General features: G+C 28.9%; 5 protein-coding genes across 12 annotated transcripts in view; 2 read left to right on the forward strand and 3 right to left on the reverse strand.

Moving 5' to 3' along the window:
• Positions 1-21,103: 21,103 nt before the first annotated feature.
• On the reverse strand, positions 21,104-23,736 carry LOC136090121 (uncharacterized). Of its 2 annotated transcripts, none has more exons than XM_065816231.1 (3): positions 23,653-23,736; positions 21,472-23,507; positions 21,104-21,304 (listed from the first exon to the last, which is right to left on the reverse strand). In XM_065816231.1, exons 1-3 carry the CDS (start codon positions 23,729-23,731, stop codon positions 21,224-21,226), a joined length of 2,196 nt encoding a protein of 731 aa, XP_065672303.1. In that variant the 5' UTR covers positions 23,732-23,736; the 3' UTR covers positions 21,104-21,223. The 2 variants fall into 2 exon arrangements, with proteins under 2 accessions (XP_065672303.1, XP_065672302.1); XM_065816230.1 differs by having other exon boundaries at positions 21,104-21,354.
• A 1,020-nt stretch (positions 23,737-24,756) lies between these two features.
• On the forward strand, positions 24,757-25,990 carry LOC136089891 (uncharacterized). Its single transcript, XM_065815986.1, has 3 exons — positions 24,757-24,905; positions 25,294-25,728; positions 25,831-25,990. Exons 1-3 carry the CDS (start codon positions 24,757-24,759, stop codon positions 25,988-25,990), a joined length of 744 nt encoding a protein of 247 aa, XP_065672058.1.
• Positions 25,991-27,623: 1,633 nt separating this feature from the next.
• Positions 27,624-29,756, forward strand: LOC136089892 (uncharacterized). The gene is made up of 3 exons (XM_065815987.1): positions 27,624-27,957; positions 28,053-28,735; positions 28,845-29,756. Exons 1-3 carry the CDS (start codon positions 27,624-27,626, stop codon positions 29,754-29,756), a joined length of 1,929 nt encoding a protein of 642 aa, XP_065672059.1.
• Positions 29,757-35,179: 5,423 nt separating this feature from the next.
• Positions 35,180-36,018, reverse strand: LOC136089893 (piggyBac transposable element-derived protein 4-like). The gene is made up of 2 exons (XM_065815988.1): positions 35,757-36,018; positions 35,180-35,673 (listed from the first exon to the last, which is right to left on the reverse strand). The coding sequence occupies exons 1-2, from the start codon at positions 36,016-36,018 to the stop codon at positions 35,180-35,182; spliced, it is 756 nt and encodes a 251-aa protein (XP_065672060.1).
• A 25,259-nt stretch (positions 36,019-61,277) lies between these two features.
• Positions 61,278-65,000, reverse strand: part of LOC105844959 (potassium/sodium hyperpolarization-activated cyclic nucleotide-gated channel 4) — a 43,614-nt gene continuing 39,891 nt past the window's right edge. For all 7 annotated transcript variants that reach the window (XM_065816997.1, XM_065816991.1, XM_065816994.1 and 4 more), the window contains one exon: positions 61,278-61,707. In XM_065816997.1, the coding sequence (XP_065673069.1) occupies positions 61,348-61,707 (360 nt within the window). In that variant the 3' untranslated portion in view covers positions 61,278-61,347. The remainder of the gene's footprint in view (positions 61,708-65,000) is intronic.

Below are 65,000 nucleotides of genomic sequence, written 5' to 3' on the forward strand. Positions count from 1 at the left end.
TATATATATATATATATATATACATACATACATATTTATATATATATATATATATATATATATATATATATATATATATATATATATATACATAAAGCATGACGGCACTCCCTACCATTTAGCAGCTTCAGTGAAAAACTAGCCTCGGGGTCATGGGGTTGAAGTTCTAGGTCTTTGGCCGGGACAGAGTCCAGACCTCAACCCCATCAAAAACCTGTGGTGTATAATGAAACTAAAGTTTGATAAGGAGAAACTATCAATTTAGGTAATCTTTGTGCCATCATTACACGTGTGTGGTGCACAGACATAACTGTTGATGTTTGTATAAATCTTGTGAATTCTATGCCTGCGAGAATTGCTAAAGTAATTAAGAATAAGGGACAGTGTAGCAAATATTAGTGATATGTAAAACTGAACTATGTTACTGTTATGTAACTTTAAACAATGTTTTGATAAACTGTGAAATGTGTTAGAGACACTGTGTCCATTTAAACTTTTAATTTGTTGAAAAAACAAGAATACAACAGACTTTCGGCCACAACTGTATATATATAATTTTTACTATGTTTCTTATTACATATGTTACATATTTTTAGGTATTTTTTTATAATTTTTTGTTTATATATGTTTTTAATAATAAAATGTTTGACTCAGTGTAGCGAAGAGCGTAAACAGGAAAAAAAAAACCTTAAATTTAAAACACAACCAATAAAATTTTAAAAAGCATATAACATGTATTTATTTGTATTTTTCTATACTTTCAAAAAACATCGGTCTAGACAGCGATGGTTTGATTATTACAAATATTCACATACGTGATTAATAATTTATAATTACCATGATTAATTAAATTTTTAAAATAACAAACGCACAATACTGCAAACATTCACCAATTCACATAAAGATGTCAAACTTATTTTTATGCCCTTTTTTTTTTTGCTCATTTGATAAGCGTTAACGTATAAATTTCTCAACTTTTTCTTTGATACAAAATATCTTTCAAAAACGTTAAGGAAATTGCTTAAAAGCAATAACCTGATTGTTCTCAGTTATAGATTCATAAATAAATTAAATAAAATAAGCAAATTTTCTTGTTAGTATTGTTTTTTGGAGTTGTTAAGGAGTTATGTAAAAGTTTTAAAAAATTTCCGTTTTTTGTTTAGTTCAAGGCAAACAAAATATGTTAAAATGTTGAAGATAGACAAATTTTAGTTTAAATAAAAAGATTTCAGAAAAGTCTATTGAAGATCTATAAATGATATAAATGTTGATAAATAAAACAACTTTGTTAAAACAATGTTGTTTTGCGAGCCTTTTTTTTGTTAAATTACGGGTTACTGTATCAAAGTATAAATGTTTTACAATGTCAAATTTTAAATGATTCAGTAATTTTGTTTAATTATATTAAAAATTTCATATTTTTTTATGTTTTAAAGTAGTTTCCATCAGTTTTTTCATATAATATAACATAGAATAGTGGGTTTAAAGCTTACGAGTTGCGTCAATTTGATTGAAAAATCAAAATTATTATTTTTTCTTATGTGGAAAAAATCCACGTACGCTGCCATTTTTTTACCACAGAACAAACATAATATTGAGTTTGTAATCATTTACTTGTTTTCTTTCAGCTGCCATTCTTCATTTTATGTTAGATTATTTGTTTCAAAGATATTTAAGAAATATATAACTTCACATTTACGGGGAAAGTGCTAGTTACTAAAAAAGGTCGTCAAAGTAAAAGTTTAGGATAGCACTTTTATAAACTTTATAAATCGTCAAAGTAAACCTTTACGGTATCATCATTTTATGAAAGAATTTTATGTAAAAGTAAAACATAATTTTATTAGAAACTTTAAAAGAATATAACATAACTTTGTTGTCATTTAGCGACCAAAAATTTTTAAATGAGAAACTACAAGAGAAAAACTATTCAAGCAAACTGGAACGAAGATGACATGAAAAATGCTATTACAGCAGTAAAGTTGAAGCAGATGTCTTTAAAAAAAGCTTGTAAAAACTTTAGTGCGCCAAAAAATTCACTACTTCGGCGTGTTAAAAAGGCTTAACTTGAAAGTAGTTTACATCCTAATTTACTTGGAAGATTTAGAAAAGTGCTTTCAGATAACCAAGAACAAGATCTAAATAAGTATATTAAAGATATGGACAATTCATTTTATGGTTTCTCAATGATGGATATTAGATTGATAGTATTTGAGTTCTGCAAAAAAAATTTAGTTCCAAATCCTTTTAAAAAAGATTTTAAATTAGCAGGAGAAGACTTTGTGCGAGGCTTTTTAAAACGCCATCCTGATTTATCACTAAGAAAACCAGAAGCAATTTCTATTCAATAACTATTCAAGGATGCTCAGAAAATCGCTGGGTTAATACTGATTTATTTCTTAAATATCTATAGCATTTTGTTAAACATGTACGATGCACTAGGGCACGGAATTATTACCGTTTTTCATAATTACCAGTAAAGGTAAAACCCCGGTTTTTGTCATTTTTATTACCGGTAAAACCGGTAATTTAAAGTTTTTTCAAAGGAATAAAAAAAGGCTTGAAATGCAGCAAACCGACTTATAATTAACACAGATTTATATCACATAAAGTTAATCTCATATTAAGCTCAAAACAATACATCCACTTTCAGATATTACAGTTAAATATCACAAAAAAAGAGCTTAAACAGTTTAAATAAACTCAAATTCTATAGATTGACTGATATAACATTTAACACAGTTGTTAGGCATTCAATTCAGAAATTACTGCTGATTGCTGAGCTTTTTTCAACAGAAGATAAGCTCGTAAAGTGCATCTAGAGTATTATCATTCAAGCTTGATCTGAGTTTTGTAACAAAAAGATCACTGGTTCAGAGAGAACGTTCAGCTTCAACACTAGTTACTGGTATACCCATCAATGCATTATACAGCATTTCTAAGTTGTTTGTGCGAGTTTTTGTTAGCTCAAAAACGGCCATTTCCTTCAACAGTGATTTGGAACTGGTGCCCACTCTCATCCTCTTTGAACTAGAGAGACACTTCAGAGCATCCTTGATAGACTGTTCCAATTATTCTGCCAAGGAAGATTGTCCTTCATCAATATTGGGTATTTCTTGACATTCTTCTTCCGATTTATCTTCATCTTCGTAGCTCTCCTCAAACAGACGACATAATTACTTGGCAGCAGTATTTGCAAGGGCATTTCGTTTCATTTCTGGAGTGTCAAAGACATCCGTACTTTGCCCTTGTTTGTCCAAGGCCTCTGAATCGTTTAAATAAATCAATAGATTTATTATATCAGGATTTCTTTTTTCCTTTATTCTTTTGACTAGCATTTCTAATAACTCTTTGCTGAAAGTTGAATTCTGCATCCTCAATTTAAGGCAAATAAACTTCAGAATCTGATCACTTGAAATCAGTGTTGCATCTCGTCTATATAAAGCTTCTGTTTCCACTTTTACTGGTTCTAGGGCTGCAATTAATTCTTCAAGTGTGTTAAATTCTTTATCGGAGATGCTTATTTCACTAGAAATTTCGATCAAGGACGCCTTTATAGGCTTTTTTAGCTTAAAAAATTGAGACATTATGTCCACCAAACTGTTCCACCTAGTTTTTGAGTCAAGTATAAGTGATAATTCTTTTTTAAACTCAGCTAGAACGTGCTTTTGAAGGATATCATTGTTTTTGACAGGGGACTTGCAAAACAGGCGTACACAACATCTTACTTTTGAAATAATGTGTCTCAGATCTTGACGGACTTTAGGGGGTTGATCATCTTCAATTACTACCTGAAAGTGTCAGTAAGAAAGATGATTTTTTTAATAAAAATAATCTTATTTAGATGCTTTATACTTTTGAATAATTATATATAATACTTACCTGTAATCCAACACCTTCTTCATCTTCGTAATCGATGTCGTCAGTGATGGAAATATCATCAAGTGCAAAATCTTCTTCTTCATCGAGATCAGGAATGACTTCTTGGACTGGAGTTGTTTTGTATAAAACATCACAGACTGCTAAGTGGATGCCATGTGCCAAGCACAATTGATGGGTTGGTAAAATAGCTTTTCCGAATTTTTTCATTACAGTAGCTCCATCAGTTGTAGCTGCCACAATATCAGAGTCCAAACAAATTCCAAAATTTTTTAGCTTCTCTCTAAGAATGCTCACAGCTTTATCCGCTGACATTGAGCCAAAAATTCTTACCATTCCCAAATTATAATGTCGGTTCTTGACATGAACATTGATATTAATAAACCTTCTGTTACAAGATGATGTATATTCATCAAGAGTAATGCTAAACCAAATTTTGATCTTGTTCTTCATTTCTTCAAACTGCTTTTTATAAATGTCTTTAACCTCAAGACAGTGCTTCATAATAATTGCTTTGATCGATTTTGCATCTTTTGGCAAGTGGTATCCTTGAGCTCCCAATGCCGCTCTTAAACGTTGACTTTTTGCCAGTACTCGAATTGGTAATCCATCAATGGTGACTAACTCGGATAAGACAACTGCCAAGGAATCTTTTTGGGTCACGAAGAAGTGATCAATTTTTCCAACTTTTTGTTCAACTTTGGCTGATACTTGTTTCATAGCATCGGCCTCGATATGATGCATTAATTTGAGATGAGATCTCATACCACTGGTAGATCCACCTTTGTACTTGATTTCTTTGCTACAAGTTTTGCACTTCGCCAGCTGCAGATCCTTGCTGTGTAAGAAGTGCTTCCATACCTCGGATTTTATTTTTTCCTGCAACGAAGATCATCTTCGTGTTTATTGCTTTTTCATCAAAGAACTGCTTTCTCTCACTGTGTTACGTCTTTTAGGAGTTGCCAAATTAAAATGAAAGCAAAATACCAAATTATTTAATTAACAAAGTATCATTTTTAAAACCGCGGTAATAGATTGAGAAAAAACCGGTAACGGTAATTTTAGGGAATAAAAATTACTGGTAAAAACCGGTTTCTCATTACCGGTTTCCATGCCTACGATGCACCATGTACATGATGTTATTATAACCAACCTCAGCTACAACATGGTTCAAAGCACGAAAATATACGCACAAAAAAAGAAGTAGCAAATTGCAAAAGCGTAACATTTTTAACAGATTGAAAATGAAATAATTCAAAGTTGCGTATTAAATTGATAAATCATAGTTAATTAAGTTATTTTAAAATCTAAGATGTATACTTAGAAATAAATACTTATTGGTTTATTGCATTTATAAAACCGATAATTGTGAAGTAACGTCAGAACACGGCTTGAACTAATTAGACCCAAATGATACAGATACTAATAATTGGTAATGTTAAATTCTTTTTTTGTTTTATACCCTATTACGTGAATGACATGCAAAATTAAAAGAAAATTTTTTATTTATTTGCCCCTCAAATCTTATGACCCCATCGACGGCGCACCAACGGCATCCCTCATAGAGTCTGCTTCTCATAAGGCTTGCTTCTATTTATGTTTTTTAGTTTTTGTTTTAGTTTTCAGCAATATTGTTTTTTGTTAGAGTTTTCAGCAATCTTTTTTTTTTTTTGAAAAGAAAATAAAACAAAAAATTTTTTTCATATTAAATCTAAATCTTGATTTTGCTTTTAAAGCTAACAGAATTTTTGCTTTATTTTTTGTTAAAATAAAATTATAACCATAGCAATGAATTATTAATTTTTTTTATCAAAAATTTTGTTTTATTAGCGCGAGAACTCAACAAAAAAGGAACATTTTTATGTGTTTCAACATAGAAATATTCTAAATATGCTGTGAGAGTAAAAAGAGTTTCCCACAATTCATTGTTTTCAGCGCTGTATGGTTGTAAAGATTGAACGAATAGATTTACACTATTTATTAAAACAACATACCATTATTTTGGTTTAGGATTCCATTCATACAATGTTTGTTTGTATTTAGTAGATTAATAAAATGCTTTATGAAATGCTTTTGAGTTTTACATTTTTTACACAACAAAATCCAAGATTGTAGATTAAGAATTTTTGTTCTTATTTTAAGAACTTTTGTTCTTGTTTTAAGAACCTGATTCTTATTTTCAGAACCTGATTCTTGTTTTTAGAACCTGATTCTTATTTTAAGAACCTTATATTTATTTTAAGAATTCCATTCTTATATAAGGATATTGAAATAAAAAACATAATTCCTAATTTTATAATATTGTAATATTTTGTTATTGTATAAAATATATATATATATATATATATATATATATATATATATATATATATATATATATATATATATATATATATATATATATATATATATATCAGAGCCTTTCATCAGAAAGTGACAAAAATTACACAGAACCTTCTAATTGACCATTTTATCATTCACTATGGTATTGTCAGGATTCGCGCATGCGAATAAGAGATATTAAGATTTATGCGTTTTTCGGACAAACTTTTGGAACACCGCTTCCTTTTTACTTTACAAAGAAAATAGTTGCATGAAAAAAAAATTATTGTAAAAGTTCCAGTCACAATTGGTTTACTAAATCCAGTCAGACTTTTTTTTGAAAGTTACCGTTTTTCAAGATCTATAGACTGTTTATTGAAAAAAAGGCTTTCGGGGTAAGTTGGCAAAATTTTCACGGGGTAAGTTGGCTCATAGCATTTACTATGGAAAAAAAAATATATTTTTATAAAATTAATTTTTTTTTTAATTTTTAACAATATTGAAAAAATTTATTATTACAAAAAAATTTAAAAAAATTTTTTTAATGTACTTTTTTCACAGATAAAAAGTGGGCTACTGTTTTGGCTGTTATACAGGCTAATATTTGGTAGCAGCTAAAAGTAATATTAAGTTTTGGGATAAAATTGTTGTCAAAAGTAATAGTAAAAAAATTTCTATTAATTTTGCAAAAATTTCTATTGATAGTACATTAATAATCATTTTTATAGTTTGCGCCAACTTACCCCGTGGTGGAGTAAGTTGGCGCAAATTTTTTTTTTTTGAGGGCCCGGAAAGGCTCCAAGAATTTTTTTTGGAAATGAATGCAATTTTTATAAGTTACGTAAATTCATACTCTTTAAGACTACACTTTTATATTTAAAAAAAAATGTAGGGGAGAACGGGGTAAGATGGGACACGGGGTGAGATAGGACTTGGCAATATCTCAGCGAAAAATTTAATAGAGCAAAAGTTTTTTATATATGTTATAAGTTTGCAATAGCTTCTTCATATTATTGTGTTTTTTAAGTTTCAGAAGTATTTTTTTTTCGGATTATTTGCGAATATGTAAAAATCTAACAATTTTCCTGGATTTTGATGACATCATTAATATTAAATATTTATGTGTTATTTGCATATATTTTTATGTTTATGGTTTCTAATTATTCACTATTGTTTTATTTAACTACTGAAGAAATATGATTAGTATATGGCTACGAGAACTATATAAAATAAAGGTTTTCTCACACCTACTAGTAGATATGTTACATGAAATTTTTAAACTCATCAGATTCTAGGTTGTTATATATCATTAAAAAGAGCTTCATTTCAATATTCCAAAAGTGAAAAAATTTTCAAAATCAAACCACCCTACAAAAAGTTATGACGTTTTAAGTACCGATTTTTTGATATTAGGATTTGTTGAAGAAACTGTGGTCAAAATAAAGTTTTTATTAACTAAAACTATTATAACTTAATCAATTCTTATCCAAAAGTTTATATCTTGGTGTCAAAAGATAGATACAAGAATTATCTACAAATTTATAAAGGTTTCTAGATTATGGGCACATCCGGGGGCAAGAGGGGCTACAAAACCTACATCCATACCGGCAATAAAGACTAACAATATTTAACAATATTATAAAAAAAATGTTTTTCTTTTAATGAAAATGTAAATTTTTATATACAAGATGTTTTGTAATTAACTATCAGACCACAGTCAAATTTAGAAGTTTTATCATTGTCTTTGGGTGGATGTAAGGGTGATGGTTTCAAACACCCTATTATCAAAAATGACTCTGACTTTTTTTTATAAATATTTATCTTTATAATTAAAAAGAAATCTAGTATCAAATCAAAAATTATATTTTACTACTTTACAACATCACTAGTAGCGCACCCTTTGTTTCAAGGGATGTAGATGGGAAGGGGGCGTGTCATCGCCCCCCTCTCTTTTACAACCTAAAAAAAAATTATATTTTTAATGAGATTCGAAAAAATATTTAAATGTAATTAAAATAATAAACTTTAATAAAAAAACATCTTTTACCAAAATTCAAAATACATTACATAATGCTTAGTGATAGTTATAGATGGTTCCCCCTCTGACCTGAAAAATTTTTTATAAATAAAAAATGTTTTATAATATTATTTTAATTAGTTTACATCTTGGCTTTTAGTTAATGATTAAGATATTAAATTCCCTTAATGAAACTATATAATAATCATTGTTAACAATAGACACGATGTGAATGTAAGCTAGACCCGTCTATCAAAAAAATTGCAAGCTCCACTCTCGCTTTATATTTTTGCAAGTTCTACTACTTGCTGTAATTTTTTGTGTGCAAGTTCCACTACTCGCTGTAAATTTTTTTTGCAAGTTCTACTACTCGCTGTAATTTTTTTTGCAAGTTCAACTACTCGTTGTACATTTTTTTTTAAAGTTCGACTACTCGCTGTACATTTTTTGCAAATTCCACTACTTGCTGCACACTATAAATATATATATATATATATATATATATATATATATATATATATAAATTAGTAAAAACACTTATCTAATTTTTGATTACTTCAACACTGTGTTGCACCATCAGTAGGTTCATCACGAAGATTCTTCCTAATGAACCTACTGATGGTGAAACACAATGTTGAAGTAACCAAAAATTAGATAAGTGTTTTTACTAATTTATATATATATATATATATATATATATATATATATATATATATATATATATATATATATATATATATATATATATATATATATAGTCAAAAAATAGTAAAATCAAGTAGTAAGATAATAAAATGCATGTCCAATTATCAAAAAATAATGGCACCATTAGGAAAACATCAACTCAATGAAAACATCAACTACAATGTCAGCAACTAGCTGGAACTTTTTCATATAATAATCAACAGCTTCAGAATCATTTTCTTTTCTAGTCCAGTAAGAAATAGTAATAGTCTTTCTGTATTTTTTTTAAGTTTTTCTATTCTGCTATTGTGCAAGACTGTCATTGCTGTATCGGAATCATATCATTCATAATTACTATTGATACAGTATGTATTAAATATATATTATATTATAGTATATATTTAATATATACTATAATATAGTATATATTAAATACTATAGTATAAATATAGTATAAATATAGTATATATAATATACTATAAATATAATATACTAGAAATAGTATATTAAATTTAATATACTGTAAATATATTATATATCTGTATATTTTTAGACAAATATTAGTATATTACTAGTATATGATAAATTCTAAATACATAAAAAAGCAATATATTATATTATTATATGATATGAAGCTTTTTAAAAATGTAATAATGTGATTAATCTGAGCAAAAAACATGTATTATTGATTTAATATATAATAAATGTTATTTTTACATTGATACTTGAAATGTAATATTATTACTTATATAACAAAATCATTGTATAGAAAAATCACATAAATTTTTTAATAATAATTATTATTGGCTTATAAAAACAAATATTTAATATCCATCAGTACCACCCTCCTTCTCCCCAAACAGAAGTCGAAAAAACAAAATTTAGGTACCAAAAGTGAGGGTAAAAATAGGGTATCTGCTAGTTAAAATAAATTCTTGAAATTTGGCATGTGCATAAAAAACGTCTAAACTTAAAAAAAAGAATAGGATAGAAAAAAAAAGAAGATAATATCTTCAACATTTACTAAGCACAAGAAGTACAACACACTTTTTGATACCAATAAATAACACTTTAACTTTCGTCAATATAATAAAAAAATGCTCTTTAAAGTTCAACTATTCTACTTTTAAAAAAACTTCTAAGTTAATATAAAATTCTAAAAAAATATGCTACAAAACACCATCCTACCATACTGCCTAAACGCCAAGTTCTAAAAACGTGGAACAGTTTTTTAGCACAAAAATCGGTTCCGTTAAACACAGGATTTGACATACCTACTACTAGTGATGGGGTGACTTGGGACAGGAGAATCGGGGTGATATGGGACACTTTTCAATTTTATCATTTTTTTAATTTACTGTACTTTAACTTTTATAATCAATATTTTTGTAAAAAAGCAAGTAAACAGAAAATTATGTTTATGTTTATGATAAGATTTTAATGTTTACTTTATAGCAAATTTTATCATAGAAAATATCGAATCTGGCAGTTTATCACTACGAGCAGATGCACAAAAGTATACAATTTCAAAATCAAGTTTACAGCGGAAAATAAAGGTTAATAAAGAAACTTCTTACAATAACTTATACTTTGATAAATAACATAAATATATTTTTAATAAGACACAAAAAGATGAACTTTCAATATATCTTTGTCAAGCATCTAATATGCATTATGGACTTGATGTTAGAGAAACAAAGCAACTTGCATATCAATATGCAATTAAAAATGACATTAAAATACCAGAAAATTGGAAAAAGAGTGAAACAGCCAGAACTGAATGGTTTTATTTATTTTTAAGTCGTACAAAATTATCTATTCGTACGCCAGAAGCTACCAGCCTCAGTCGAACAACTAGTTTCAATCGCACAAATGTAGATACTTTCTTCAAAAACCTTGACAGTGTGCAGAAGCGCTATAACTTTTCTGCTGATTGCATTTAAAATATTGATGAAACAGGTCTGACAACTGTTCATAAGCCAGTGAAAGTGATTGCTGGTAAAGGAGTAAAGCAAGTAGGACAGGTAACTTCTGCTGAAAGGGGAACTCTAGTTACAATGGTGGGTTGCATTAATGCCCTTGGAAATTTTATTCCACCGTTTTTGAAATTTTTTTGAAATGGTTTGATCCTAGCAAGGATCATCCATTACTTTTAACAATGGACAACCACAAAACTCATATATCGATTGAACTGATGGATAAGGCTAAGGAAAGAAATGTTGTGCTCTTGACATTGCCACCCCATTGCAGTCACAAACTCCAACCACTTGACAGATCAATATTTGGGCCATTAAAGAAATTTTACAATTCAGCATGTGATTCATGGTTAAAGGCACATCCAAATACTCCTATGACGATATATGACATTTCTGAAATTTTAGAAATAGCTTATACGGGAGCCTTTTCTTCCCAAAACATTCAAAATGGTTTTAAAGCAGCTGGCATTTTCCCGTACGATCCATATATATTCAGTGATGTCGACTTTTTATGTTCTTATGTATCTGATCGACCAATTCCAGAAAATGACGATTCCGACAAACAAACAATCCCCACATCACAGTGTATTGTATCTAAAGTTATTAATGAAAAGAAACAGCAAATCAGCACTTCTGCCTACCATTGGACAGCAGAAGATATAAGGCCATTTCCAAAAGCGGGTGAAAGAGTGGCAAAGAGAAAAAGTGCAAAAAGAAAATGTTCTAGGTCTCTGATATTGACTGACAAACCAACAAGAAATGAACTAGTTGAAAGTTTATCAGAATGTAAAAGAAAAAAAGAAGATAAAGATAAGAGAAAAAGAAAAAAAGTTACCCCTCAGACATCAATGTAATTTTGACTCAATTTAAACATCAAGCAACCTGTTGAACAAATGCATTTAGAATGGTATTTTTTTTTACAAATGCATTTAGAGTGGTATCTTTTTTTTGTTAAACATAAATAAACTTTGTGTATTGTTATTTTTTATAACGAGTAGAATAAACAATAAAATAATACTTAAAATTATTTGTTTCTATTTTTGTCCCATTTCACCCCAACATGGGGTGACATGGGACAAACAGTGTCACTTTAAAAAACCTAGTCCTTGAACTTAATTTGATGGTTAAAAAATGAGTTTTGCAATAATTTAACATGACAATTCATTGGACTATAGTTTTAAACCGATTTGTATAATTTTTGTGGAAAATTTAAAGCGCAGCATGCAAGCAAATTTTTTTGTCTCACCCCGTTCTCCCCTACTGTTAGGGCTACAGAGCTCATAGAGTAAAAACCGAGCCAAATAGCTCCGATCTTCCCTATATATATATATATATATATATATATATATATATATATATATATATATATATATATATATATATATATATATATATACATTTATATATCAAAGGCCCCATTGTTATCTATGTTATCATTGTTATATATATATATATAAATGTATATATATATATATATATATATATATATATATATATATATATATATATATATATATATATATATATATATATATATATATATATATATATATATATATATATATATATATATATATATATATATATATATATATAGATATATATATAAATATATATATACATTTATAAATCAAAGGCCCCATTGTTATCCATTTGATCATCAGACTAAAATAACAACTAGAAGGAGTCGTATACTATAAGAATTCTATAGAATTCGCATTTAATAAGTTCGATTTTCATACCTAAAATCTGCATAATAGTAGGAGAGAATTAGCGAAAAATAGGATCGAACCGGGACAAAAATGGTATATAGCTGAAATTTTGCAGAGAGAAAGACTTTGGATGAGAGTAAAAAAAAGCCCCGTTGATTGGGCCATGGAAACATCTTTTTTGGGGCGATTTAGAGTAAAATAAAGGTTCAATTTTGACAGCACCATATTATCATAAACAATCATCGTTGGATAGAAAACTTTATGCTGATCAATATTTATATAAAAACTATGACTTAAAAACAATTATTTTTTAAGTTATTTACGTTTGAAAAGTGTAAAAGCGTTAAAATACTATATTTTCTTGTTTTCAAAACATAACAACTTTTGTCTGTGCGTAACTTTAAATGGGAAAAAAAATGTGAAAAGTATTATATTCTTTTAAAATAAATTTGAGACTTTAATGTAAATTTCTTTAAAATACTGATGCCCGATATCTTACTTTTTTCAAAACAAGTCATCAAATAAATATCTCTCGTTTTCAATTTCATCACTTGAATCTTTTTTAATTTCAAAATCCTAAAAATGTAAAACAATCGTATCACAAAAACAACTAATCTATTTTAAGAAGATCATGTGCAGAATATATTTGAATAATAAAATTTACGGTTTTATTACTGCAGTCTTGCCCGTGACAGCCACCGCATGCAGACACATTTTAATCCGTTTTTCCTGCAAGAACACATATTAGTTCCGCACATATTTCTTGACTAAGTTTTACAATCGCGAATCACTTTTAATATACTGGGTGGTGCGACATCTTTGTCTGTTGGTATTGGGAGAAGACAATTATTATCTAACTTCCACCCCCATTCTTTTGGATCCAAGTCGAAAGATTCATCTAGCATTTTCCATTCAATAACCTGGAGGTGAATTTTAAAACCATAAAAATAAGAAGCACAATCTGTGGATAGCTTAATAAGCTGGCTTAAATACTTTTCTGGCTTAATAATTTCTTAACAAACTATTTGTTTATATTTCAAATATCTAAGAAATAATACCATAAAAATATTTTCTCAACCTAAATCTAAATTTCCTCAATCTAAATGAATGACAAATGAATGACATTCAAATACCAACCGCATTTTCCTTAATGAAGATTCTGTATTTCCACCAAAAAGTTCAACGAAAGCCATTACAGCAGATTCTCCAACTTTTTTTATTTGGTTGCCCAGTAATCCGAAATAGTTTCAGATACTGAAACTATTTCGGATTACTTCTTAACCATCTTGTTTAAGATAATCTGACTAAAGTAAAATTAACTGTGCTTTGTTGTGTGAATTCGATAGAAAACGCTTTCGTGAGTACGATACCAGATTATTTTCTCTTATGACAAGATTTTGGGAAGAACTTTTGCATTTTATTCTTCTGATGTGTTCATTAAATTTAATTGAGGACCCCTTATCATAACCATCAAATATAATACAAGTGGTGGCTTAATTTTTTCTTATATAGCTGACGTAGGCCTCAACAATTTCTAAATAAATCTCATACCTTTGTTCCAAAGAACTCTAGTAGTATAAACAACGGGTTCTTAAAAAGTGGGTTTTCAAAAAATAAGTCTATGGCTTTGAAAGTATGGTATCATTTCAACCATTTTCAATAAGTTTATAGCTTAGAAATGGCTTGGAAAGTATGGTATTATTTCAAACATTTCTAAAAAGTGTGTGATCTCTACCTATTGTGAAGATGAATCATACTTTCTAAAAAATTATGATGAATCTCTACCATTTTTCAACATGTATATTATGAGATCTCTTCAACCAGAATGACATGGTATTATTTAATTATTATTTCAACAAAGTAAATAATAATTATAAAGTGAAATCTACGCATAAAATAAAGCATATCCTATTACAAATTTTTCAGACTTATCAATTCTTTATTATCAACCCATGAGTTGAACGACTCGGGATATCCATACCTCTTTACAAATGATTTGTTTTTGAGTTACGAATAACTTTTTTCAATCCTAAATATATTTTGATCAGCTTTTTGCATTTCTTATTCATAAAATGTACATTGTATTTCTTCACTGTTATTGTCAGTTATTTTATACGTTGGTGGATCTGTGAACTGAATCTGACACTGTAAAAACTTCTTCAATCCATCTCGGTGCGTATCCTTTTTCAAACTTTCCCTTATTTTTAGTTATACTAACTCTATCACCAATTGAAAATTTGGTTTTACGAACTCTGATCGTGCATTTCCATTTAGATTTAACCAAACAATATTTTCATTCTTTTTATCGCTAGCTTCAACTGGTGTCATTTTAATCGAGGAACACTTTGTGTTGTTGTATTTATTTACCATTTCATCTAAAACGTCGATATATCTTCTATATGAATTAGCTGAAAAGTACTTAAACATTTTATCTTTCATTGTTCTATTCCAACGTTCAACTACGCAACTTTTTTCTTCATTTGAATATAAATCAACACCTAGCGTTTTAACATGCTTATAAAAAAATTCTAAGCCTTTATCTACCCATATTTTTTACACTTTCTTTCTTTAAAAATTTTATTTAAAGGATTAGCAACATCAACCTCCAGTTTTACTTTTCAATGGAATAATCAATCTTCGAAAAAACATCTATCACCATTAATAAGTATTTTGTATCATCATTGAATTTGGAAAAAAATTTCATGTCAACTAAATCAGCAGCCCATATTTCATCGATTCCATTTACAATAACTTTTCTTTTTCTGAAATGATTTACAACTGGTCTATAAAGTTCGTTTACATGTTTGTCAATCCATTTTAATTTTTTATCTTTAACTTTTTTACTGATCGTTTTTTATCTTTATCTTTTTTACTGATTTTTTTCAACATCTAATTCATATGGGTTCAAAGAACCTAATCCAAACTTTGCTAAAGATGATATAATAGGTTTTATAATACCTCGTTCAGTTCTTTCACGTATTGTAGGATTTTTTATAGCATCCATTTCTTCGATCATAACTTTATCAGCTAAATTCTTTTTGCAGTATCATCGATCTTATAAGCAAGATCGTGATGGTAAGCTCCATTATCAACTATACTACAGGTTTACTCCATTCCGTCAGTAGAAGTTAATCGTTCATCTAAATTAGTACCATGACTTGCAAAGTTCATACCAGGTAAATGCATTTCACCTGGGAACTGTGACCATGGTAGTTTTATATTACTTGTTGCTGAATTAATTGAGCTTACTTAATCACCTCCTTCTTTTGCTGATACGAATTTAGTTTTTATTTTTCCTCAAACAGCACAGTTTCCACGTTGCATATTTTTATAGTTTTTACTAACAACATTTTGTAAGCTTAGTGTAGCTGTTTTATTTCTACATTTGAGACAGTTCATTTTTATATATTGAAAACAAAATAATTAAATATATTTTTTCAGAAAAAATCTTAAATATATAAACATGGATATTTTAGATTTGTCATGGTATCCGAATAACAATAAGAGAAATAATAATAAGTTGTTTCCTACGAGTATAAGAGGAATTATCGTTGGAAAGTCCGGTTGTGGAAAAACTACTTTATTATTAAATTTACTTTTGAGATCTGGTTGGTTAGACTATAATAATTTACAAGTTTTTGGAAAATCTCTTTTTCAACCAGAATACAAAATATTTAAACAATCTTTTGAAAAAAAATTACCAAAAGAATTTATTCTTGATCTATCTAAGTTACAAGACAAAATAGAAAAATTAAATGCAAACCCTGAGCTGGAGACTTTTCCCTGACAACCCTGAATTGGAGACAACCCTGAATTGGAGACTTTTCAAAAAGTTTAAATGAGAAAACAGATACGGAGTGCAAGTTTTTTGAAACAGCAGAAGATGTACCTGATCCTGAAGATCTTGATATTCATAAGAATAATTTGATGATATTTGATGATTTACAATTAACAAAGCAAAATAAGTGTGAAAAATATTATGTAAGAGGAAGACATAGTAATGTAGATTGTTTCTATCTTGCACAAAATTATTTTATGTTACCTAGGAAAAACGACAAAATACAAATTTTATTTGCTTATTTCCACAAGATACAAAGAATTTAAATCACATTTATAATGATCATGTTTCAAGTGATATATCAAAAGATGAGTTTAAAAATTTTTGTAAGAAAGATTGGTCAGAGCCTCGTGGATTTGTTATTATAGATCTATCTTCTAAAAAAGATTATGGAAAATATAGAAGTGGATTAAATTGTTTTTATATACCAACTTGTTGAAACTAAAAAATAATTTTTAAAAAATATAAAAAAATAGAAAAATATCTTCTATATAAAAAAGAAAAAATAGCTCATTATTTATCAGTGAGCGGAAATAGCAATACCTTAAAAACTAAGTTTGCCCCTATTATTACACTTAGAGAAGACAGAAAATATGAAATGGCTCTAGTTAGTTTAGAGACATATTACAGTTTTCCTAATATTAATGCTTCAAACAACAATTTTAGATATAGCGCAAATAGTGGATCAACTTATAAACATTCCAGATATAAACATTCCAGATGGATGTTATGAAATTAATGATATAAATAAATATTTCCAATTGATTATGACAAGAAACGGTGATGCAAGTTCAGGAGTTGCAAATATTACAATTGAAGGAAATAATAATATATTAAGATCAGCTTTAACTATTGCAGCTGGTTATAAAGTTTATTTTACAACTTCAAATTCAATTAGAACTGTTTTTAGTTTTGACAGTGGAATATATTCAGCAGGCTACAATATTTCAACTAATATAGTAAACATTTTAAATGTTAATAGTATGGGAGTAACTAGTGATATAATAGGATCATCGTATGTGAATTGAGGCACTGATAACGTTATATGTTCAAATTTCCAACTGTAGGTCCTGGTTGTAAAATTTATAACATTTATATTATTATTTATATTATATTATATTAAATTTATAACATTTATATTATTAACAATTATAATATTTATATTGTAAAATTTATTTACCAATAACACTAAAAACAATATCAAAAATAGAAAATAAATTGCTTGATCAAAATGGAAATCTTTTGAATTTACGAGGAGAAGAAGTAACTAATACATTTCATATAAAAGAAGTAAAATAATAAATATTATTAAAATAAATCGTAAAATAAATTTTTTTAAAAATTATTTTATATTGTATATAAAAATGAGTAAATATACTAATATTAAAATAAATGCTTCGCAAGGGCAATTAGAAAAACTTAAAAAAGCAATTGAAGATGGTTATGGAGCTATTATTAAGTTATCACATTCAGATCTTAATGGTGAGCATATATTAGCTGTAACAGATTATCAATTGAATAGAATTAAAAGAGCTTATGAAAAAGGTAAAAGTTAAATGATTATTCTAAGTAAAGCACAACTAGCTCACAATTCTCAAATAGAGGGAAGATTTATTAGAGCACTATTAACTTTCCTTGGTACAGCTGGAAAATTCTTATTATCAAGCGTTGCTACAGCACTTGCAACAGGCTTATTGACAGGAGTAGGTTCAGCAGCTGGATCACCTATGGTTGATAAAATTGCTGGAAGGGGTGTTGTGTACTTAAAAAAGAATGCAAAAGGAGTTAAAATGACAGCTGCAGAAAATGGTTTATATTTGAGACCATGGAGTAAAGGAAGTTCTGTAGGTGATGGATTGTACTTACGTAATGGAAATGGATATACATCATCAGGATCAGTTTTCTTATTAGGACCAAATTCACTATTTGCTAATATTTCATTTTTGAATATGGTTCTGTGATTTCTTGAAATTTTTTTATATTGCATATAAAATGAAATGCCAAGAAATAATCCGCCAATACATAAATTTGTAAACAAATATATACCAGATAAACCTCTAAAAATACTTCTTCATTCTAAGGTACACAAAGATTTGGAGCACCTTTCAGTATTAGTAACTGAGAAAAAATATGAAATATTTGCACAACACAACATTACAATAAAATTCCTATCACACTAATATATTCTTTTAAAGTTTGGTGTTGTAGTTAATAAAGGTGTTGCGTTAGTTTCATTAAAAGAAGAACTTAAATTAAAAATGTTAAGTTTACAAAACTCTGTAATATCAGAGACTGTTGATGATACTATATTAAATGTTGTTAATTATTCTTATTCTGATGTATTAGTTACAAAAGTTTATGTTTTGTGAATTTATTGTAAAAATTTAAAAAAAGAAATTTTCTAAAAAATTATTTTTTCCTATTAAAATGTATAATATATATTCAATTACCCATGCACAGAGTGAAAATGATAATAAAACTTTCAATAAAATATATCAAAATCTTCCAAGTGCATCTAATGAAGATAATAAGATTATTAGTGCTCATATATATCGTCTAAACACAATTAGCGAGATTCAAAAAGAAATAGAGCGTGAGAGAGAAAAGAGAAATATGCTAAGTAAAAAGTATCATAGAGCTGTAAAAATAATTTCAGCAATTGATAATTCATTACTAGCAAGCACTATGGCACTTGGAACTATTGGAATTTGCTTTTTAGTAACGATAATTGCAGCACCAGTAGCTATCGCATGTGAAGGTGCAGCATTAGGAGCATGTGTTTTATCATTAATAGGAGAGCAAGTTAGTAAAAAATTAAATTTAAAAGCAGAGAAGCATGAAAAAATTAAAGTACTTGCTGATTCAAAACTAAATACAATAAGTGACTATATTTTTAAAGCTTTAATAGATGGAAGTATAGATGACAATGAATTTAAACTAATACTTAGTGAACTTAAAAAATGTAAAGCCATACTTGAGCAAATTAGAACAAATTCACAAGAATTAATTAATGAACAAACTAAAGAATCATTATTTAAACAAGGAAGAGACGATGCAATTAACATACTCAAAAGCAGATTTAGTAAAAATGTAGATGTAAAAACACAGAATAATTTATTAAAATAATTTATTAAAATAGTTTATTAAAATAATTTATTAAAACATAAAAAATAAAACATAAAAAATAAAACATAAAAAATAAAACATGAAATACAACATAAATTGTTATGTATTTTTTTATCTTTATTTATAAAAAAGCAAAATGTCATTTCTAAAAATTGAAGATCCTGAAAATAGAGACAAAACTGTCAAAGATTTCTTAGATATTAAAAAAAGAATACAGAATAATAGTTTATATGAAAAGATGGGTGAAAATAATTTACAATTAGACTTAGAAAAATTGTACAAGCCATTAATTGATAGTCAAGATGGAATAAAAGAAAACATAAATAAATTGCAAGATCAAGCTAATAAATTTGCACTCACTTTTTCAAATTCTTATCCTGAAGCAAATAGAGAGATAATGATAACTGACTCTAAGGAATTATTGTCTTCTCATGAAGAATATAAAGGTATGAGGCTAGGAAAAATTGCAGCAAATTATCTAAGAATGTATGCTACTAGTAAAAAATCTACAGATACTACATTTGGAATATATAATAATGATGGTATGTTCTATATTGGAAAAAAGCCAATACAACTTAGTGATGATTATGTAACTATTGATAATGAAACATATTATCGTACTCCTGGTCTTTGGGAGTTGTTAACAAATTTTAATCTTGATAAGGAAATATATAATGAAGATGGCCTTAAAAATTATAGAGATATATGAATACAAACAGATGCAATTACTATTGAAAACCCATACAAACCAAAGCAATCTTGTAGTGGAAAATACAGAGAAATAATAGCCCCCCATTTGGAAAGATATAAAAGAAAATAGGAAGCGTGAATTAAGAGGAACAGGAATAGGAACAGGAGTAGGAGCAAAAATACAAACTATAATTCTTCCTAGCGACCCTAATGCATTAATTGAAATGCTCAAATTACGACCAGCTGCATGGAAAGCAGGTAACACTGGAGTAGACCTCCTAGCCACGGTATTTTACTTTCATGGCTGGCTAAAAAAAATTCTGACCGGCTAGCTGATGGCATGAGAGGCTAGCCTACATTTTTGTGGCTGGCTAGCCGCCTGATTTTTTTGGCTGCTTAGCTGGCTATTATATATATATATATATATATATATATATATATATATATATATATATATATATATATATATATATATATATATATATATATATATATATAAATTAGTAAAAACACTTATCTAATTATTGATTACTTCAACACTGTGTTTCACCATCAGTAGGTTCATCAGAAAGAATCCTGATGAACCTACTGATGGTGAAACACAGTGTTGAAGTAATCAAAAATTAGATAAGTGTTTTTACTAATTTAATTTTATATTGCTATGCAAATGTATATATATATATATATATATATATATATATATATATATATATATATATATATATATATATATATATATATATATATATATATATATATATATATATAAATATATATATATATATATAATATATTTATAGTATAATAATGACATATATACAAGTATAATACTGATAGCATTAACCAAAACAAAACAAACTTTTGCATATAATAAATATTCATATATGAAATACAAAGTTAATCAAAATGAAATAAAAACATAAATAATGTCCTAATCCAAAAAATGCAAGAATTAGCTCATAGACCAGCATTTGGATAGTTATCGTGTATGAAACAAACTGCATTCATTCGAAATGGTGCCAAGGAGGATCTCTTTCCATTCAAAATTAAACCAGTCGTGCTAAAAAGACATTCAACAGGTACACTGCCAATGCTCAATGTAAGATAAACCTGAAACAATAGAAACTATGTAAAATAAGCGACATTAAACTTCAGAAAAAAATTAATGTTTGCTGCTATTTTTGTCACTAGTATTAGTTTAATGTCAAAAATAAAATTATCTTCTACCTTGGCTATGGATGCTAGAATAGGGAACTTTTCTGCATTATTTTTCCAAAACAGCAAGGCTGGTGATTGATTATCACAAATGGTAAGATAAAGATTTATTTCAGCTTGCAACCCATTGCTATTCTCTAATATTGCTCCAGAGTTTAGTGAAGATTTTGCAGTTTCCTGTAATAAAGTCAGTCTAAGTTTTTTAAAATCCTGAGCTGCGTTTGAGGTTTTACTATTTTGATTATTGTCAATGTATGACGCAGAGAAGTTAATCTTTTTATCGGTTCCTATTTGTGGTAAAATGCTTGAACCAAATAAAGAAGTTTTTATTTTGTCATAGCTGTTTTTTAACAAAATTTCACATTTTTCCTTTGTCAAAACAACATCACGAATTGCTGGATCAAAACAACACGCTGATTCAACTAAATTAGTAACAACTAACCGTTTCTCAATGCATTTTCTAACTAACTTTTTATATTTTTTTATCGCAGAAGAATCTGTGACTTGAACAATGCAACAATTTTTAATTTTAGTTACCATGAGTGGAAGGCAAGACAAATTTGGTGATCCCTCGCTAACAAGTAGAGTCAGTTCTCGAAATGGAGATAAAAAATTGCGCAGTTCTTGCAGAAGTTCTAAATCTTCAGGAAGAAAACATAAATCATACTTTCCAATTTTTTTTAACACTGTATCAACATGAGTTTTTAGATCTAAGATAGATTCAATCATTTCCAAGGTACTATTCCATCTTGTTGGGACACTATTTTTTAAAGAACTGTGCTCATGACTTTTTATGACATCATTTTTAGCTTGTATGTCAAAATCTAAAAGTGAATACTCTTCAGAATACTCTTCAAGTGAACTCTCATCAGCTTGACTAACAGATTTAGTTAGCTGTCTTTGTGGAATAATGCTTACATTTTCAGTTTCAATTTCAAAATTCAGAATTGGATTCTCTTCATCAGCTATTAGCTCGTCAACATGAGTTGTAATTCTTTTGAACAACTCCTCGTCTTTCACAGTTTCAATTTCATTCGATAGCATATATCCCTTAAAATGTAAAGCTTTTATTACTTCTTTGCATTTGCTTACTAGTAAAGTTAATTCTGGAATTTTTTTTAAGCTATCCGAGGTTAAAAGCAGATGAATTCCATGAGCGGTGCATGTTATACGTTCATGGCCTAATAGCTTTGATAATTTTTTCATATTAGCTGCACCATCAGTTGTGTTAAATAATAAAAAATGCTTATCTTGAGGTAAAAATTCTTTTAAAACAGTTTTAACAAATCGATAAAGCTGCTCAGAAGTGTGCGACTCCACTGGCTGAACAGCCAATGTGAAAATTTTAAATCTCCAATCATGCACAACACTTAAACGAATTCCAAAATAAGGTAAACGATTACGCTTGTCAGTCCAACCATCCATCATCAAAGTTCCACTTACACATGATTGTAGAACTTCTAAGACTCTTTGTTTAACAGAAGTATAAACATTTTTTAGGGCAGATCCAGATATACAGTCAGATGATGGAGGCTGAAACGCTGTATTTTTTAAACAAAAACTTTTAAACCCAGATCTTTCAACTGAACTAAATGGCTTAAGATCTAAACATATTAACAGACAAAGATCTATGTTGAATTCAAATTGACTTTGTGCTGGTTTATTATTTTGTACAGTGCGGACCCAATTAGTAATTTTAGAACTAACTGGTTGCTCAAAAGTCTTTCCATGTTTAAAAACAGCATGGTTTAGATGGTTACCAGAAGATGTCATTGTTGAAGTAACATATACCTTTGATAATCGACCTTCATCGACACGTGATTGCTCTTCGAAACAGTATCTGCAGTACAACTGATTATTAAATAAATAATTTTGATTAATTTGGTTTCTTGAATCTTTCAAGATTAGTTGACCCATGAAGTCCCATGCTTTGGATGTAGAAGCCCTAGATTTGCTGTTGGACACAGGAATCCATCTCAGATCCTTGAGCAAGCAAATTGTTCCAGTTTTTTTTTTAATGGAAACAAATTTATTTACTCGTTCCCGAACTGTATATAAATATAAATATAAATATATATATATATATATATATATATATATATATATATATATATATATATATATATATATATATATATATATATATATATATATATATATATATATAATACAAACAATAATGATAATTCGGACCTTTAGAATGATTGTTTCTTTTCATTTTAAAATTTAAATTGCGCAGATGACAACTTTTCTTTTTTTTTATGATAAACATTGACTACTGTTTTCGTACTGCAAGAGACTTTTTTTTATAGCGCGAAAATTAAGGTATTCGAACATACGGTATATGAACACGAGACATGGAATTCCATGGTTAAACCAAAACCTATATTACGAAGCGATTGGTGATAGGTGATATGATAAAATTAAAAAAGAAATTGGACATAAACTAATTTAAAGATTTAAATCAATTAACTAACTATGATTTTAACGGCTGGCTATGGCGACTTATTTTCATGGCTGGCGAAGGCATTTTTCACAGCTGGCTAAAAATAAAGCAGTGCTTGGCGACGGCTAGCGGCTAATGGCGGCGGCTTGCGGGTCTACACTGGAGCAAGAAATGAAGCTGTTGCAATTTGTGATGAATTATTACGACAAGGTATAATAGATAGTTCGCAGTATAAAGCAATACAAAACAATTAATAAATACATAATAATAAAATGGTGCATAAAAAAAAAAAAATATAGTACATAAAAAATGCTAATTATTCATAATAAGATATATAGAAAGAAATATGCTATTGAAGGAAGTGGTATATTCGAAAGTATAAGATATTTATTTAAACGAATAAAAACGTCAAATGTCACAAAAGTATCAAGCTGCAGTTGAAAAAGGAAAACAAATAATTGATAAAGCATCTTCAAAAATAGTTTCACAACCTGTTATTAATAAAAAAATTGATGAAATAATTTCAAATTTGGTTGGATCTAATGATCTGATTAATAATGGATCTGAAAGATCTAAAAAAAATAATGCAGATAATATATCAACGAATAAAAATAAAATGATGATGGGTTCTGCGATAAGATTATCCAAAAATGTATCAAATGAAAATGCTATAAGAATAGAAGATTAAGTTAAAAAAGGACACGGCCTTCGACACGCTTAGATTTCATTTGTTACGCGTAGACATGCTTAGTAGACTCGCTTAGTAGACTTGCAAAATTTTTTATATGATTAGTTTTTTTAAGAATTGTCAATCAAAAAATTTTTTTTTATATTGTATATAAAAAAACAAAATGACAACTTCCGAAGTATTAAATTTTACAGAAATGCCAATTGTAGATAATGGAATTGAAAGATTTGAATTCCATGAATATGAGCCAGTGGCTCGTACAAATCTAAATAGTGCTGGAAAAATAAGAATCAACATTGAGCAACAAGATTTGTTCACAATTCCATCTGAAGCTTAACTCTTTTTTGAAGGACAACTTGTTAAACTTGCTGATAGAACCAGCTTATGCTAATACAGATGCAGTGACGCTTACAAATAATGGTATTAATCATTTATTCAGTCAAATTTCATACCAATTATCAAACCAAGATATAGAAAAACTTTCAATTTGTGCAAGGATTAAATCAATTGTGGTATAAAAATACTGCAACAACAGCAGTACTTGCTGGTAACTCAGGGTTTGCATTAAGATAAGCATGCATAATTCAGAAACCAGCTACAAAAGGAACATTTTCATTTTGCATACCTTTAAGACACATTTTTGGATTTTGTGATGATTACGACAAATTTATGGGTTTAAACATAAAATAACTCTTGTAAGAGAAAGTGATGATGACGCAGTTTTTAAGCTTGCTGCTGCAGCTTTAGGAAAAGTTAATCTTAATAAAATATCATTGTTTATACCACATGAGATCCCATCAGATGTAGAAAGGATTAATCTTTATAAATCTATTGAATCAAAAGTGACACTTCCAGTAAGTTTTCGAGCGCGTCAGTGTGATACTATATCTGTTGCACTATCTACTACATTTTCTTGGAGATTGAGCGTAAAGTCATCTCCTGAAAAACCAAGATACATTATTGTTGCATTTCAAACAAGTAGGGATGGAGACCAAAATGCTAATGCTTTAATATTTGGTCATTGCGACTTGAAAAATATGTACATTATGCTTAATCAAGAAAGATATCCTGCTGTTGATTATAATTTGTCATTCCCAAATCAGCAATTTTCAAGAGCTTATAGAGATGCAGCTTTGTTTAATTTTAAAATTTTATGGAATGAATGAATTGATCACACACAGCAATATAACTCCTTCGGACTATAAAGATTTATACTCACTTTTTGTTTTGATGTTAGAAAACAATCAGAAAGATTAAAATCATCAACAATAGATGTACAAATTAAAGCAACATTTAATGCGGCTGTTCCAACAGATACTGAAGCTATTGCAGTTGTAATATCTGATAGAATGATAAAATTTCAATTAGAAGGAAATAAAATAAATGTTGTTTATTAAATTTTTTAAAAATTAAATATTTTTGAAAATTAATTAAAAAAATTTTTTCTTTATATATTAAAAAGAATGAAATACACAAAAAAAAGTTTAAAAAATCTATTAGAAGAAAATAACATTTCAAAAACATCTGACAATATCGCTTCATTGCTAATGATTGCTATAGATAATGGGTTGTTAGATAAAGAATCAATTATGACTGAAAGAAGTAAATTATAAAAGAAGTAAAAGAAGTGAAAGAAGTAAATGATAAAAGACCAGTTGGCAGACCTAGAGTACATCCGATGAAAGAAGCAAATGAGAAAAAAACAATCAAGTCTAAAATACATCGTGAAAAACAAGAAAATAAAAGAAATAGATCTAAAATAAGAAGGATTAAGAACAATTAAGAAAAAACCAGTCGCTGTTAAATATACAATCATGGAAACTGGACAAGTTAAAATATATAAATCATTATATAGTGCTATGCAAGATACTAAGCATGGACGGAGATATCTTGAATTACGTGATGGAAAAGTTGACAATGGATTTAAGATTGAAATATTTAAATCTGAAAAAAATTAATTTAGTAATAAATTGAATAAAATCTTGTCATATATAAAAATAGAACACAAAATTGTCAAAGGATGCGATATAGATAAATCAAACTATTATTTACTTTTTATAAATAGAAATAAAAATTGAAAATAGAACAGTTAAAATTGAAAAAGATGGTGAGTTTGAAATAGAGAGAGTTATAGAACCTTCTTATAGAATTAAAGGGTGGAGACGTATAGAATGTTTATAATAAATGTATGCTTAAAAAATATTTACATGTGCTTTGTAAATATTTTTAATAAATAATATCTTGTCATATAAAAATGGAAAGTATACTAGATGAGCCTATTCCAGATATAGCATCTTCAGAAATTTTAACTCCTACACATTTTGTATATAGAACATTGACAATTACAAAAGAGCAGGAGATTTCAAAATATAAAAGTATCAATTATTATAGTAGAATACGAGGACTTGGATATATTTAAAAATCAGGATAAAGATATAACAATAAAAAATGTGACACGATATTTAAAAAAAAAAATTATTTAAAGAAAATGAAAATTAAAAAATATCTTGTTATATAAAAATGGAAAATAAAAATGTAAGAGAACTAAAACAAATCGCACAAGAGCAAAAAATTAAACATTATTATAGAATGAGAAAAAGTGAGTTATTAGAAGCGTTAGCGCACACACCTGTTGAGCATACACAAATTCAATCTATAGCATTTAGTAACACACCGATTGAACAAAGACCATCGCAATCTGCAACAGGTTGGCTTATGTCATAAGTGCCTAATACAATTAAAAATACAGTGAATACATCTGCAAATTGGCTTATGTCATATGTGCCTAATATAATTAAAAATACAGTGAATACATTGATAGCAAAAAAAGAATCAACTGAAAAAAGTAAATTTAATTCTATTGCTGATTGGATTGTGTCATACGTACCTGATACAATGAAGAATAAAGTCAATCAAAAAGTCAACTCATTAAATTTATACAATAAATTGCAAGTTAGAAATAAAGTTGAACCGCAAAATAAAGTTAAACCTGAAAATAAAGTTAAATAAATAAATAAAGAGATAAATGCAATGATATTTAAATTAAATCAATCATCTATTAAAAATGTGACAAAGCAATTTACAGCTAAAGGAATAGAAGGTTATGATGCTTTATCATTCATAAATGCTGCTAAAAAAGGTGCGATTAAAATAATAAATGAAAATAGAAATTCAAAGGTTTATATAGCTCTCACTTGTGTAATAGAGCATACTTCTATTCTAATAGGAGAAACTATGACCACAACTAGTGTATTTAGAACGAATAATCAAGTTGTATTAGAAACAACAGATTTGAATGAATTATATGATAGTGCTCAGCATAAATTTTTGGCATCATTATCATCTTTTCAAGAGTTAGGATCATGTTGGAGGTTTTTTCTGTTGAAAAGATGGAAATAAATATTATCGAGTATAATCCTATTAAAGGTAAATAATACATTCCACTTGATAAAAAATTAGCAAATAAAAATGCGATAATTAATATAAAAAACGAAGATAATCAATATTTTAAGTGGTGTGTTGCAAGAGCATTAAATCCAAATGATAATCATCCTGAAAGAGTAGATAAGGAGCTTAAAAATAAAGCAGAAAATATAAACTGGGATGAAATAGAATCTCCAGTATCAGTAAATCAAATCACACGATTTGAGAATAATAATCAAGATATCACGGTTAATGTATTTGGTTATGAAAACTCAGAAGTTCATATTTTGCGTGTGTCAAAGAATAATGAACGTAATCATCTAATAGATTTATTATTAATTTCAAATGGTGAAACTAATCACTATTGTTTAATAAAAAATTTAAGCAGACTGCTATCTTCACAAACATCGAAGAATAAATGTACTATACACAATTGTAGGAATTATTTACTTGGGTTAAATTCTGAAGAACCATTATCTAATCATAAAACGTATTGTGAAACACATGATTCAGTACGCATTAAACTTCCACCAACAAATTCAGCAATGCAACTTACTAATCACAATGAATCAATGAGAGTTCCGTTTGTAGTATATGACTTTGAAAGTTTTATCAAACCAATTGACATTTGTAAACCAAATCCGAATGAATCTTATAATAACAATATCAAAAACATATTCCAAGTTCATTATGTTATTATATTAAATGTTTTGACGAAAGTATTTATCAAAGTAGTCCAGTCACATTTACTCCAACTAATGAAACTGATGATGTTGCACAAATTTTTTTTTTAGCATAGAAAAAGTTATTAAGAAAATTTATAATAAGATTAAATTTCCAAAAAGAATGATATTTACTTATAAAAACAAGCATGATTTTAATGCAGCAATATCATGTCACATTTGTGGAAAAGATCTTGAAAATTATAAAGTACGTGACCACTGCCATATTACTAAAAAATATAGAGGTGCTGCTCATCAAAATTGTAATTTAAATTATAAAATTCCAAAATTCTTTCCAGTACTATTTCACGATTTATCTGGTTACGATTCTCAATTATTTATAAAGAAATTATCAAGAGGAAAGTTGAGTTGTATACCAAACAATGAAGAAAAGTATATTAGCTTTTCTAAAGAAATTAAAGTTGATGAGTTTATTAATAAAGAGGGTAAGAAAGTTGAAGTTAAACGTGAACTTTGTTGCTCTGATAGTTGTAAATTTATGTCTGATAGTTTAGATGCTTTATCAAAGAGTTTAGCAAAAGACCAGTGCAAAAATATAGGAAAATTTTATTCAGATAAAAAATTAGATTTGTTACTAAGAAAAGGTATATACCCAAATGATTGGGTTGATTCTATTAATAGATTTAATGAGACACAATTACCGCGAAAAGAATCATTCTTTTCGAGATTAAACGGTGAAGAAATAAGTGATAATAATTACTCGCATGCGCAAAATGTATGGAAAGAGTTTAATTGCGAATTATTTAGAGATTATCATAATTTATACAACGTTTTAGATGTGCTTTTACTAGCTGACATTTTTGAAAATTTTAGAGATCTTTGTATTAGAAATTATGATTTAGGTCCTGCTTGGTACTATACAGTGCCAGGATTAGCTTGGGATGCTGCATTGAAGATGACAGAAATAAAATTACAATTGCTGAGTGATTACGATATATTACTAATGATAAAGAAAGGCATAAGAGGTGGAATTAGAATGATATCTAATGATATCTAATCTAATAATCTTTGGAACTTCTAATAATAAGTATATGGGTGATTCGTATGATCAAAGCAAACCATCAAATATATAGCACACAAAGATTACAAAGATTGTTTATTAAATAAAAGAGAAAATATTAGGAGAATGAATATAATAAGATTCTATAATCATGAAATTTACACAGAAGAGGTCAATAAAATAGCATTAAGCGCAGAAGATGATAAAAAAGTTATTTTAGAAGATGGTATACACATTAGAATATTGACTCTAAAAACTAAAAGAAAATAATTTATAAGTTAAAGAGGTCAAAGAGCCCAGAGCACAGAGCACAGAGCCCAAAGAGCTCAACCTATATACAGTATCTAGATGCTAATAACTTATATGGATGGGCAATGAGTAAACTACTTCCAACACATGGTTTTAAATGAATGGATGAAAACGAAATAGAAAACTGGAAATCAATTTCATGTATACGAGAAGTCAATTTAGATTATCATGAACATTTACATGATGAACATAATGATTATCCGCTCGCACCTGAAAGAACAACCATTAACAGTGTTGAAAAATTAGTTCCTAATTTAAATAATAAAAAAAATTATGTCATTCATTATGAAAATCTTAAATTGAATGAAAGATTACTAATAGGATTAAAGATTACTCAAATTCATAGAGGTGTAAAGTTTCAAGAAAGAGCGTGGTTAAGTGAATACATCGATAAAAATACAAAACTTAGAACTAAAGCAACTAATAGGTTTGAAAAAGACTTTTTTAAACTCATGAACAGTTCATTTTTTGGAAAAACAATGGAGAATATTGACAACAGAGTTGATATTAGATTAGTAACAGACAGAAATGAAGCCATTAAATTAGCATCAAAACCTAACTTTGAAAGTAGAACAATATTTGATGAAAACTTAATAGCAGTACATATAAAAAGAACAAAATTAAAATGTACTAAACCAATTTACTTAGGAATGTGTTTATTAGATTTGAGCAAAACACTAATGTACAAATTCCATTATGATTACATAAAGAAAAAATGTGCTGATCTAGCAAAACTATTATTCACAGATACAGATTCTTTAGCATACGAAATAAAAACAGAAGACGTTTATGCGGATATAGCTAATGATATTGAAAGCAAATTTGATACAAGTGAATTTGATGAGAATCATCCGGCCATTAATAAGGTTTTAAAATTGGATTAAACAATAAAGTATTAGGATCCAAGTTGTATTCTTACAAAGTGCATGGAGAAGAGAATAAAAAATGTAAAAAAGGAGTAAAGACAAATGTTGTTAAAAAATATATAGCACACAAAGTTTACAAAGATTGTTTATTAAATAAAAGAGAAAATATTAGGAGAATGAATATAATAAGATTCTATAATCATGAAATTTACACAGAAGAGGTCAATAAAATAGCATTAAGCGCAGAAGATGATAAAAGAGTTATTTTAGAAGATGGTATACACATTAGAATATTGACTCTAAAAAATAAAAGAAAATAATTTATAAGTTAAAGAGGTCAAAGAGCCCAGAGCACAGAGCACAGAGCCCAGAGCCCAAAGAGGTCAAAGAGCCCAGAGCACAGAACCCAGAGCCCAAAGAGGTCAAACTGTTTTTTTAAGAATAAAAACAATTTATAAGTAAAATGGAAAAAATTAATAACAATTATCATAAACTTATCAATGTTGAAAGAATAATTTTACCAAATGAACCACTAAAAAATTTTCAATTGATCAAAGCAGCAAAAAAACTAAAACTAAAACATTTTAAAGGTATTTGTAAGAGATGAATTACCTAAAAATACGCAAAGAAAAGAATGTGGAATATTAAATTCAGGAGATTCAAGTACGCAGGGATTTCACTGCATTTGCTGGTACAAAGACGTAGATAAAAAAACTAAGTTTTGACTCTTATGGACTACTACCACCAGTTGAAGTTGTTAATTATTTAAAAAGTTCTGTTTATTATAATAGTGATAGAGTTCAATTTGGAAATACCTCATTCTGTGGACACTTGTGTTTATATGTTTTAAAAAAACTAGATGAAGGATCTGATTTTCAGAATATTATTAATAATCTTTGGTAATTAAAAAAATATATATAATTAAAAATTTTTCTTTGTTTATATTTTATATAAAAAGATAATGCTTGTTGATAAATTCGGACGCGACACTACTTCAGCTGTAGCTGTAGATGGTTTAACAATATCTCAAGCTACTAACTTGTTCATTAGGAGAGATGGAAAAAATAATGCAGCTAGTAATATTAATATGAATTCTAATAAATTAATAAATGTAGCAGAACCTACTAGCTCACATGATGATGCTGCTAAAAATTATATTGATAATAAAACAATTAGTCTTAATAAATTAGGAACAACACCAAATTCAAGTTAACATGCCATTAAAAGAACAGATATTCCAACAAATACAGGTGTTGATGCAACAACAGTTTTTGTTAAACCTTCTGGTCCTGGTATTCTCAGAAAACTATGGTTAGGATTATAAGGATTTAGATCCTAATCATAATGTTCCAGGTAATGTATTTCTTAGAATATACGCAGATCATGCAATTTGCATAGGAGATTATTCTACTTCTACAGATGGTGTTGGAGATAATAATATTCCTTTAGCCTGTGATTTTTTATGTACACTACTTGACCCACATAACCACTTATTTTATGCAAACTCTTTACAAGTTTGTAATGTGCATACAGCTAATGCATTAGGAGGATACTTTACACTAGATTTACCATTTACTACTAGGATTGTAATTCAATTATACAATAAAACTAGTCAAAACGTTACATATTGGATACAACCTTTTATTACAAGAACTACATCAATACTTCAACCATTATCATCTATTAAATTATACTCAAAAACATTTAGATTTACAAACACAATTTATGGTAAAGAATATATATTATTAGATGCTCCAGACGTTGCTGGTCAAGGTGTTTATCTTAAATATAGTAGAATGCATGTTATCGGAGTATCTTGAAATTGGCGGGAATCTAGAGTACGCATGTATGATGCATACAATACTCCAGTAAGTACTAACTCTGTTATACAACCTTGGACACCATATAACGAACAAAGTTATACAGTATTTCAAGGATTTGATTCGAATAGTGTATGCATATACTGCTCATGAAAATTATTTCAGTAACTGATAAACTCAAAATTTTTCAGTGTAAACAGGCTATAAAAATCACCAACCAAGTGAATCTCGATTTATTGAAAATGAACTGTTATTTTATTTCTCACTAAAGTATAAAACTAAAATCAAAATTTTAAATCCTATTGAAATTATTATAAAACAGCTGAATTAAATAGTTTTATGCGTGTTTTGTAAAAAATATAAGTTTGGATTTATTAACTGAAATTTTTTATAAAAAATACTTACATGGTAACATAAAATATTAGCGCCCCCTCCTTTTATTAACCCTCCCCCTCCCTCGTTTATTAGATCTGGACTAAAATTTCCCCCCCCCTCCTTTTATTCTCCTTCCCCCCCCATCCTTTCCTTTGTATTAAGGACTCGAGAGTATTTGCGCAAGCTAACGTTTGTTACTGATTTAATTTCGTCGTCAGGAAGAATCACTTTACGCAAAGAGGATTTGTTTGCTTTCAGCATTAGGTTATTTTAAAATAATGATTGTGGGAGATGAGTAAGCTCATAATCAAAGTATAGTTCATCCTCTCATTCTGCAATTGTTGCAAGCCTATTAAAAAAGGAGTGTTATGCTTTCATAATTGCATTTAGAAAAAGAACATATTGATATTAAACCCATTCCGTGAAATTTTCCTTTTCCGGTCAATGTGCGATCTCCATTGCCAGCCACCCAATGTAGGAAGTTCGTCTCTCGTTTTTGCGCAGCATTTACTTTACTAACTGCAACATATAACTTGAACAACTTCACTTCATCTAAAGATATTGAAAATCCAAATTTGTAAAGAAGACCCACAAGTCATTTTGTTCCAAAAGATTTATCAATATCTACGCCAATTCCCAATGGAATTAGTGTTATCATAGATCTCAGTCGCGCTTGAGCAAGTTTTGATTTCGCTCTTAATTATACATGCAGCGGCAGCAATAATATCATTCTTAGTGTGATCTTTCTTTTTTTTGAAATTTCGATATAATAAAAGAAGCCATATCTCTGAAACAAAATAAATTAGATTGAGCAGAGAGTTCTCGAAAAAAATATGATCACCATAATGTTCAAGTAATTTTCGTTTTAAAGATTTTGTTGAGTAATACGGATAACCATTACTAAGTTCTTTCATCTTAATGTGCACATCGGGAAGGGTATAAAGTTCGCAGTTAGTTCCTTCCTCTAACCAAAAACAGAGTTTTTAAAAGTTTTCAAACATAGTGAGATCTAATGGGTGTCCGTGTTGGTTATCGCTTTTAGTTTTAAGCCTGAAGTCGTTCATACACAAAATATGATAGATAGCTTTTTCCGCTACAAGATCATAACAAGACATCAAACAAGAATGTACAGTACTTCTCCAATTGTCCGCTCTATTCAAAGAATGTTCAATCATTTTATTAATCAACGGTATGGTCTTAACTTTTGCAATGTTTGGGTGAATTTCTTTGAATTACAATGAACTTAAGGTGAATGTTTGCGGTCTACTTTTTTAGTACAAAGAAAACATTTTGATTTCCAATCAAATACCTCTTCAAATTAGGATTGTAGTTTCTTTCTTGGAACAGATAATGATTGATCTTTACGACAATCCACAAACTTTCTTTTACAGCTATGATGGGCTAGTACTGTTGTACTATTATGCGTACTCTGTTGCAACTGGTCTTTGAGATAACTAAAAATGTGCAAAAATAACTTATCTGGTATGTTTTCCTATTCCAAACCCTTAGAGCGCGTGATAAAATTTAAACGCCGTACGGAGAAATTAAACTTAAAAAAAAAAAATCAAAAAACTTTTATTTTGAGTTTTAGTTTATTTTTGTAGTTTATAAAAGAATTTAAGAAATGCTATGTTTTTAATTCACAACTGTTGAAATACACCAGTTTGCAGTGTCAGTCATGTTGTATTGGACTGCGCTCTGAAAAGCATCCAGGGCGCAGTCCAACACAACATGACTGACACCGCCAACTGGTGCGGACATGGGTTTGGTGCCCAGCGACGCATTTTTTTCTTTTCCTGAACCAATTTTGACAAGGTTATGACCATATAAAGGATTGTTAATTGTTTTGTGTTGAGGAAGTGGATATGATACAATTGTACTTCCAGCCTCTTCAATCTCCCTAGATGTTCGTCTTTTTGTAACTACTTTTACTGGTTGATACCCTCCAACTAAACTTTCCATAATTGCCATCTTAAAACTTATTCTGGAGATGGGCTTACGTTCATTAGTGTTAAGTTTATACAATAGGTAGCTGTTTAGAAAAGCCCTGTCAAATAAAGAAAATGGCAACTTTTGCATTCCATTTTATTGTCTTACGCTCTGACAGGTACACGTAGAGCTGTGCATCTCCCAAATCTAACCCTACCATGGTTCGATCATAAAAGGCAACAGCATTTGGCTTCATAACTAAATTACCTCTTCTATTACGCAACTCAGTGAAACCTGCTTTGGCAACAGTAGACAGTAATACAGGTTGTTTTTTTTTACCATCTTGGTATGCAACACAAAACAAAGTACATTTTCTATATCCGCAAACTTCTTTGTTTTTTAATTTTGTTTTAAGGCAGATTTCTGGCAGACCTTTTCTGTTTACTCTCACTGTGCCTATTGCTGTGGTTTGATGTAGATATAGATCCAATAGCAATTGTGGAAAAGTATAACAATTATCAATACCTAAGTTATAGGCTTGGGCAACAGCTGCTTCATCTGGATCTTTTCCTCCCTTGTAAATTTCAAACTGAAACAAACAACCAATGGTGCTGTCTGAAACACACCATAATTTTATTCCAAACCGAAAATGACGTTTGGCGTTTATTAGCGGAGGCGTGGTGTCGTTCCCTTGTAACCAATCATGCTCTCATCCATAGAAATGTCTCTTTGTGGATAATAATAAAGAATTTTTTTGTTAAAATGTTCAACTAAATACTGAACTTTATAAGTCTTATTTAGCTGTTGTTGATTTGGGATAGAGATATCAGTAAAGTGAATAAACTTAAGCAAAAGTTGAAAACGGTCACGATTGAAGTGAGTAACAAACCAGGGAGTGGAAGCACAAGGTTGAATAATATCCCAATATAGTTTAATACTAGCTTTCTTGACGAGACCCATATTAATAACAACACCAAGGAATGCCTTTATTTCTAAAAGATTTGTTTTTCCTTGTTTTATCCATGCATGACCTATTCACAATGGATGACCTATTCACAATGGATGACCTATCCACAATGGATGACCTATTCACAATGGATGACCTATCCACAATGGATGACCTATCCACAATGGATGACCTATCCACAATGGATGACCTATCCACAATGGATGACCTATCCACAATGGATGGGATCTCAAATGTTGTTGGTTACTTTGTATAAGTTATTAAATTTTCTAAAAATTCTATTGTGAAAAATAAGTCAACAAAGCCAATGGGCTTTGGCTCAGGTGAAATAGTATGTTTGGGTCCTAATACACCAGGAAAAGGAAAAACATTTGGGCCATTGTCATCTCCTACAACAGGAAGCCACAAATCTAAAACATCATCAAGTCTACATAAAAAATAAAAACTTCAAATGCTTAGATTTGGTGATATATTTAAATTAAATAATATTGTATACAATTTTTCAATAAAAATCATTGTGCCTTTATCAAATAAGCTATCAACACTGCTACTTAAATATTCTTCGCTTGTACAACTACACAAACAATATACCAAAAGATAGGAAAAAATGTGCTCTATTCAATGGTATCATTTTTTATGAACTTTTAAGAACAGCGGTATTTTTACAGAAAAAGTCATACTTTTGAAGAACACTTCCAAAGCCACGATCGTGGCTCTATCAATGATATATTACATATATAATATATCATTGGGCTCTACGTGCTCTGACGGTATAGCTACAATCGTGGCTCCCCGTGCTCACAGGGTTAATAACAAACAATTTTATTTTCCAATTATACATCCAAACATATGTTTGATTGTAAAAATAAATAATTAGAAATGATTCAGCAAAACGTCCTTAATAACTCATATTTATCATGTGCACTCATAGTTATTATGCAACTCATAGTTATGTGTAAAATTGTTTATTTAAACAAACTTTAAACTGCATAGTTCGTTCATACTCCGTTCTCTGCTTACTCAAATCAATGTTTCGAGACCTTTTCCATATACTTTTCTCTTATAAACAAACCGACTAGAAAGCATTTTAAATAAAAAATTGTAAAAAAACAGATGAAACCGCTTACCTTTAAAAAAAAAAGTGATTTTAAATTCGAACGACCGCGATTATTTGAAAATCATTAAAATTTAAAATATTATACAATTTACTTTAGAATATAACTAAAGCAGGATTTTCCATTGTTCTTGGTAACGTCATCTGTGCATTTATTTCTCCTTGAAATAATTTCAAAAAGAAGCAAGCGATTCAAATAAATGCAAATAAAAGCAACAGTTTTGCATTTAACGAAACTCTGCGACACGCTTTTGAAATCAAAAATAAGAAGTGTTATAGCCGTTTGCTATCAAGTTTGCAATTTTTTTTTTTTTTTTTGTAATTTATTTCGTCACTATTTATTTAACATATTACATACAATTAACTTTAATACATTTATATTTATTACAAGTATATTTATATGTATGCATTTATAAATAAAATAAAGATAAAAATTAAAACTAAAATAATGACAGGAGCAAATAGAAGACTGCAGTCTTATCATCAGGCCCTTTTCACTTGTAACTTTGCAACAAGTTTCACGAGACATTAAAAAATCATAGTAGAAATAAACTAAAAACAAAGTCTTGTACATAACGATCTGATAGATGAGTATAGAAAAGAAAAAAAAACTATTTGTATTGTGATATAATCATCGTTTGTGGTTATTCAAAAGGGATAAATTCGTTTTAGTTAGTTATTATTAATTTCATCTTTAAAAAAAGGAGTATGTTGACGTCACTTAAGTTAAATAGGTACTGTTTGACTGCTGCTTTAAAGAGATTTGATGACTTTGTGTTTTTTGTTTCCTCTTTAGGGATCGAATTCCATAACCGCGATCCTTGAGATAAGACAGAGAAGTCAGTTCTTTTAAGTAAATTCTTCGAAAATTTAAAGTTTTGAAAAGAGTAGGGGAGACCGGGGCTAGTTGGCTCGGTTTTTACTCTATGAGCCCTGTAGCTCTGTAAAATATTAAAGTATAGTCTCAAAGAGTATGAATTTGGGTAGCTGATAAAATTTTTATTCATTTACAAAAAAAAAATCTTAAGGCCTTCCCGGGCCTTTTAAGAAAAGAAAAATAAATTGCGCCAACTTACCCCACCACGGGGTATGTTGGCGCAAACTATAAAAATGATTAATAATGTACTATTATTTGCAAAATTAATAGAAATCTTTTTACTATTAATTTTGGCAATAAATTAAAGCCAAAAATTTAATATTAGTTTTAGCTGGTTCAAATATTAGTACGTATAACAGTCAAAACACTATCCCACTTTTTATCTGTGAAAAAAAAACTAAAGAAAAAATTTTTTTTTAATTTTTTTGTAAGAGTAAGTTTTTTCAAATTAAAAAAAAAAAAAGTTTGTTACAAATTAAAAAAAAAAAAAAAACTATTTTATAAAAATATATATATTTTTTTTTCCATAGTAAATGCTATGAGCCTACTTACCCCGTGAAAATTTTGTCAACTTACCCCGAAAGCCTTTTTTTCAATAACCAATCTATAGATCCTGAAAAACGGCAACTTTGAAAAAAATTCTGACTGGATATAGTAAACCAATTGTGACTGAAACTTTTACAATAATTTTTTTTTCATACGACTGACTATTTTCTTTGTAAAGTAAAAAGGAAGCTATGTTCCAAAAGTTACGTTTTTGTCCAAAAAACACATAAATTTTAATATCTCCCATGCGCATGCGCGAATCCTGACAATACTATAGTGAATGATGGAATGGTCAGTTATGAAGGTTCTGTGTCATTTTTATCACTTTCTGATGAAAGGCTCTGAAGATAAACGCAATTCGTCAGCTTACCCCTGCGGCCAACTAGCGCCGGTCTCCCCTACTTCCTTGGGTATTTGTGATCAATGGTGGAAAATTGATTTTCAAAGTATTTTGGTACCAAGTTGTTTTGCGATTGAAACATAAATAATAAATTTTGGAGGAGGTTCAGTTCATAAATATTTAGAGCTCCAATTTCCCTGAATAATGGTTTGGCGTGGGTATATCTGTTAGCATTGTATACTATTCGACACGCTTGCTTTTGTTTAAAGTATATTTTTTCTAGTACTGAAGAGTATGTGCTTGCCCAAACGATATTGCAATAGTTGATATAACTGTGAATCAACAAATAATATATATATATTTTTAAGCAAGTTTTATTTAGAAGGTGTTTTATTTTATGCATGATGCTGATTGACTTGGAGATTTTATTTTCGATGTGCAAAAAATGATTCTTCGAACTAAGATTTTCTTGAAAAATTATTCCCACGATTTTCATTTAATGGTCTCTTTTTTTTATTATTTTTTATTATTCTATTTTATTTTGCCGTTTAACAAATTTGACAGTTTCCATAAATTTACAATTAAGTTAATGGCCGGAGCAAGAAGAAGGCATAATTTGCCTTATCGCCAAGCACCGTGTGACAAATTATAATTTTTACAAAGTTGCTTCAAGAATATATAACATAAAAGAAAAATTAAATGAATGTTTACAAAAGATATATAATAAATAAAGTAAAATATCGTTTAATACATAATATCATAAATAGATTGAGTAAAAGTAAGAGTTAATATATAAAACTTTATATATATTTTAAGTAAAATATATAAAAGATAAAGTAAAATATTATAACTAGATTAGGTAAAAGTAAAAGTGAATATATAATAACTTTATATATATAAATACGCACAAAAAATAAAAGAAAAAGCGAGAAAATGTGATTTTTGATAATGATTATTGTCAAAAAAATTTTACCTTTTTTTTTTCTTTTTCTTTCGAATAATTACGAAAATACGAATAATTAACTTGTTTTTCAGTTTTTAAATTATATATCTGATCTATTTTTAAAAGAAAGACTTATAATAATATAAGTCAAAATCTGCGTTTAAAAAAAACTGTTTTGAATCAGTTTTAAACTGATGAAGAGATTTTTTTTTTCCGGAAACAATGTTTGGAAATCTTTTCCACAAAAGTGGTCCGCGATTCTGAATTGAATAAGAAACTTGTTTCGAATAAGATTTTGGTATAACAAAGTTGTTAGCGGAAAATCTTGTAGCATATTTATGGTGTATTACTTTAAAATAAGTTTCAAATATTTTGGGGGACAGTCCATATTTTGTTTTATACATGAACAGTAGAACAAGATGGATATTAAGTTTGAAAATATTCAGGGCACCAATTGTCTCTTTCTATACTAATGTTGTTGATTTGTTGCTGGGGAAGTTGAAGTGGTAAATTAACAGAGTTGGATGGTTTGTGAAATAAAACCTATTTTGCTTTGAGGATGTTTAAGGAAAGTTTATTAGCTTTGAACCACTCATTTAAATTTTGCAGATCGTGATTAACTGTAGAAAATATTGTTTTTATATTTGAGTGAGTGAAGAAAATATTCGTATCATCAACAAAAAGAGCAAAATTAAGAATGTTTGAAGTTAAATAGATATCGTTTACATAGAGTAAAAATAGTAAAGATCCAAGAATTGAGCCTTGGGGTACACCAATACTAATTGTTTGTAATCGTGTACATGCTGAGTTGTACGACACTCCTTGCTTCCTGTTATTTAACATCTGAACCATATTAGATTGTTGTTTGTTACTCCATATATCTCTAGCTTGTATAGGAGAATCTCGTGGTCAACTATATCGAATGCTTTGGTTAAATCAATAAACAAGGCTAGAGTATATTCATTATTTTCAAAACCATTCAAAATTTTATTGACTAATTCAATTATTGCATGATATGTTGAATGGGTCTTGCGAGAACTAAACTGTTTGTTATTGAGAATATTATTAATTTCAAGATAATTATATAACCTATTATACATAGTACGTTCGAGAAGTTTTGAAAAGCAAGAAAGAATTGATATAGGCCTATTTTTGGATGCTAAAGAGTCGTCACCATTCTTATAAATAGGGACTACTCTTGCAATTTTTAATTGATTTGGAAAAACAACAGTTTTTAAGTATTAATAATTTAAAACAAGTGCATTGATTTTGCCGATGCCTGGACTTTCGTTGGTTGTTAGTAAATTTAAGGCCGTTCGAAGTTCATCCGGGGATATTTCAAACTCATTCATAACTGAGTGTTTTTTTTTTTTTTAAAAGACAAATGTTTTGCTTCCCGGAATTATTTTTTCGGCTAAATTTTTACCAACGTTTATAAAGAATTCATTAAACATATCAGCAATTTTGTCTTTGTCAAAAACATCTGTGTTTATTTTTGTTTGTAAACGCTTAGGAAAAATACTGTTTATGTTTAGTTTTTTTTTTCCAGTTACTTCTTTTATTATATTCCTTTTTTTTTTTACCATTTTCTATTGAATTTTCGAGCAGATTGGAGAAATAAATTTTTTTTATTCGTTTTCTGAATTTTTCAAAAGAATTTTTGTATTTTTTACATTTAGTTTCATTATTTAAAGTTTTTTTTTTTTTAAATTATCGTAGAGCCTTTGCTTCTTTTTGATGATTTTTTAAGCCCTTTTTTTATCTAAGAGTAACGCAGGTTTTTAGAATGAATTGTTTTCTTGGTCTTTGGAAAAGCTTTTTCGTATTGTTTAAAAAAGATCATGAGCATCATTCGTTGCACTCAGCTATAAGTTCCCAATTGGTTTCGTGTATCAAATGCGGTAGTGGTGTTGTGGTAGAGCACTCGCTTCATAGGCAAGAGGTTCCGAGTCCGATCCCCACCACGTCCCTGGTGGTACCGCGCTCAACTTGTTTATCCGCGCAGCGGCCTTGTTCGTCAAGTTTCGTGTTTCGGAGTTAGAGAGTTGAGAGAGGGTTATAACCACAATTAAGTAGCCTTCTCGTCTGTAGTGGCCTTCTGGGCCTTGGTGAGGTGAATTAACAAAAAAGCAAAAAAAAAAAAAATTGCAAATTTTTTTTATTGAATTGTTGTTTTTTGTCTGACGTAGGTGGTAATGGAATTATTATCTTCAATGGTTAAGCGATTAGATATCAGAAAATTTGGGAATTTTTTTTTTTTTTTTTTAATAATTCACCTCCCCAAAGCCGAGAAGGCCACTACAGATGAGGAGGCTACTTGTGGTTATCACCCTCTCTCAACTCTATAACTCCGAAACACGAACCTTGATGAACAAGGCCGCTGCGCGGAGAAACAAGTTGGTCACTTATATCGGATTTTACGATACCACTTTCGATTTTACAAATCATGTTGTTTTTAGTTATAATATTGTCAATGATTGAAGAAAAAAAAGGAGTTACACGCGTCGGTTTGTTTATTAGCGGTATAACACTGTGCTGAAGAAGTGCCAGACGTTGGAATCGCAATTTGTTTTTAAAAGGTTTATGTTAAAGTCACCTGTTAAGCAAAAGTTTTTCACTGGGTGGTCTGTATAGAGCAGTAATGAAAGTATTTTTAGCTTTTTGATTGATTATTTCAATAGTTAACGACTCGCAGTCTGCATTATTTATGCAGATTGCGAGTCGTTAACTATTAAAATAAGGTTTTCTATCTTTTTGAAAATAATTGAATCTATAACAAAATTACACACTCCTCCACCAAAGCTCTTTTCCCTTGTTTTATGGATTGATATATAACCCGATAAATAAAAATTTTTGTTTGAATCATCTCCATTTTGAAACCAGGTTTCTGTTAGGCATATTAAACTAAATTTGTAGTTTAGTTTTTCTAACATTATTTTCAAGTTTTCAAAATTTTCATTCATACTCCGGATATTTAGGTTTAACAGCGAAAAGGAAGATGATGAAGAATTAAGAAAGCTAGAAGCCTCACTGACATTAAAATAATTAGTTTCGATTGAAAGTTTGTCAAAAATGCTTACTTTAGGATCAATGTCATTTGTTAAAAGTATATTATCTCTGTGAGGCATATTTAAAACGTTTGACATTTAGATTTCCGCCAATTTAAATGTTAAAAATTATTTTCTTACAGCTATTTAAATGGTTGATCATATTTTATTTTTATTAGTTTTATTAGTAAGGTTTTCGCTATTTTTAATGAAAGCATATTTTAGATTAATAATTCATCATACCTGACGGCAACATTTTCACTGTTTTGACGTCTTTTTTTGACTTCAGTCAGCAATCTCTTTCTAATAATTACGGCATCGAGGGAAAAATCTTCGTTTATATACATGCTCATTCTTTTTAATTTGTGCTATTCTTGAAGGATTTTGGCTTTATTTTTGTGTCTAAGTAAACAAATTAACTGTTCTTGGGCGTCCATCCTTTCTCAATCCGGTCCGATGAGCTTGCTCGATTTCAACTCCATTCAGTCCTAATTTATTAGATAAAAATGATTGAACTTTCTCTTCGGTTTCAATCCAAGTTTCTTTTACACTATCTGGTATTCCATCAATTCGCAAATTTTTTTTTCTAGATCTATCTTCGATTTTTCTGTATTTTTCGTTTCTAATTTCCGTTTGAATGTTTTTCTTTTCAAAGCGTTTGTTATTTTGTTCGTAGACTTTAGAATTTTTTTTATCGAAAAGTTCTTCTTGAAAATTTAAAGATGATTTTATGTCTTCTATATATTTTACCAAAAATTTGATTTGGTTTGCATTTTCTTTAAAATTATGTTCGACTCAAGCCGCTCATTGAGGATTTTCGTTTTTTGCACTTTCAACAAATATTTTTTCTTGATGTTTCAGCATCGCCTCTGTTTCCTTTCTATATTCGAATAACATTTCCTGGGGTATTTTTTTAATTTCTGCAAGTGTAACTGCCATTTGTTATAATGTTTTAACGTACAATAAGTTTTTTTTTTAAATTTTTTAAGTAAAATAATTTTTTTTTAAACAGATAAAAACGCGTCTGCTCTTCTTGAAGACTTGTTGCGTATTTATCATCAGGGGCGGATTTAGGAAAGGGAAGGGTTCCACGGGCCTTGAGACCCTTAGAACACCCATACTTTTCCTAACATCACTTTTTTCAAATTTTAATTTGAAAAAAGTGATGTTGGGAAAACGAAACGAAATTAAGTTTCTTTTGGGTCTAGTTTAAACTACTATCATTCAGTAATGTAAATATCATGAGAAAAAAAGGTTCACGTGAGTATTACTAATAAGTCAAAAGTATTCTTCAAAAAAAATTCAAAATTCATTGAGACCCCCGTCCCCCAAAAGAAAAATTTTTTTTGGATCCATCCCTGATATACACAATGCTTCAATTATATTGCCAGAAATTAAAGAACCACGAATTTGCACTTGAAGCGATAACACTAACTGGTTTTAGAACTATTTTTTATATATAACATATGATAATAATATTGTAGTGTGAAGGGGGGCGCCAAGGATGGTGAGGCGCACCGGGAAATTTCCCGGTTTCCCGGTGGGCCAGTCCGCGCCTGATTTTTACTATAAGTTTAAAGTTTACTATAAGTTCAAACTAAAAGCTAAGAGGGCTCTAAACTGAATATAAAAATAATCAACAATGAACAAAAGTGTTGCTGAAAATATAGAAAACTAAGCTGGAGCTTCTATTTACAATTCTTCTTAGTAAAATGCTTATTCAGTTGACAGTTCTTTAACCGCTTTAAATACAAAAAATGAAATAAAAGTTGAGCATATTCTATTAGCACTGCTAATTTAGCAGCTATGTAAAAAATGCTGCTAACTTATCTGCATTCTTTTTGGATGCTTAAACTACGTATTAACTTTTCACAGATCAAAAATTAAATAGCTTATGTAAAGCTATATGTTTTTGCTGACTTAAAACAACTGACCTATCTTGTTTAATTATAAGAAGATTCAGTGCATTTGACGTTTGTTTGGAATTTTTATCATTAAGGTTAAGAACCTTTATGGATCTAATTGGTATTGTGTTGCCCTAAGTAATAGCTGCGTTATATCGAGTAAATACTAATATGATGCAGTTACAACTGTAAAGGAAATGAACCACATTGAGAAGAACTATTTGTTTGAAAAGACCTCCTCTCAAAGAAGATTTTTTGAAGTTTCAAAGGTGGTGGCAAATGACAGATAGTATAAAAATGCTTAAAAGTGGAGGGAAACAGCTCAGGAGCAAAGGATTTATTATTTTATTTATTATTTCTTTGAAAGTTAATTGTATGGTATTGACAGCAATGATAGACACGGAATGTTCAAAGACTTCAAAGAATCAAAATAAATGTCTAAACTTGCCTTGGGTGAAAGCATTTGAAAGAGACAATTATCAATCTATTGGTTCAGCAATTATGACTCTAGATGTTGATATTATCAAAGTATGTTATGAAGTTATCTTGCTAGAGATTTTACAATTATAAATTAATGTGATGCTCAGAATGAGTTTAAATAAGTTACTCGGAAGAGGTTTTATTTCTCCATCGGGAAAAGCGAAGATTAGGTTCAGTTTTTGCGGAACAATGCTAATTTTATTTTATTCTGTAGTAAATTTTTGAAATAATATAATATCTTCAAAATTTCGGAGCCTTGTTTATAACTATTTCATAAAATTATTAGTCCACGGAATGGCTCACATATTAAATAGAGCGAGTAAAAATTAGACTAACCATCTTTACTAATTACATTATATAACTAATTTACGCCATATGCTTGTAGTTTTTGAGCAAGTCTTAGATGATGCACTTTGTCAAATGTTTTGACAAATTCTTAAAAAATACATCAGCGCACTGTTTTTTCAAGAGTATTGTTGTGACTTCATCTATCGTTTCCAGTAAATTGGTAATGCAACTTTTCTTGGTATCTTTTATTTTGTTGTACCTTGGCCATAAATTTGTTTAAGTAAGTATGATTCATATTATCTCAGACAATTCGCTTCAAAACGCTACATGGAATTGAAGTTAAATATACTGGGCAATAGTTTGCTGGGCTGCTGTGATTGCCACTCTTTGGTAATGATGTAAAATTGAGTAATCTCCACATGCCAGAGATAAATCCTTTTTGCATACAGCTTGAAAATATCATACTTGGAAAAACTCTATATAGCATGCTTTTAGTACCAAAAAGTGAATCCATCAATCCCTGAAGCTTTTTTATTGTTGATGCCTGTAGATGTTTACTAAAATCCTTAATAGAAAATAAAGGAACTCTAACATTTACTAATGTCCGAGTCTCAAAATGATTCCTTTTTAAAAGCTTGTTAAATGAATTACAAACGTTAGTTAAACTAAACGTTAATAAATTACAAAAGCTAATTAACTAAAATAGGTTCATAAATAAAGTTAGCTTTTACTTCACACAAAATTATCTTTTAGTTGTTTATGACTCGTTTCTCTGGAATGTTTGTCATAATTAACGTGTTTTTACCAATGAGTGATTGTTATTGTGAAAGTCTTATCAATTAATCCACTCCTTGAACTTCTGTTCACCTAGCTTGTGCAATGATTCAAAATAAGGTATTTTAATACGCACACAAAATCAGAGTGGTGACTTTATTTATTTTCATTCATCTCCAATTGCAAGACATATAATTCAATTTGATATTTGATGAGTGGACGTCAAATAAAAATTGCAAATCTTTTAGATGTAAAAGTACGCACTGCCTGTTGATCGCCTAGCCAACCACTTCGGAGTATTGGATTAGTTTGAGCTGTAATGACGCAAACATACCCGATAATGATGTAAAAGACCGGCAGATTTTAAATTTTGATGTATGAGAAGGAAGAGACTGTTGAACTGACTGATAATTTGTAGCTTTTAGCAACCAAGGTGTGCACAGTTGCAAAACTTTTTATGCACTCTCCAACAAAAAATGACCAAAACTTTCATAAATACACAGAACACAAAATTGGTAAAGACCTTCCTTTAATATTTGACTTAAAAACGGTTTATGGTCGACTAACACGAAGCTCAAAAATTTTATAAAATTGAAAAGTTCATTCGCATTTGATGCAGCGAATAAATAAACATTGGCTGTATTTTTTAGTTTGCTTTACTATCTGCACAAGAATCTTCAACAAGACAAGAATTTCGATCAAAAGCTGCTATTTTAACAAATTTACAAACTAGCCATTGTAAATGCCATAGTTCAACTGAATGAGTGGCTTAATCAACGAACAGATAATAGTAATTCTTTTGACTATATTACAAACTTGTAAGTCAAAGAAAAACATGACAAATTAATTTTGAATTATAAGAAATGTATAAAACAGGAAAGATCAAAATCAAAAAAGCTTTGAAAAATTTATCAAAAAGAAAAGAAGGAACTTTTGGATTAGTTTTGCAAAACTCATGAAATATTACCTGAAATACTAGTTTTAAAAGTTCTTTTCCTGTACATGAAAAGAACGTTTCCTGTCACAAAAAGAATGAAAAGAATCAAATGTATTCACAGCTATAAATACACTTAGTTATTTGGTATCTTATTACAACTTTTACTGCTTAAAAATTTTTTTTTTTTTAACTTTTTAGCAATATAAACTTTTAACAGCAAATGAAACGATTGCTGGTGATTGTGGAATGATGTGGTGATGTGGTGATGTGATGTGGTGATGTGGACTTTGATTTATTCAAGTATTAAAATTAGTTGTCCATAAGATGAATCTGTAAATATTTCAATGGAAGAAATGTTACATTCATTGAAACAGAGCTGTTTGTCAGTTTTTACTTAAAGAAATAAAAACTATTAGCTGAGCGGACTCCTTAAAATGTTGTAAGTCTATTCCACACAGACTTTTTCTATACTTTTTCCTTATATTCATATATATATATATATATATATATATATATATATATATATATATATATATATATATATATATATATATATATATATATATATGTATATATATATATATATATATATATACATACATATTCTTGCTTTCTTACCAAACAGACCATTTTTATACTGTTCCCAACTGATCATTTCTACCCTTATTCCTTATTTACTTCAATATTTTTTAGTAAAATAATCCATTATAAAAAATTTTATTTTCTGGCCGTATATATTCATTGGGCCAAGGAGTACAATAAAACAGGTGGACCAAAGTGAAATACTTATCTTGAACTTAAATGTTTTGGGGACTTTAAAAAAACTTTTTTTGCCCCAATTCGTTGCTCGGCTACTTCTATTAAAGATAGACTATCGACAATATTAATGTGAGTTTTTAGCACTGACAAGAAATTATATATTTTTGAGCCATTGTTGATCTGAGCCACGTTTTGTCCCTCCTCTGCATTGAAAAAGAATATTCTGGTGTGACCTATGTTGCTCCACTTGTTAACACAATTTGAATAATGATCCAGATATTCTGGATTATTTGGCAGTTTTCTTCATCCACATTCTTAAGTGTCTTGCGCATTCTCGAAAGTCAATTGCCATAAAATTTTTAAAAATAGCCGGTATGAGATGAAGCTCTATTTAAAGCAGCCGTGGCGCAGTGGTAGCGCACTTGCCTCAGAAACAAAGGATCCGTAGTTCAAACTCCATCTCTGGGCAAATTTTTCAACATCGGTTAGGAAGGAGGTGTGAACTTTCTATTATTTAATAGGCTCATCCGCGGTGCTCTGTGACGAGTCCTTTTGGACTTCTTGGAACACCTAAAATAAGTATAAAAAAAAATTTGATTCAGATTGAAATCTCGATGTAAATCAGATTCTAAAACCTTAAGCTCCTTTGATAGATCAGTCTTATTAATGGTTTTCAAAAACAGTTTTTCAACGTTCATAAACTTCTTGAATACTGGTTGTTTGAATCGATCTTCTATTGCATTAATTAAACTGTGTCAAAAGCTTCAAAATATATTGGCTTAAAGCAATCGTTTGCAGTTTCTGGGTAATAGGCATTGCTTGTTTGTTCTGGAATAACTCAACTTTTTTCGTTTCTTCAAAAAAAGTCGAATTATTTCATTTTATTACTGATATTATTATTAAATTATTTCTTTTGACAAGTTATCAGTCATGGCGTAACCTTTATAAGAGATTGATACCGAAAAAGAAGTAAACAAATTCCAGTTGGCTCGTTAAAATATAATATATAAATACTAAAATATATATTTTTTTTAATATAAAGAACGCGGAGACTCCCAGAAGACTACTAGGTCTTGTCATCGAGAACCGCTAGAACGTTAAATACAATAAAATAAAGTTACAAGATACAATAAAATAAAGTTACTCTTGACTTGACAAAAATATAAATATCGTTAGTGGTAATATATTCAAAACTAAAATATAAAGCTATCTTATGAAGCCATCAAAATCAAGCATTCAAAAATAAAGAAATATGTCATCAATTTTAAAAATTATTTCTTTTAGTTTTTTTTTAAATACTGGATAACTCCATTCATGAGTAAAATCAAAATTTTTTAAGACTATTTTGTTCCATAAAAATGCTCCACGGAATGGAATGCAGGATTTGCCGATATTTGTTTTACATTTTGGTTGTCGTATAAAATTATTATTTCGGAACATATATTTGTTTTTTTCTTTACATGAATATAAATCACTAAAAGAAACTGGACATACATTAATTTTACATTTAAACATAAAACAAAGAACGTTGAAAATATTAACCTCATAAATATTAGGAATGTTCATGTTAAATAAAAGAGGCTTTGCATGAGTAAAACGATCTTTTAAATTTATAAGACGTGCTACATGCTTCTGTTGACAATGGAGAGGTTTTAACTTACTTTTGTGCGTACTCCCCGACGCGACATTGCCATAACTAATATGACAGTGTATCAAAGAGTAATATAACTTAATTAAAGTATGTCTCATTAAAATACTTCTTGATTTATAAAGAATTCCAATACTTTTGGATATTTTATGGCATAAGTTATCGATATGGTACTTCCACGAAAGATTTTCATCTATAATGATACCTAAAAAATTTGTGTACGTGATTCTTTTTATAGGAATGTTATCAAGAATAAGCACAGGCATTTTGCATGGTAGAATATGCTTTTTTGAAACTGGATGAAAGAGAATATATTTGGTTTTTTCAATGTTTAGCGAAAGTTTATTTGATTTGAACCAGTCTGAAATTTTTTTCAGTTCAATATTCATATCATGAAACAAATGATTGATGTCTTTGTTGGATAGAAAAAGATTGGTATCATCCGCAAACATTATTGTCATTAAGTTAGAGTCTCTATATAGATCATTTATATAAATAAGAAATAATAGTGGTCCAAGTATGGAACCCTGTGGAACTCCACAGGCTATTTCTAAAACATTTGAAGGGGTAGATTCATCAATGTAAACAAATTGTTTACGATTTTTTAAGTAGTTTTTTAATAATGTCAAGACTTCACCGGTAATACCATATTGTTTCAGTTTTTTTATGAGAATGACGTGATTGATGGTATTAAAGGCTTTAGATAAGTCTATAAAAACGCCTAAAGTAAACTGTGATTTTTCAATGGAATTTGTAATGCATCGAGTGAGTTGAATTACTGCGTGTTCAGTTGAGTTATTCTTTTTAAAACCATACTGATTGTTATAAAGTATATTATTAACAGAGAGATGATTAAATATTTTGTTAAATAAAATTCTTTCAAATATTTTAGAAAAAACAGAAAGAACTGAGATTGGACGATAATTATTTACTTTTTTAGTTCACCTCCTTTGAAAACAAACTTTTAGATTGATAATTGTTTTTAAAGTCGTTATATTTGCTTTAACATATGTTATTTACAATAATATGTTTTAATGAAATGCCTAAAACCCATAAAGTTGTTTTAACACGAGGCAATTTTGCTAAAAAATTTGGTGGTCAGCCTTCACCTTTAAATGAAGCAGAGCCACCAACCATTCGCCAGATTATTCAATACAGCTATTTCCTTAAAGACATCAACCAAGATTTAAAAGATTATGACATTGCAAAAATTATAGCAATTAATGTGATAAAAATATGGCACACTGTGAATCCAAAGTTACCACTATATGATAATTATTATGTGGTAAAGTTAATAAATAAACTATGCTTCATGAAAGCAAAACAAATTAACCGAAAATCTCTTTCTAAAGTGAAGTGTAATAACCTTGAGAAGAGTTTAGACACTCTTTTTGATATTTCAGCTTGCAAATGTAATCTACCTGTTCGTTCGTGTAATGATAAATTTGTAAAGTGCTTGGAAGACAATTGTCAAACACAACATAGTTTGCACATGTCCTCTTGACAGAAAGGTTGAGATCATTTTAATATTAAAGTCATATATATATACATATATATATATATATATATATATATATATATATATATATATATATATATATATATATATATAAATATATATATATATATATATATATATATATATATATATATATATATATATATATATATATATATATATATATATATATATATATATATATATATATATATATATGATAAGTGCTAATATGACATTTTGCAAGAGATGTGTTTGAAAATTGGATTTGTTGCTTGACAAAATATAACAAAACTGCATACTTATCTCAAAATGACCAAATTTTGCACTTATCATAAATTGACCAATGAATAAATGATATAAATTGTGTTTTTATTTTAAAAGATTCATCGTTGTTTTTCTAGGTTCCATTAGAAGATAGAATGTATTTGAAAGATCAGAGAGCAAAAATAGGTCCTAAGGGGTTGTTTCAACTTGGATCCATTGATCGTAAAAGTGTTAATAAGACAAACAAAGTTTCTGCTAGAAATAAGAAATGTCAGAAGCAGGTTTTAAATGAAGTTTCTCAACAAAAAAGCAATACGTATACATCATTTGATAACAACATGGAAAGGTTGGATGCAGCAGTAATGAATGATGATGAACACTTGAAAAGTTACAGTAATGAAATAAGTGAAGTATTAAAGGTATATGTTGTCATATAATGTACTTTTTTTATTGTTATGTACCTTTAATATTTTCATCTTTTTTTGCTTGAATGTTTTTTATAGACTCCTGTTAACTTTGACAATGAACGTTGTTACAAACCAATTAGAAATATATCTGGGGCTTACAATTTGTTTAAACCATCAAGATATGCTTTGGAATTAATTAGGGCTGATGTTTCATCAAGTATTGGGGCTTGCCTTGCTAATGCTTTCCTCTTAGATTTGCAGGCTGTGGGCCTACTTTGGCCAAGTCTTAATTTAGATACAGTATTTATTGATAAATCAAAAATTGATAGAGAGAAAACTAGAGTGAAAAGTATAAGTCAAGATAAGCATATGGAAGATATTAATACCATAATATGTATTGGAGTTGATGGAAAAGTTGACAAAGACACTTTATTTTACAGAGAAGTTAAGTATCCAAACGGAAAAATTAATTTAAGAAAAGATAAACAGTCAGAGCACCATTTAACTTTTACAGTAGAGTCGGGGTCTGAAATTGGATCATATCTTACTCACAGAGTCATTCCAATTAAAGGTGCTACAGGACTTTTGTTAGGAGATGAAGTTGCTAGTGTCTTAAATGAATTTAAGATTGCTCATTCTCTAAAAGCTATCCTCCTTGATAATACTGCTACTAACACTGGTTGGAAAAGTGGGCTTGTAACAGCTGTAGAAAAAAAAATTAATAGCAAATTGCACATTATTGGCTGTTCACTTCACCAAAATGAACTTCCCTTTCGAGCTATTTTTAAGCATCTTGATGGAGGCACCAAAAGCCCTAATCTTTTTAGTGGTCCAATTGGAAAACTTTGTGAAAATAACTATCAAGATCTCCCTCAAGTTGACTTCATAAAAATTAGTGGCCATCTAGATAACATACATGTTCATGAAAAGACATTAAAAGATTTGAGTTGTGATCAAAGACTTCTTCTAGAATATGTTCTTGGAGTTTCAAAGGGAAATGTTGATCATAAATATGCAAAGTGGAAAATTGGACCATTAAATCATTCAAGATGGTTAACTTTGGCAATTCGATTATTGTGTATTTGGACAAGAGGCACATATCTACCAGAAATGCAAGATAAGCTTCAACAAATTATAAAATTTATTGTGCAAGTGTATGCAGTTAGCTGGTTTGAAATAAAATTGGATAATAAGTTTCACAATCAGCAGTTATACATTTTCAATATGATTAAAAGAATCAAAGAACAGTCTGAGGAAATCAAAACTATCGCATTAAAAAACTTGCAACACAATGCTTTTGCTTTGCTGCCTGAAAATCTATTGTACTCCATGATGAAATCAGATGAATATAAAGTCAGAGAAGCTGCGACCAGAAAAATTTTAAGTATCAGGTAAACATAATATTATTAAAATAAAGTAGTTCATTAGGAATTTAATGTTTTACTCTAAGGTGACAAATGGAAAGAGTCTTAATAACCGGTTGAGCATTTTTGGAAAAATTAAATTGTAAACCCTTGAAAATTTTTATCAGCAAGCAGAAAAAACAAGTTCTAAATTACTAAATGCGCAATTTCGGATGGGTAAAATTTCAAAACTGATAATGCGCCGGAACTTTAATTTGACACCTTGGTCTAAAAATATAACAAAAAATTAATTTATTAAATTTTATTTTTAAAAAAAACTTAAACAAGATCAAAAAAAGATTTTTATTTTTAGAATTTAAATTTAATTCATTTAGAAATATGACGGTGCATACAACAAGATTAAACAAAATCACTGCAATAAATACTGATGCATATCATTGGTCGGATTGAGTAGACCTTTCTCAAACAGGTATTTGTGAACCAGCTCTCACTGAACACATTTTATCTCAGCATTTACAAGAATCATTGCTTAATGGAACGAAGTTTGAGTTACCGGTATTGCCTTCTCATACTCAGAGTGTTGAGAGAGCTGTGAAAATGACATCTGAAGCTTGCCATACAGTGTATGGAATAGAAGCAAGGCATAAACATATCATTGCAAAAAAATTAAGTCGTCAAAAGAGACCTAATTTTTCTTCAAAGGGTTCATATTGTCAAAAGTATGATGACGTTGTGATCTAAATAAACTGTATTTTAACAACAAATAAAACTTTTTTCTTGAAGCTTGTTTTTTTTGTTGTTGTTTTTTTAATAAGAAATATTTAAAAAAGCAAAACAACAAAGTTAAAATTGAAACTTGTTTTTGTTGCATTAGCTTCTATAATTATCTGCTGTTTTTAAATATTTTTTTATTAACCCCCTCATATCGGCTTTTATAGTAAAACTAAATTTTATTTCCTCAAAAATTGGCTATCAAAAAAACCTTTATTTTTTGTTTTTACTTATTATCACGTTAGTTTGCAACTTTCTCAACATGTCCAATGTTAAAATCTAAAAAAAAGTTAAAAATCGACCTGCCCTATTGTTAAAACCTCAATATTGTCGTCAGGGATACTCATATCAGGCCTAATAATGAAACGCATGTTTTCTTTTATATAAATAAGTACACCACCGCCGCGTTTATTTGCTTTTCGCGCTAGCGGGATCATCTTAAAACCTGTAAGACAGAGATTAGAGTTGAGTTTAACATCATCAGAATCGCACCAAGTTTCAGTTAAACAAATTAAATTAAAAATATTTAAATTTTCTTCTATAAAAATAAATAAATTTTCAAAGTTTTTTTTCAAACTCCTAATATTAATATGAACAACATTAAAATGATCCCGCTCTAGAAATTCTTTTATTTCTTTGTTGTAAAAATACAAGCATTTAGTTTGCAGTGCAACTGATTCATGAAAATAATTGAAATCTGGATCTGACTCAATATCAATGACTAATTCATTTGTTTGAAATAAATTACATGACATTGAGTCAAATTTTTTTGCGGTAATTTGAATCCATTTATATTTTTATAGCAATTGAATAAAAGAGTTTCATTTTAAAATTTAAAAATCACGAGTAATAAGTTTATTATAGATTACTTTGGCAAATTTACCTTTTGCTTTTAACTCGTTTGCTTCTTTAAATAATCTTTTTCTTACTTCAATCGTTCGTTCACTATAATCTTCGTTTACATATAACTTTTCGTTCCATAGCTTTCGTTTAATAAAGTTGTCCAACACTGCCGATTTATCTTTAAAATTTAAAAACTTTGCTACGATTGTTCTGTTAATCTTTTTTCCATCAGAAACTTTTCTTCCCGTTCGATGTGCTCTTTCGATTTCAACATTTTTTTCAAATCCAAGTTTTGATTTTAAAAAGTCCTGAATTTTTTTTTCAAAACTTGTGGTTGAGTAAATATTTGCGACTGTGCTTGTTTTTGCATTTTTTTGCTCGGTGAGTTTGATGTTTACTGCTTCATATTTCTCACTTACAAATTCAACAGATTTCTTTAATTCGTATACTTCTTTTTTTAAATATGTATTTTCTTCCTGCTAATTCACTAATTTGCTTTCTAATTTTTCAAACTTTTCGTTAAAAATTTTTAATTATGTGTTTTCATGTATCTCTAATAAATCTTTAATTTGCACTACAGTATATTTCGCCATTATTAATTTTTTCCGCAATTACAAAACGCGTCTTATCACGTTCACTTTCGGAATTAATTATCGAATTAATTGGCTCTTGCAACAAACAATTCTTGCTTTTGTCTTTTAGTTAAGTTTTTCTTTCATACATTCATCCCAAAGTTGCAAGAATGTTTCATAAATATTGATGTCTCTTTTAATACTCTATCGATGACTCTCTTAATACATTCTGCCCAAACGGTCCATTTTGTTGTAGAAAGTTTTTGAAATGGTTTAGAGCCTTGTTCTATTTCAATTTTCTCATTAATATTTCCGAGAAAATTTTCTCGTTTTGGTGAAAACTTTAAAAAAGCGCATATTTCTCCAACAACACTCAAGGTATCTCTCAAAACATCACATTTCGTAGTACGTGATTTCACCGCTAAACTAAGGGAAGACCCTTGACAGTGTATGGTAACAGATTAGGCTGTTCAGCAAGAATTTGTGCTGATACACCAGATTTCTTTCCCATCATATTAGATTTGCCTTTGTAAGTTTGATCTTTGCAACTATCAAAACTTAAGTTAATTCTGATGAGACTATCCCTGATAACAAGTACAATAGTTTCACTTTTAATATTTTTTTTACATAAAATGTAAAAATGTAAAATTCTATAAAGTCTTCAAAAGAGTTCAAATCTTTATCTACCGTTCGAAGTCAAAAAAAAAGCTTTTCGTTATTGCTCACGTCAGTACCTTCATCGGCAATAATGGAAAAAAACTTGCGTTTTCGGATGGTTTTCAACTTTCCTTGTAATTTTAGAGTAGCAACCCAAAATAGATACCCAAAATTTCATTTTGCACTGCGTTATGGATATACTTGTAACCAATTCTTTCATCAAAATGATCTACACTGTTCTTGTTGTTTGCACCAAGCAGGCGCAATAGTTGAGTAAAATTGTGATTCCTATCATGACCTTGTAAAGCTATTCCTTACTGTCGGAGGTAACGTAGGCATAGAATGACTTCTAAAAGATATTTTTGCTCTATAGCTCTCTTATTGAAAATCGGCTTACTCATTAACTCCGCAAAGTCTTGTCATTTAACAACGTTGAGCTGATATAACGAGGCTGTTTTGATAGTTGTGGGTTATTTTTTCTTGTTGAGCTTCATTTAAAAAAGAAGACTTTTCAGGTAGTTCACTAATAGTCTCTTCACTAGATGCATTTGTATGACGAGGTTTTTCTTAGGTAAATCACGAATTGTTGCTTCACTATACGCATTTATATGCGGAGGCTTTTTAAATAGTTAACTAATTGTTTCTTCACAGAACGCATATGATACATATGGTTTCCGCTTAAAAAATATGCAATTTTCTTACTCATTTTGTTTGTATTGTTGAATAACAAAAAGGTATTTGACAAAAATTTATCTTATTTAGACCATTGGCGTATAAGAGATATAATCTTACAATATAATATACTATATATAATCTTACAATATAATATACTATATATAATCTTATAATATAATATACTATATATAATCTTATACGTTCATGTTTAAATCAAATGTTAAATAAAATGTTTATTATACAGTAAATTGGTTTCAAATAATTTTATCTTTTGTACTCGAAACTCATTTGAACGGACTTAGAAACGAACGTAATTTTTCTTTGTATGATATGTAGTTATTGGCTATGCTTTATCCTCAGCCAATGCTTCTTAATTTTACTCCCCAGTAAACATAGATTGGTTCAGAATCGGTCAATATTCAATCGAAATTGGTCGAAAAATGGTAAAACGTTTAGCGACCTATTATTGACTAAAGATCGACGCTTGATTTGAAATGTATATTTCAAACTTTTTTTTATATATACGTTTACTAAACGTTGATCTAACGTTTTGAATATCAACTTGTATTAGCCAATATTGTAAACCTTTAATCGACCATAATTAAACATAAACATTTATAGGTTTTAAATCTACGCAGTAAATCTTTTAATAAACACGTTCATTAAACGCCGATCAAACGTTTATATTATTGACTAATAAAAGTCGTTACTCTAAACGTTTGATCGACTTTTAATAAACGTCTATTATATTATAATATAGTAATATAGCCATTGGTCAGAAGACTCACATAACAGCTTAAGTCACGTGGTTTAAATCAGGGCTGGACAGATTGTGTTTTTTGGGTTTTTTGTTTTTCAAGTTTTTTGAAATGATAAAATTTCTGATTTTCTTTTTATATTAAAATTTATATTTATGTTAAAAAATTTCTTTTTATATTAAGTTTATTTACAAAAAACATTTCGAGTCGCTTTCGAAAAGATTCTCGTTCAGCTGAAAAACCCTTTAAAATCCAAAAAACCCAAATAACACAAAAAGCCACTTTCTGAAATAATAAAAAGTGGGTTTTTTCCAACTCTGGTTTAAATAGGTATAATTAAAAGGAAATAAAAAACTGATTTTTTTATTGGCTAAATAATTAAATTAGACTTAAATGCGTTTTCAAGATTCACTTTCTTACAACAACTGAAAGCAAAACGATTGATAAATAAATAATAAACGAGTGTCGGGTGCGCCATTTTAATTCATGGAAGTTTAAAAACTCTTATCGCGACAATCTACCTTCCTAAACGCCAACAAATCATTGGACTCCGATGTTTTAGAAATTATTGATGGCCACATTGACACAGTTAAAAAAATGAGTTGCTGGTCACTCGTTATGAAAGTCCTGCGGCAAGAACTTTTTTCGTAAGTTTTATAAACAGTTTAAATTCATTTTGTAAAAGCTAGTATGATTGTGTAACAGTAGTCATTCATCTTAATAAAAACAATTACATAAATATGGACATAAAAAAGCGCGTTGTATATTAAAACTCTATTTTAAAACATTTTTAGAATAGGTGGTGCAGTTAATATTTAACTGAGCTCCGCGAATTTCATAAAAGTAAAAAAAGTAAAAATATTATAAATAAAGGCAATGTAGTAATAATCCAAGATTCGAATTTGGTTCGAGGATTATGAAAATTATTGAAAAACTTTTACACTTCACGCACGTCAACTGACGGATAAGTTCCTGCAGCAAATCTACGATGTGTCTCCGCTGGAAAAATTATGTATTTGAATCGTCCAATTAATAAATTGTGTTTACTTAAAGAAAATAAATTTGATTTTGTTGAAACTACGTTTGTAAATGAAAATAACATTCAGCTATTAGTGACTACTGTTGGTTGCGGGAGTGTTGCGCAAATCAAATCGTCATAAACGTAAATCGTTTGGATTGGCTGCTTATATAAAACAATTAATGTCCCCCTTGGGAATATGTATAAATAGCGTGCTTATCACAGCCTTACTCTCTTGGAGTAACTTATCAAACAACAACGGACTCGAGCAACTCCTCTACAACTAGCTGTAATTTACGGTATCTTATTTGTATTTATCGCATATTTGTATATACTTATTAACTATAATAAATTGAACTCGTTTTACAATACGACTCTTACGTAAAACAACATGTAAATTAATAGCGTTTCTTATCAAAAAAACACTGGTAGTTTTTATGATAAGAAACACTATTAATTTACATTATACTTAGTTATACATGTTAAACCACCTTTTATTATGTTTCGTTATAGGTGGTATTGTTATGTTATATATTTTCTACGTTGCATTATATTATGTTACATTATTTATATAAAAAAAAAAATCATTACCGATTGCTCTTGGCCTAGTCAAATGTTTAAAGATAATAATACCGGTATTCCCGAGTTGACTTGACTTATTTTTGGAGAAAGTAAATCTAAAAATTAAACGCTCTAAATTAGAACATTTAAAGTTAGTGTGTACAACTATCAGCCACAGTATTATGTCTGCTGCTAAGCAGGCTCTTTTAAAACGTAACTACAATTGAGTCTCTCAGATTTTTCAATCGACGAATCGATTTAATATGTTTTATGGGCATCCTGCAATCACATTGTGGTGTATGAGGTAGCAGCAGTTCTTGTTGTTGACAAGAACTGTTGCAGACAACTACTGTTAGAATAAGCATAACTTAACAGATATTTCTATTAAAAGTGACATTAGGGAACGTCCATAAAGTCTGTACGCAGTAAAATCAATGCTTTTGGACCCCCTTTCTCCTTGTACGCACTTGTACGCTTTAACCCACCTCCTCCCCCTCTGCGTGCGTACTGCGTGCAATTAACATGGTAACCGTCGATGACAGTTTTCTGGGATCAACGTCAGCCGCTTTGTGGAGGTTTTCTACCTCCAGTTCTTGGTTGATTGTCTTCCCAGAAAAATTAAGGTGATTGCCAAAATAATCATGGGGAAGAACTATTCCATCCAAATCACGAGAAAGAGGTGCTATCCCTCTTTCAAAGGGGTTGAAGGCTGAAAGTCCGGCCGCATTCACACCGTGAAACAGGATATCTAAATCCAGAAGACGGAAGAGATCAACAGCAGTTGCTAACGTTTTAGGGAAGCGTGGTGCCTCATCTTGAGCTCCATCAGTCTCCATTAACATAATTAGTTTACGTCTAACTAACTTAGTTTCAAAAAGCTCCCTAACATCAAAAGCATGTATAAAAGCATTCGATGTATCGTGTTTCCCACTTCTTATGCGTATGGTAGTATCTCCACTGTAGGATACATTTCCATTATTGTTAACTTCGCATATTCCATACACAGATGGGATTAACTTGTGCTGCGGGCCAATGACAAAGTCATGATCCATAAGTTTGACCTTGTATTCCATATGCATCAGCAACGGCGCTTGAAGACTTGCAGCAGTAAGGCCCAACGGTACTCAGGCTTTATCATAACATTTATTTAAAAATATAAACAAACAAATTTATATTTAAATAGGTCTCTTAACGATGAATACAATTATATAAAGTTTTTAAAAAAATTAAAGTTAACGTGTGTTTAGGTATCAATTTTTTAGATACTTGCTAAACTACCTATTTCTGGCCATTTGAACTTAATTCTGATTGTATAAAGAAATTCACAAATTAAAAAAATTAGTGATACTATACAGTTTTAACAATATTATTTTCCAATATTACTTGCAATTCGAGCGATTTACAAACGTTTAAGAATTTGAATGTAACCATAAAAATTTTGAAAATACCAAACATTGAGTTTACCGAGAAAAAAAGTTTATTAGATATTTCAAGAATGTTTTCGAAGTATCGGAAAGTCTTCGTATATTTTAAACTGAATGTTTTAAAATTTACTAAGCTGAAATAATATTTTTTTAATTCTATAATAGGACAATCCCAATCTTCATTAAAGATTTTAGTGCTTTTGAAAATCGGCCAGAATTAGAGCGTGAGAAAGTTTATGTGTGATTTTCTTTCATAAATTATATTTTGATAAATTGGTTTTGTTGTATTTAATGATAATTTGTAAATTCTCAAGCAATTTTATAAACCACACAAGCAGGGCCGGCGCGAGTAGGTGTCACGTGGAGGAGGAGGGGGGGGGAGAGAGGGAGTGTGCCATTACAATTTTTGCCGACCAAAAAATGGTCTTCGTTTTTTTTAAATTCGCTGACTTCCTGGTTGACATTTGCCGACTGACTGTCTAAATTTGCCGACTGTCTTGTCTAAAGGGTCAAATTTGCCAACTAAATGAAAAAAAAAATCACAGAATTTCTATAGAAATTCTATAGGATCTCTGTTAATTTTTATAAAAATTCCTATAGAACTTTTTTTCTAACTTTTTTTCTATAGAAAAAAAGTTTCATAGCAATTTCTATAGAAACAAATAGACATTCTTTAGAAATTCAATAAAATTTATATAGGCTATATGCTTCAAAAGTTTATAGAAATTCTATAGAACTTTTTTTCCTGGGGGGATACATTATCAAATGATATTAGAGAAATCACAGTTTAAAAACTTTTATTACAAATTTAGTTGTTATAGTTTTAAAAATAGTAATTAGTATATATTATTTAGAAATGTTTGATTTCCGTTCCATTTTTCTCAGCATCTTTACATAAACCGCAATCTTCATGAGTTAACTTATGATGTTTTATAGCATTTTTTATGTTTTCTTTAATTGCACTGAAGTTTTCCTCTTCTGTTTCTTTATCATTTTTAACAATACCTCCGAGTGCTTTTAAAGCATTTTTAAGCATAAGGGGTGGTTTATTATTATTTACATCGGTTTTATTATTATTTTTTATTACTGAGCGTCGGTTTTTATGAGAAACAACGTCAAATTCTTGTGATTTGTTCATATATGCTTCAATGCCGTTCTGCAGCTCATCTATTTTGACATCAACAGCCAATTCACCGCAATGATGATGCCACTATAATGCAAATATAATTTAAGTAACGAAGCAAAGTACATAAAAATATAATTAATATTTTTTACGATGTAAGAAAAATGTTAATTACAAAAATATTGTACACTGTTGAGAAAAATGTATAGATATTAAGTTATTAAAATAAATAATAAAACCATAAATTTTTAATTAAAAAATGATGTACACAACGAATGCTGTAAAAGAAATAACTAAAAATGCAATTTATTTCAAAATAAATTAAAACAAAAAATAAAATTAATAATCCATTTGGAAATCGGCTAGAGGCATTTGCAAAGACATCTCTAGAAATTAGGACGAAATAAAAACACGAATAAATGAACGAAAAAATAACATAAATCAGGAATAAATGCGAGGGGTTTGGTTTTATAAATTTAACTCCCACAAGTAAAATGTTTTAAAAATTATGACCATGAACAAAACTTTTCTAATTAATTAAAAAACAATCATTCAAATGAGTATTTTTAACGGCAAACATACTAATTTGTTCATTAAGTTGTAAAGACTATTAATATTTCTGAGACGAGAAAATACGACAATCTGAAAAATTAGAAATTATCTTAATCTCGTTAAGGCATGGGGTTAAATGTATATGCGCACATTTGAATACAGGGTTCCATCATATTGCAACACTACAAAAAAGTCTTAATTAGATAATTTAATATCTTAACTAGATAATTTAATATCTCAACTAGATTATCTTAAGACAATCTCACTACAAGTAATTGTTATTAGCGACAGTTAAAAACTTTATTTTACTTAAGTTAGGCATAAGGGCGGGTCATTTTCAACCTTTTATAAGTAAATTCTTAGACTATATAAACTTTGAATGGGTTGAACATAATATAATAATAATATTAAAAAAAAGGGTTTATTTTTTAGGTTTTCAAATTGTAACCTCAAAAACCGAGGTTTTGGCTGAAAAATGCGGTTTGTCGCAACTATTGACTGGTGATTCCAATTGACTCAAAAACATCGTCAATGAAATCCTAGATAGACAATGAAAACCAAGATCATTTAAAAAAAGTCAAAGTCATTTTAGCTTAAAAACTTATAACTTCAAAAATTTACAAAGATCATTTTTGCTAGATTTTGCTGTATATGACTTTAATGTAGCAAAACAGTTTCAAAAGGAATTTCAACCAACAACCCTAATAGAACCAATTGAAAACATAAAAAATCATTAGTTATTGCTTTTAGGTTGCAGTATTTACCAATTGATTATTTATAAGTAATTTGTATGAATTTACTTAATCATGCTAATTATACAATAAAGCTAGAACTTATAGTCTAAAAAACTTAAACAAATTCTGTTTAGGTTCTACAGAAACAGGAATAGGAAAAAATTTTCTCGAGTCATTATTGTCTTAATAAACCCATCCCGTTGTCCGTTGCCATATTTTTTAATATTCAATAAGCTTTTTGAATCTTGTCTGCTTGTGTACTCAGAATTATTTTCAGATTTCGCAGAACATATTTTATACCATCTGCTAATGTGGGTAACTCAGTCAAAAATTGCAGTAAACCGCGTATACCAAATTTTTTACCCAAATTTTTCTTTATTTATTCATATCATTTTTGTATAAGAACCAACACATTTAAAATTCATATGGTCTAAAAATTTACTGTAAAAAGTAAAAAAATGACCAGCCTAATTTGACATTAGGCCGGGTGAATAAAAAAAAGCAATTGCTTTAAATCAGTGATTGGTCAGCTTTACATGAATAAAAACTTTAGCAGTTTTGCTCAAATTTTTATTCACGTAAAGTTAAGTAATTTACTTTGTAATTGCTCAGCTTTATGTGAATAAAAACTTGAGCAAAATTGTTGAAACTTTTATTCATGTAAAGTTGACCAACTACTGAGTAAAAGCAATTGCTTTTTATTCACCCGGTCAATTGCTTCTTAGCTTGTACATAAGGTTTTTGACATCTTGGCAACCCCAGCTTCCTGTAAAAAAATTAAGTGAACTTCGATTTGAAAGTAATTAAATATTCATTGGTTTACTCCCCTTTTGAAAAAACCACGCACCATAACCTTTGGTCACTTGATAGGTTCTATATATTTTAAAATTTTATATGTATTTTATTAAGCGAAATTATAGCGATTTCAGAAATAATCATGGTTATAAATAAAAATTAAAAATTTTTATTTTGAATACAAACAATTAACATTTTTGATCATTTATAGTTAATTTTTTATGACATTTTGTAGCAATATATTTTCTTTATAATGCTTTTAATAAAAGTATTGAAATTCTAAAATCTTTATAAAGTTCTGGTTCAATATTTATGACCTAGCAAGTAATCAAAGATCACGGTGCTTAACCTGGTTCTTAACTTTTTCCAATAAGAATATTAAACCAATGATTTTTTATTTAACTTCAAAACAAAGTTCTCCTATTTTTACACAGACACTGGAGATACAAAGTAGATAAAAATTCATATCCTATATGTATATTTTTAAATATTAAAATATACATATGTAAATGAACTCACAAACCTTTAATTTTTTATACAAAATAAATTTGACATCATATTTACTTTACTCGCTCTACCTAACAAGAAAATTTGTTGCGCGCCCTGTGTGATAGCCATACTCGATTCATGGAATGACGTATATGTTGGCCGTGTGTGGTAATACTATTTATAATAGTTAAGTAGTATAAGTGTTGTAGCCACTTGTGGGTTATGGCTACTACCTATGTGGTATAAATACCATAACCACACATGTCACACATTTAAGTCATCCCATAAATCGAGTGTGGCTATCACTTAATGATATACGTGGCTCACGTCAAATTTTTTTGTCAAAAAAATAGCTGCAATCAGTTTTTAAACTTTGCGGATCAGAAGGATCAATATCAGTTTTTAAAAACGGTTGCGTTAAAGAAATGGTTTTGAAAATTTTATTATTTCAAACAGTTAAAACAAAGTAATTTTCTTTGAAGCTCTATTGGGTATGCAAAGCTAAATAAGATATTAGATAATATAAAATACAAATTGATTAATAGCGCCTTTAAGAGCTTTTACACTCTACGTACAAAATTGTTTTAAATTTAGTTTTTCCATATTACAAGTTACAACCCTTATGTAAATCAAGTCACAAACAGATAAATATTAAAAATTTAGATTTAAGATTGTTAAAAAAAACTTATACAAAGCTATATCAATGTCTTTATTATGAAAACAGAAAAAAAAAATTATGTAAATAACTGTTTCTTTCAAAATTGCTTTCTTCATATATATCTGGATTTACTTTTTTTCGTGTGATTTTGC

The sequence above is a fragment of the Hydra vulgaris genome, chromosome 13, assembly GCF_038396675.1.
Source record: "Hydra vulgaris chromosome 13, alternate assembly HydraT2T_AEP".
Lineage (NCBI taxonomy): Eukaryota > Metazoa > Cnidaria > Hydrozoa > Anthoathecata > Hydridae > Hydra > Hydra vulgaris.

What these genes read in the sequence shown, in the direction of transcription:
- LOC136090121 (XM_065816230.1), bottom strand. Translation starts at nt 23,731, where the DNA reads ATGTTTATCATAAAAAAAAAGAAAAGTTGTCATCTGCGCAATTTAAAT. An exon ending in AAGAAACAATCATTCTAAAG is followed by an intron (nt 23,508 to 23,652) that starts GTCCGAATTATC and finishes ATTTATATACAG; the next exon opens with TTCGGGAACGAGTAAATAAA. An exon ending in TTCTAGCATCCATAGCCAAG is followed by an intron (nt 21,355 to 21,471) that starts GTAGAAGATAAT and finishes CTATTGTTTCAG; the next exon opens with GTTTATCTTACATTGAGCAT.
- LOC136089891 (XM_065815986.1), top strand. Translation starts at nt 24,757, where the DNA reads ATGACAACTTCCGAAGTATTAAATTTTACAGAAATGCCAATTGTAGAT. An exon ending in AACATTGAGCAACAAGATTT is followed by an intron (nt 24,906 to 25,293) that starts GTTCACAATTCC and finishes AACTCTTGTAAG; the next exon opens with AGAAAGTGATGATGACGCAG. An exon ending in GCTTATAGAGATGCAGCTTT is followed by an intron (nt 25,729 to 25,830) that starts GTTTAATTTTAA and finishes TTTTGATGTTAG; the next exon opens with AAAACAATCAGAAAGATTAA.
- LOC136089892 (XM_065815987.1), top strand. Translation starts at nt 27,624, where the DNA reads ATGATATTTAAATTAAATCAATCATCTATTAAAAATGTGACAAAGCAA. An exon ending in TTTTCAAGAGTTAGGATCAT is followed by an intron (nt 27,958 to 28,052) that starts GTTGGAGGTTTT and finishes ATAAAAAATTAG; the next exon opens with CAAATAAAAATGCGATAATT. An exon ending in TATTAAATGTTTTGACGAAA is followed by an intron (nt 28,736 to 28,844) that starts GTATTTATCAAA and finishes ATTTATAATAAG; the next exon opens with ATTAAATTTCCAAAAAGAAT.
- LOC136089893 (XM_065815988.1), bottom strand. Translation starts at nt 36,018, where the DNA reads ATGGGTCTCGTCAAGAAAGCTAGTATTAAACTATATTGGGATATTATT. An exon ending in TATGGATGAGAGCATGATTG is followed by an intron (nt 35,674 to 35,756) that starts GTTACAAGGGAA and finishes GGTGTGTTTCAG; the next exon opens with ACAGCACCATTGGTTGTTTG.